The sequence below is a fragment of the Akebia trifoliata genome, chromosome 11, assembly GCF_017979445.1.
Source record: "Akebia trifoliata isolate Shusen 1 chromosome 11, ASM1797944v1, whole genome shotgun sequence".
Lineage (NCBI taxonomy): Eukaryota > Viridiplantae > Streptophyta > Magnoliopsida > Ranunculales > Lardizabalaceae > Akebia > Akebia trifoliata.
In genome coordinates, this window is record NC_141385.1 from 48,633,046 (window position 1) to 48,705,134 (window position 72,089).

Below are 72,089 nucleotides of genomic sequence, written 5' to 3' on the forward strand. Positions count from 1 at the left end.
GTTTGGATGAGGGGTCGGCTATAGAGGCCGAACCACCTAGTGGGCTTGACCCGATCCATTTTCGGATTGATTTGGGTTGAATCGGGTCATAATACCTCAATTTAGTAACTTTACTAATCCCGAAGAAATTGAATTTTTTTTATATTCCTACATTCTCTAAAGTTCAACTATAAACATTTCTCATCACAATAATTTCTCATGTACTGACCAATCGTAAGACACAACGTGTATTGAGGGCTTCCTTGATGTGAGTACTTTTGAACAATGGAAATCCTTCCATACACGTGGCATCCTGTGATTAATCAATATGGATTTTGTTGACCTTGATTTGGAACTCCCACATGTAACATGTTCAATGAGAAGACTAGGACACTAGCTATATCTGAGCAGTTACCTTGTTGGCATGTAAAATATTAAGTTCATACAGCTAACCCATCGGGAACTAGTTGAGATGGTAAGGAGGGACTGAGTGTGCTCCCCAAGTTCTGACTTCGAATCTCTACATGCCCTTCCACAAGGCTATATTTTAATGCCTGCACAGTACATGGTGGTGGTACCTGTGGCTCGCCAAAGCCCCCAAAAAAAAAAAAGTTCGTACAGCTGAAAAACATGAAAATCAGCCCAAAGACTGCTAGCGTCAATTCCCATGAACGCTGTAGATAATAGAATACCACCTTAACGTGTGCCCTTAGGGCACATTTTAGCCAAACCCAATTGTCAATTCTGTGAATTACGAATTTTCTGAATAATATAATACTTTATTAAAATCTCTGTCATTTAACTTCTTGAAAAAAAAAATTAACGACTTTCTGTACTTTTTCTAAATATTCACTATTTATTCAATTTTCAAATTAAACAAATAAATTTTTTTTGTATAAAGCCTCGGATTAAAACATATGAACTCTTTGTTTCGTAATAGTGCCCTTAATTAGTTCATAGAATTTTTTTTTTTTTTTTGTTCTTAATTTTATTTGGCCGAACTTAGTATGAAACAATAGGAAAACATTAAATGTTTTTAACATGTTTTTGATATTTCGATTGAGACTTGGAGTTAGACCCATAGCTCAGTTGGTTTGACACATTGCAAAACAACTTTGAGGTCGTGGGTTAAGTTCAAGTCCATCTTACCCATAAAAAAGAAAAAAATATTTCAGTTGAGAAAGTTTTGTTTGAGCTCCACACCAAAGAAATAATGTAGATCACATGATCTTTCATGTGTGAATGTAATCACGACACCTTATGCGTATAATGGTTGATGAACATGCGATAATTGAAGTGAGCACATGTGAACTTGAGCTAAAAAGACTAAGCTGAGTAACCCGTGCTTTAGGAGTGTGTTTAAGACTTTAGATAGCCTTATGAAGTTTGCGGGCATGGTACCATAAGCTTAACTATTGGACAGAATATATCAATCTCATGATATGATTTTATAGTGGACATGCTCTTGCTATCTTTGTTGGGTACTACATGTGGGCAGCTTCATTTTCCAAATGGAGCATGTAATTAGTTGAAAATATAGGGGTGTCTGAAAATTCTGTGGGGGCAAAATTGGAGGGAGGTGAGGGTGTAAGGGCAAATGGGGAGAGAGGTGAGGGAATGGGGACAAATGGGGCATGTAATTAGTTGAAAATATAGGGGTGTCTCAAAGTTCTGTGGGGGCAACAATTGGACAAAGGTGAGGGTGTGGGGGCAAATGGGGAGAGAGGTGAGGGAGTGGGGACAAATGGGGCATGTAATTAATTGAAAATATACTCAAAGTTCTGTGGGGACAATTGCCCCCACCAACTCCTTACTAGCTCCGCCCCTGCATTGATGGCTCTTGCATCTCCTTCAAAGTAGCACAAATTAGTATTTTCTACTTTGCAGCAGAAGCCATATGCAAATCCAGGATATCTATACCAGAACGAGTCCCATTGCCCTTCTATGAAAAATATGAAATGTGCCACCCAGCCATCAAAGAAATGAATTGTTGAAGGAAATGAGACACATTGTTTGTTCAAGTTGTTGAGTCATTGACTGAGAGGAAGATGGTTTGTTTCAGAGCCAATGCAACCAACAAGAAAACGATGAATGGGGACAATTTGGCCATAAGACAGTGCGAGAGATTAACCGTTCTTACAAATATGTTTATGGGTTGGGTTAGTATATATGGATCATAGCTTTAGGCCTGGTAGGCAAGGTGATTCAGGTAAGACAGCAAGTGCACCGAATGAAAATTCAAAATATATGTTTCTAAGGGATATGTACAAATTATATAGCATTTCAGTCTCTTTCATTAACCTTGAAAACACAGTCAATGTTGTTTATGCTCTTGGTAGTAGCAACTCTCAAATAAAATATATTACATTCAAATATATAACTTTCAGTCTCTTTCATTACCATTGAAAACACAGTCCACTAAGAGATGTCCTGCAATATTTCCAAATTAAAGCAGCACCATCGTCATCTACATCTAATATCAATTACTGGGGCCAGAAAAATGAAAGTGAATCATCTTGAAAAAGAAAAAAATTGCCGTGCAGCTTAAATGAGGAATGTGATTCTAGCTCATCTTCAAATATGTACTCTTAGGCATTAAGTATTGATATTTAAGAGAACGAGAGAGATTACGGTTTCAGCCCTTTCTTAAGAGGAAGTTTATGGGTTAGTTTGTATCCACTAGGCCGAACGTGAATCAGTACAAAGCAGTTTGTGGTACAGTTTGCATTGGTTTTATGGACTTCAGTGAACTTGTACTAACCAATTTACAAAACCAAGCATTAAGGTTACTGAATATTTTTCATTAGGTTCAGCAAATCAAATAGTGAAGATACAATGTATTATTTTCGAAAAAGTCAATTATGCCTCTAAATATAAGAGAAGCTAATCTAGAAGTTTTTTTCTAAAAATCTTAGAAATTTGTTAACAGTACTTGTAACTTGCACGACCCTTTTAACTTATAGTTTTTAGTATGTCATCACAACCCATCCATAAACTTATTTACACTCAGCAACACAAGGAACATAACCCTTAAACACCATCTCATCAAATAGTCCGCTTCCTTAAACTCAATTTTCTTCCAAAGCTCATCCAAAAGCGTGTTTGATAAGCCACAACATCAGGAGCCCATTCATTCCTTGGCATACCTCCAAATAAATTAATTGCCTCTCTCAATTTCCACTCCTTAGAAAACTCAGCTGTACTGACTGTATAACTAAAAGTCTAAAACATTAGGCTTCACCATCAAAGATCTTCACCATCTGCTCTTTGAACCTAAAAGCTTCATCTAACTTTGAATTCGCCGAAAGAGCAGAAATCAAAGTTACAAAAATTGTGGCATTATTGTTATAATTCCCTTCTCCATATTTCATCAAATAGATTCCAAGTGACACTAGTCATTGTAGATGCGTGGGGCTTCGAAACCTTTGGAGAGGTTTGAGCTCATCTACTTGGGGTTTGGAGTCGCTACCATTTAATTAAAGTGTTAATGAGCACCATAGAATTATTTTGAAAATTATTTTCTTTGACTTGTAGTGACTCTCATATTTAAATGGATAGGTAAAGGCATTCCAATAGATTTTAAGTAAGGGAGTTCGATTAAGGGACAAAGAAGGTGTTAGGCACCTTGTCTCTCCCATCCAAAGATGGTTACCAATATAATCATAGATGAAGTTTAAAAATATATATATATATATATATATATATATATATATATATATATATATATATATATATATTAGATTTTTGAAGATAGAGGGAATTAGAAAGAGTTAAAGAAAATTGACTATAGTTTATTTCTATAAAATAGACAAATTAAGATGATGAGCAAGCCCCTACTAGAAGTAGGTGTTTGCTAGATTTTTTTGTGAGCCAAAGACTTTGGTGGGAATCCACTTGGATTTTATAATTTTGAGTCTTTAGGCTTTAAAGGAAGATTACGTACTCACTTGGGAGTAATTGTTTATTGGTTTAGTCTTTAAGAGGTGTCCATGGTTTGGACATCACCATTGAAAAGATTAGGGACCTTCATACATGATTTGTATCCCTTTTGAGACTATTTTTAGTTGGTTTAGAGAGTTTGGTGAGGATCTAAAGAGAGCATCATCTTTGAATCTTAACCCTTTTGTAAAGTAAAATGTGGTGTGTGAGGGGATGTGCATGCATGGGATGGACTTAACAAGAGAAGAAGATTACCTCTTAAAAGGGTTTACTATCTAGTTCTATTGCCATCAAATAAAGCAACAAAAAAAAAAACCCATTATTCTAGGAAACTCAAAATGCAAGAAAAATAAAGAAAATAAAGTATCTATATTATGAATTTAAATTGCATAAGTAAAGAAATTAAAAACAACTTATTCTAATGCTATTAAAGAGTTTATTGAGGACTTATTGGGGGGAAGATCACCTCTAAGAGAGATTACTTCCTACCCTCAAGTTTCTAGACTAAAGATTAGAGATTTACATTATTAAATAAACATAAATTAAATTTTGAAATTAAACTAAAGTAAAGAATGAGGAGATGATGATGGGAGAATTAGAGATGAGGGTTGTGGAAGAACTTCTCCTACCTTGTTGTTGTTTTTCTTCTTTCTCCTCGGATTTTTCTTGAAGAATAAGTCATTAAAAAAGGGGTTCAAATAATTATTTTTTTTTATAGAGAATCTCATGGACACATGGGTTCTCTAACTGCCTAACTGAATTGGATGTATCCTAGGTACAACTAGAAAATTTTTTGCCTGATTATACTTGAGGTAAGGTCAGTGCAATTTTAAGTTTGCACATCACAAAAGTAGGGTTAGTACAAAAAATGGCTTGACCATAAAATTTGTAAGGCCAGGCAAAGTTATGTTTGGCTGTACAGGCCATATGACCAAGCAAAATTTAATTTTTAATGATCAAAATTGATTATCTTTGATTGGTCCAAGTAGGTCCTATTTTTTTATCGAAATTATCTTGATTTGATCCTCGATGCATGGATTTGAACGAGCTCTCAAGCTTGTATGATCAAATTGAGGTGTCTATAGTCACCTTAGTAGACATATTAAACAATGTACATTAAAAAAAAAAGATGTTGAAGCAAAGTCAAATAAGCAAATCCTCTAGAGGAAATCTGTGTACTTTTAGTTTTTAATCCAAGCAACAGGTTAGTGAGAAAATATAAAATAGATAATTAAAACCGAACAACCATTTGCTTTTGTTGAGAGTGCTGATTTCGATGGGGCAATCAATTTGTTATACAATCGAGATATCATTCTTGATCTTTTAGTGTGGACCGTTGATCAATCAATTTGTTATACATTTAAGATATTTGAAAACAAGAACAGTTCATTGAAGTAAAAGAGATTGAATCCATGATACACTGCATTGTACATATTTTTGCCTTGTCAATGAGAAAAAAAAATGCTTCAATGCGGAATAGCTACAACCAAAAAAGCCACAACTTAGCTTGATGTTGGGAGGGCAGATGTCTCTAGTAAAGGAGGAACAGAAGAAATAGAGCTTGTTGGAGGGGGGATAACATGGGAAAAATTATAACTAATATCGGGTTCCAATTCCATTGTCCCCTCCAAAACCTTAACCACTGTTGACATGGGGGGCCTTCTTGCTTGATCACTATTTAAACACCCCATTCCAAGCCTTATTATCTTAATAACTTCTTCATGAAATTGCATATCTTCACTTTGATAGTTGGCAATGTCCATCAACCTGTCCTCCTCTGCCTTCCTTTGCAAAAGATTTAATAAGTGCATGTCAGATTCAGGTCTGGAGTAAGCTAAGATCTTCCTCCCACTGACCACTTCTATCAAAACAACCCCAAAGCTGTAAATATCCACTTTGACAGTAATGCGTGAGTACTGCCACTCTGGAGCTAGGTATCCTAGAGTTCCTCTCAGGCTGGTTATCACTTGGCTCTCATCTCTGCCAATCAACTTTGACAACCCAAAATCAGAAAGTTTGGCATTGAAGTTGTCATCAATAACTTATGTGGCTTCACATCCAAATGAGCAATTCTTTGTCTACAATCTTCATGAAGATATGTTAATGCTTTCGCTACATCTAACATTATCTTTCGTCTTACATCCCAATCAAGAGCGAGATTTGAACTCCTGCAGAAAATCCATTTTTCAAGTGACCCGTTACTTATATACTCATAAACTAAAAGCCTATATGATTTCTCAGCGCAAAAGCCAATAAGTTTTACCAAATTGATGTGGTGAATATTTCCTATTGTTTCTACCTTTGCCAAGAACTCCTTTGTTCCTTGCCCAACATTATCCAGCCTTTTCACCGCAATCACTGTCCCATCTTGGAGTACTCCTTTAAATACAGCTCCAAAACCTCCACCTCCCAAATTTCCTTGTTGCGATGTTTAACTCATGGTAAGAGAACCTCAAGGGCGTTCAGACACTTGCTTGAATAAACAAGTCCTCTTCTTCTTCTTCTTCTTCCTCCAGACCACAAAACATGTACTGATTATAAGTAAAGCAATCACAACCATAATTACAATCATATTGCTAACCCAACTTAACAGTTTTCTTGATATGGAGATGCCTGTGGAGAGAATGGAACGTTCACTTTGATATAGGCTGATGAATTGAACACATGATTGGGCCTTCGATGCGCTATGATTGATAGAAGATCAAAAGGCATAAAACAATGGCCTTCTGACTGTGTGCCAATATAATGGCAAAAGAAAGCAGCTTTGCAAGATGAATTTTGCAAACAAGCCTGCTTGCAACTGTCTTCATCATTTAAGTCAGGCACCGCTGCTTTTGGATCGAAATAACTGAAGTATGATAGATCTCCGAAATCTATTAGTTGGTACTGATTAGACGAATTCTGCAAGGATGAAGGAGAATTTAGCTGACATCCATGATTCGGCAACTGGACATCAGCCGCTCTGAAGTAGTCAATCCCATCAACTCCTTTAGGACAAGTACACTGCCCATCTTTGCAAAGTCCATATCTCCCACATTTGAGAGGGAACTGACACTCATCCCATTCATCCAAAAGAACAAAGATCATTCTCCACCCAGTTTTCATGTCCCAGCCGTAAATCCTGAGACCCCCATCAACATCCAACCTCAAAAATTGAATGCTTGACAATTTGGGAATCTTGTAAGGAATTAGCTTATTAATGCCTTTCTTTCTTTGATAAAAGAACGTGACATTGGCCTCATTGAATCTTACAGAACCCAAATAATCATATACAAGCTACACATCTTTGGGTGTGAAACTCATATACTGAACTGGCCTTTCTCCTTTTACATATGCAGAAATTGAGATGTAATCTATGGTGATGTAAAACAAACCACGAGTCAAGTTTTTAGAAGAGATGGTCGACACTATCTGTTGTTCCCTTCTCAACGTTTGCCCAACAAGAATGGTGTTTGTGGGATGATCAAAAGACTGCCAAACAGTTCTGCCAGTTGGGTTAAAGAGCACCAAGTTTCCATCATCATAGAGACCCATGCCAGCAATTGACTTACCAGATGTATTAGTAGACCAAACTACCGTTCCATCTGCATCTGCTAAGATCATGCCTCCATCATTGGAAAATTCATGTGTTGCATTTTCTTTAACAGGATAGTCTCCATTTGCTGACCAGACTATCTGTGGAGGACTAGTTAAGATAGTTCCATTGGAAATCTCTATTATAGCAATAGCCAAGTAGCACGGATGGATGGCTAATTTGCAAAAGAAGCCAAATCCAAAGCCAGGATATTTATTCCATAGGTAGAGCCATTGTCTTTGCTTCACAAGTATGAAACTTGCAATTCAACGATCAAAGAAAGATATTGATGAAGGAAATGAATCAATATTGTTTGTCCAAGTTGTTGAATCATTGACTGAGAGGAAGATAGTGGAGTTCAGATCAGCCAATGCAAACAATGGAAGATAACAAATAAGGACAACAATGAATGGCAAAAAAGTCACTTTGTCCATTAAAAGATTAAGAGCGGTTACAGTTTCAACCTGTTACTGCAAGGATGTTTGTGGGTTATAGCGCGGATGATTCTTGCTTTAGGATTGGTAAGAAATATGATTCAAAGTATGTGTTTCCAAGGACTATATACAAATTACATGGCATTTCAGTCTCTTTCATTAACCTTGATAACACAGTCAATGTTTGATTATTCTCTTTGGTAGTACCAACTCTCACATAAAATATACTACATAGTACATACAAATATATAATTTTTTCAGTCTTTTTCATTAACCTTGTAAACATAGTCCATGTTGTTAAGCCTTTATGTAGGACTATGGACTAGCTCTCATAATAGATGTCTAGCAATATTTCCAAATTAAAGCAGCGGCATTATCTACTTCTAATATCAATTTTAAATTACCTAAATAGATAAAGGCGGTGTTTGTTTGCGTTATTTTTCAGCGCTTATTGCTGAAAGAAAAAAAAAATTTCAGCACTTTTTGTCAAAATAGCGCTTTTGTTTACTCCATATTTTCAGTGCTTATTACTAAAAATAAGTGAAAAAAATTCAGCACTATTTTGATGCTAAAAAAAAGTACTGAAACGGTAAGCACTTCACTTTTTTCGACACGGACAAATATGCCCTTCATTTTTTTGGGCATGGACAAATATGCCCTTAAACTTAAAAGGATATTACCACTTATATCTCATGAATAAGTAAGCACCCCCACAAATTAATAAACCCACATTGTGGCCAAATTGTTTTGTCTTATATGAGTTAAAAGTTTTGGAATGGGTTGATTTTTGGTGAGGATGATCTCCTCATGGATGATCTCTATAATGAGGAGATCATCCTCATCAAAAATCAGCCCATCCCGAAACTTCTAATCCCATCAAAACAAGTTTAAGAACCATAAATCGTCCATTTTTTTGGAAACTAGTTTTGGCCTGGTTAGAAGTTTCGGAATGGAATGATTTTTGGTGAGTATGATCTCTAGACTATATAGATCATCCTCACCAAAAATTGGTTCATTCCAAAAACTTCAACCCATATAAGACAAAACAAAATGGCTATGGTGAGGGTTGCCCTTATTAATTCGTGGGGTGCTTTTATAATTACACATCCTTCATTTCCATCGAAAAGTATTCATCTCGAATTAAATTCTTTCAATTTTGATTTTAAATTTTGGTGACTTGTATGACATTATTGTTTTTAACTTGAAATTTGTGAGTTTTTATAAATAAAAATTATTATTTATAAATTGAAAATTTGAGTATTACTTATTATTTAAAAATGAATTGTATTTTAATTTTATAAGAAATAATATATTTTATTATATTTAATAAGAAATAGACATTTGAAAGATGTAAACAATGTATAATATGATTGTTGATCGTTGTAAAAACTTGCTGTGTAAAATAGAGATTAAAATATGGACTTTGGGTAAATCGAATTTGTTCCACAGGGACAGTTGGGATTCAAGTGTTCATTCGGATTAAAAACTAAAACAGAGTTTGAAAACATATTGGTTTTAAAAACAAAACAAAACAGATTTGTTAAACACAGATGATGAAAATCAATAATAGCAAAGAGAGATTAAAACTAGTAGAAAGAAGCTTAGAGAATTCAAGTCTACCATCACAAGTCATCAAAAATGCTGAATCGTTCTAAATATGACTCAATCCACGTAGCAAGTCATTACTCGTGGATCGAAAAATGATTCGATGTAACTATTGATTGTAATCCAAGAGTATCCATGAAGATCTCTGATTTAGACAAGATTATCTGACTTATGCTTCCATTCATCACAGAGCATGAATGTTCTTAAACTTATCTAAGTAACACTCATCAAAGCTTGAATTGGAAGTATGAGTTGGATGATCTTATCCTAAAGAGATTCATAAAATTAACATGTAAAACAAAAATAACGAATTAAAACAGCATTAATAGAGTGAACTTACTCCGGTATTCTTGACTTCTCTAATGAGAGTTTAGCCGATCATCGCAAGGATTATAATTGTAGAAAATAATGAAAGAAAGGAAAAGATGGGTGAAGAAAATGATGTAAAACAATACTGCACTTTCGATTCCTTTTTTGACGGTCTCTCAAGAGAATTACAATAAGAACTAATAGGGGAAAAACTAACACAATCAACTCTTGATTCTCTCATTACTACAAAACACTCTCTCTAAAAGAGAAACTAGGAAAAATACAGAGAAATTAGGGAGAAGAAGAGGGTCAATAGGGACCCAAGAGGGGATCCCTTCTTTGAAATCAACCGTCTAATTTATAATATTCGTAATCGGATTATTGGGTTGACTTTTCGGATGATTTGATTCGAAAGAACCATTCAGTTACAACGACCGAAGTATCTGGAACATCTTGTGCAAATCTCGAGGTAATATGGCTCTAGATCGCCGCGGAGCACTAGGGGGCCACTGCGGAACGGTGACGTGGCAACGGAACACGATCAAATTTTGTCGGTTGTTCTCTTTTTGCTTGCACATTGTAATGAAGCTTGTTACACGATTTGTTGACTTCCAAATGTGCCTTATTTACCTGCAATTAGTAAGAATTCTCATTAGCTTCATTAATTTGAAAAATTAGTATAATTTACTATTATTTATAGGGACTAACATTTAAATGTTGATAATCTTCGTGGAATTACGGTCCTAAAATCAAATAATTGGGACATTATCAATTGTAAGGGTAAAAAAAATAATTTACCAATTTCAGCAATGTGTAACAAACATGATTCTACAACTAAACAAATAATTTTTTCAGCACTTAAATTCAACGCTTATAAGTTTCAGCACTTAATGCTATTTAACACTTATTTTTTTCAGTTTAACAAACAACACTTAAATCTAAGCTAAAATCAACATAACTAGTGGTTGTATCAAAACCTTTGGTGCGATAGAATCATAAACTACAACATAACCTTTGGTAATTCAGCACATGACCATTTCATAATTCATACTTCAAACCACCATTAAAACCTTCACAAGAGCTCTAATCAACAATATGTCCCGAAGGTCGAGTACATTAGAACATTAAAGGCAAAAAAAAAAGAAAAACTTAATAATGTACCTAAAATATCAGTAGCAGTGAGTACAATAATATGAGGGTGGTGATATTACCCCGAAATTATGATATAAACCCAAACCACAAGTGATTCTATCATGGGAAAAATTACTTAAAGGACCTGATAGAAGGATTTCTTTCTAAATAGTCCTTAAGATTTAGGTGGTAGATTAATAGTCCATTTAGTAAAAAAATATTTCTTAATGATCCCTCAATATTGGTGAGCTCACCACTTTTTATTTATTGTCAAACTCACAACTTTTATTGTTAAAGCTCACCACTTTTTATATATTGTCGACCTAAGCAATTTTTATTGTCGAGTTTGGCATTTTTTATTGTTGAATTCGACAACTTTTTAAAGATGTTGAACTCCGCAATAAAAAACTGGTGAACTTGACACTGGTAAAATCCACCCATTTTTGTTTTTCCAACTAAAATACATTGTAGATCAACTAAAAACTTGAGATATGACTTGCCTAGATGATTTCAAACCAAAATAAGCATTTTAAATTATTTTTCATCCAAAAATTAAAGTAAAAAAGTGAAAAAAAAAAAAAAAAAATTTCATAGTTTTTTTTTATATGTGTCTTCAAAATGTTTGAAAAATCCTTGAACATGGCTTATTCTTCCTTCTTAAATCCTTTTCGATGGAGTGAAGTCTCCAAAGCTCGATTGGGATGCCAAAAATCCAATTATTTTGGATGAAACTATGAGCACGAATGGTTAGGGCAGTCAATCATGAGAAATGTGGGAAATGGGGTATAGGGACTGATTAGAAAGAAAATTTTTACTAAATGGACTATTAAGAGAGGCCTTAAAACTTAGGGACTAATCAGAAAAAAATTTCCTTCGCTAGAGTCTTTTAAGTAATTTTCCCTTTTATTATAAAATCACCTAGTTTGAACTTAGATTTTGTCATGATCTATTCACTCCTGGTGTTAATTCATGATATAACGATGTGGTAATTAATATCACATAATAGTATATTAGTTGAAAATATTATTATAATTGTACAAGTTAAAAACAAAACAAAAATGTAATGATATGCATAAAAAAAACACAAACAATTTATGTGATTTGACATTGTGCCTACTTCACGAATGAGATCTAGATCAAATCACTATATTCTTAAGAAGGTTACAATGCTAAAGATCTCTAGCCACCACTCCATAGAGGCTAAAAGTATTTCTTCTTTAAAAGTCCTAGGAGTATTTACGAAAACATGATCAACTTTTGACGAATTTATGATTTCATCAGCTCACTGTTCATGATCAAAGATCATAAAGAATGATCAAAGATTGTTGTAAATGATTGCAATCGTCATTGGAAACCCTAACTATGTGAATAAGATGAGAAAATGGTAGTTTGGATATTTCAAAGACATTATAAACGTGAGATGAGGTCCAAGGACTATTAAGCAAAGAAAATTTACTAAATGGACTATTAAAAGACTGCCCAACACTTCAGGATTATTTAGAAAAAAAGTCCTTCCGCCAGGGTCCTTTATGTAATTTTCCCTTCAATATTTTACGATTATATTTCATACTAATTTTGGCCTAAATCAGAATATCTTGCGTGTTGCATATTTTAAAATAAACTTAAAACTAAGAACAACATAAATTTTTTCTAGGAACTAACTAAGAGCAGTATTAACAAAGCTACATAAATGTAAAACACAAGCTCTCTTGAGAAATTTACTTTAATTTTTTCTGGCCCAGTAATTGGGATTTGATGTAGATGATGATTGATGCTTCTGCTTTAATTTGGAAATGTTTGCTAGACAACTATTATGAGAGGTAGTCTATAGTCCTACATAGAGGCTTAACAACATGGACTATGTTTTCAAGGTTAATGATAAAGACCGAAAAAATTATATATTTGTATGTAGTATATTTTATTTGAGAGTTGGTAATATCAAAGAGAATAATCAAACATTGACTGTGTTTTCAAGGTTAATGAAAGAGATTGAAATGCCATGTAATATGTACATAGTCCTTGGAAACACATATTTTGAATCATATTTCTTACCAATCCTAAAGCAAGGATCATCAACGCTATAACCCACAAACATCCTTGCAATAATGGGTTGAAACTGTAACCGCTCGTGTTCTTTTAATGGACAAAGTGAATTTCTTACCATTCATTGTTGTCCTCATTTGTTATCTTCCATTGTTTGCAATGGCTGATCTGAACTCCACCATCTTCCTCTCAGTCAATCATTCAACAACTTGGACAAACAAAGTTGAGTCATTGTTTTCAGCAAACATTTATTTTGATGGCTTGGTGGCAAGTTTCATAATTGTGAAGGAAATACATGACCACTTCAACTGGAATAAATCTCCTGGCTTTGGATTTGGCTTCTTTTGCAAATTTACCGTTGCCCCCCATTCGTGTTACTTGGCTATTGCTATAATAGAGATTTCCCATGGAACTATCTTAAATAGTCCTCCACAGATAGTCTGGTCAGCAAATGGAGACTATCCTGTCAGAGAAAATGCAACACTTGAATTGTCCAATGATGGAGGCATGATCTTAGCCGACATAGATGGAACAATAGTTTGGTCTACTTATACATCTGGTGATTCTACTTCTGGCATGAGTCTCTGTAATGATGGAAACTTGGTGCTCTTTAACGAAACTGGCGGAACTGTTTGGGAGTCTTTTGATCATCCGACAAACACCATTCTCGTCGGGCAAAAGATGAGAAGGGAACAACGGTTAGTATCAACCATCTCTTCTAAAAGCTTGAGTCATGGTTTGTTTTACATCACCATGGATTACATCTCAATTTCTGCATATGTAAAAGGAGAAAGGCCAATCCGGTATATGAGTTTCACACCAGAAGGGGTACATATTTCTCATGATTCTTTGGAATATGTAAGAATCAACGAGGACAATATCACATTCATTTATCAAAGCGAGAAAGAAATTACTGCAATTCCGTACATGATTCCCAAATTGTCAAGCATTCAATTTTTGAGGTTGGATGTTGATGGGGGTCTGAGGATTTATGGCTGGGAGATGAAAATTGGGTGGAGAGAGATCTTTGTTCTTTTGGATGAATGGGATGAGTGTCAGTTCCCTCTCAAATGTGGGAGATGTGGGCTTTGTACAGATGGGCAGTGTACTTGTCCTAAAGGAGTTGATGGGATTGACTACTTTGGAGCGGTAGATAGCAAATTGCCGAATCGTGGATGTCAGATAAATTCTCCTTCATCCTTGCAGAATTCATATAATCAGTTCCAAATGGTAGATTTTGGACATCTATCATACTTCAGTTATTTCGATAAAAATGCAGCGGTGCCTGGCTTAAATGATGAAGACAGTTGCAAGCAGGCTTGTTTGCAAAATTCATCTTGCCAAGCTGCTTTCTTTTGCTATTATTATGGAAATCAGTCAATAGGCCATTGTTTTATGCCTTCTGATCTTCTATCAATCATAGCGCATCAAAGGCCCAATCATGTGTTCAGTTCATCAGCCTATATCAAAGTGAATGTTCTATCCCCTTCACAAGCCTCTCCATCAAGGAAACTGGTAATATTGATTGTGATTGCTATACTAATAATCATTACTTGTTTCGTGGTCTGGAGGAAGAAGAAGGATATTGTGTCGAAGAAGACTTCTATATTCAAGCGAGTGTCTGAAATGCCCTTGAAGTTCGCTTACCATGAGTTGTACACCGCAACAAGGAAATTTTCTGAAAATTTGGGAGGTGGAGGTTTTGGGGCTGTATTTAAAGGAGTACTTCAAGATGGGACAGTGGTTGCGGTCAAGCGGTTGGATAATGTTGGCCAAGGTACAAAGGAGTTCTTGGCAGAGGTAGAAACAATAGGAAATATTCACCACATCAATTTGGTAAGACTTATTGGCTTTTGTGCTGAGAAATCACATAGGCTTTTAGTTTACGAGTATATGAGTAACGGGTCACTGGAAAAATGGATTTTCTGCAGGAGTACAAATCTCGCTCTTGATTGGGATGTAAGACGTAAGATAATGTTAGACGTAGCGAAAGCATTAGCATATCTTCATGAAGATTGTAGACAAAGAATTGCTCATTTGGATGTGAAGCCACATAACATTCTTATTGATGACAACTTCAATGCCAAACTTTCTGATTTCGGGTTGTCAAAGTTGATTGACAGAGATGAGAGCCAAGTGATAACCAGCCTGAGAGGAACTCTAGGCTACCTAGCTCCAGAGTGGCAGCACTCACGCATTACTGTCAAAGCGGATATTTACAGCTTCGGGGTTGTTTTGATAGAAGTTGTCAGTGGGAGCAAGATCTTAGATTACTCCAGACCTGAATCTGATGTGCACTTATTAAATCTTTTGCAAAGGAAGGCAGAGGAGAACAGATTGATGGACATTGTCGACTATCAAAGTGAAGATATGCAATTTCATGAAGAAGTTATTAAGATAATAAGGCTTGGAATGTGGTGTTTAAATAGTGATCAATCAAGAAGGCCCCCCATGTCAACAGTGGTCAAGGTTTTGGAGGGGACAATGAAATTGGAACCTGATATTAGTTATAATTTTTCCCATGTTATTCCACCTCCAACAAGTTTAATTGCTTCTGTTTCTTCTTCATTAGAGCCATCTGCACTCCCTACATCAAGATAAGTAGTGGATTTTTAGTTTGTAGCTATTTGGCATCGAATCAATTTTTTTTTTTTTTTTTCACTCATCAATAAATCAAAATTATGTACACTGCAGTGTATTATGGATTTAATCTCCTTTTACTTCAATTGTTCTTGTTTTAAATGTATAATAAATTGATTGATCCATCTTCCATGGTAGAAGAAAAATAAGTATATGTTTGTTTTTTTTGATAATGCAGGATCCCTCTCACATCCATTTTGGGATGAGACTGGTCCTTATGGTCGCACTCCTTTGTTGAGTGAATATCTTGCTCAATCTTTTATTATTTATTTACTTATTATTATTGATCAATAAGCTTTTGGGGTTGGAGGTGTAGGGAATTCAACCCGAATTCCCAACTTGTGAGAAACAAAAAATAGAGAAAAAAAAAAAAAACACACACACACACGTCGAAAAAGAAAATAATCACACGCACAGAGATTTCACTATTATCAAAAAGAAAATACGAAGTGCGGTTACAGTCTCAAAAACGACAATCAAGACTTAAAAAAAAAATCCTAATCACCAAAACGGTTTTTATATATTACACACAGGGTTTATAATGGGCTACAAAACGGGCTAAAATTTTTTTCCCGGGGGCGTTGCCTTTTGGACCCCTAAGAGGCTTGTCCATGAGCTCTCCAGTTTGGGCTTATCGGCCCAAGCCTCCACTCCATGGACTAAGGTTCAGAAAATCTCCCATCAAAAAACCACACAACATTATTCAGGTTGGATCGGGTCGTTAATCGGATCAAACATAACTAGATTCCACAAAATCCAACAAGAGGGACCTCATCATTACATTAATAAAACGAATGGGAAAATTAAATGCAGATCAAGGTGCAAGGTTTTCCCTTTTTTTTTTTTTTTTTTAACGACGAAAAAATAAAATTGTGGCAATGAGAAGGTTGAGTATATTTCCACAAAAAATATTTTCTTTGAAATCTCTTCGCAATGCAATAAAGAAGTTTAACATTTTCTCCTCTCGTGCCGAGAATTTGCAGATAAAACTGATAATCCCAAGATTCAAAACTGGGAACTTGTAGAATATCTTCACCCTCTTGCCAAAGCCCTATATTTTTTCTTCCCAAAAACCCATTGTCTCCAATCCATCCAAAAACCCTTGTAATTTGAAGATGGGAGCATTTCAGTCATTTTATGCTAATCTCTAACTCTTAAGGGGATATTTCATCAGTTAGTTAGGGGTATCTATAATTTCTATCAAAGCTCAGTGGGGTGCTTCAAATTACCCAGTTTTAAAACATTGCTTTCAAGTGGGTCTGTCATCACCACAGAATTTTTTAAACTAAACTAAATCATGCCTTAAACGAGTTCTTCAATGATTGCTGAGCACCAAACACATTTATTTTATCATTCTTCTCTATAAATTCACCTCTAGTTCTTCCAAATTTCTCAATCTAATCTCACTCATCAAACGCAATTCCTTTTCTCTTTCAGGTTTCTCATCATAAATGTCCATTTTCTAAAGATTCTTCATCACTACCTACTAAAACCTCTATTTCAAGGATCCAATTAGTGAAAAAATCAGTTTCGGATGGACTTCTCATAAAATTCTCGGATCTTTCTGAATCCGATTTTGAATATAAGCAAAGTGGGTTGTGGTCTCCCCCATTGCAACGTGGCGCGTTCCTCAGCTCGGGTCGTATATATAGCCATGAAGATATGATTGCCAAGCTCAAATCAATGACTGAAGTTCCCTCAGCTAGGACAAACAAGGTTGGTTGGTTCTTCGTTAATGTTTTTTATTCAAACGCTAGAGATCATCATCATCATCATCATCATCAAAGTCTTACTTCAAAGATTCAGAGTGAGCCGATTGAATCTTGTTCTTCCATTCAATTATGTCCAAAGTGGCATCGTTTTTCTTTTTTGAAAGTGTGTTCATATCTGCTTTCATTATCTCAATCGACATTTGTTAGTATGTATTTATAATTAAATAAATATAAAAGTTTTCTATATTACAACGTGGGATAGTAGATGCTTAGACCAAAAAAAAAAAAAAAAAACTTATTTTGTATAAATAAAAGAAATATATTTAAATTATTAGAAGATTAGTTTTTTCATATTGGACGAGTCAACTTTGGTGTCGAATGAGTTAATGTGATGAATGATTCGCATTAATTGTCTCACCTAGTTGCTTCTAACTTTGGGATGACTCGCCCAATTTATCTCGGTCTAGGACAAGTATTGAACCATGGATATTAATGATCAAAGAATTTTGTTGTTTACGTGTAAATTGGCACTCTGCAGGCGTTCTCGCATACATGAATGGATGCTTCTAGATCATCTAGACATTGAAGACTGCATCTACTCAAGGAAAGCTGACTTTCTCTAAGCTTAATGTATTCGAAAAAATGATTGAAATGCTCTGAAAATTTTAATAGAATAATGTATTTTTCATTAATTTCGGTTTTAGACTGGAAGGGATACCATATTCTCGGTCATTAATGTTGGATTCACGGTTCCAAAATTCGACGAATCAGCTTGAAAAGTGGTCGCATTGAATCAACTCGAAGGAATGCGAGTTGATTCAGTTTATAAGCTTCAAGGAGATGGATTCAACAAGTTGACTCATAAACGTGATGGATAGCCCGAAGAGTGTTTCTTCCAGGGCTCCCAAAGGCACTAATATATTATTAAATAAAAAAAAATGGAAATTGGTCCATAGGAAGCTTTGTGTTTTTTTTTACCATCTCAGTCTAAAAATATTCTAAGATATGCCCACCAACACTCTTTTTAGGTAGGAGTGGTAAGTTGTCTCGTTGTTATAGATAGGAATAGTGTTTACGTGGCACATTATAATTGGATATTAAAATACATCAGGCAGCACGCATGTAGAGAATGGCCTGGTGAGGAGCTCATGTGTTCAAATATCCAATTAGAACGTGCCACATAGACACTGTTCCTATAGAATAGGAAGTGTATACTTTATCTGATCCTCATTCTTTTGGGTAAACCATTGGCTCTTACTAAAAATAAATAAATAAACAAATTGGAGGAGCCTGTTCAAATAAATTTACAAAATTTAAATTCACCACGAGTTTTGGGGTGGTTAACAGCCCGATAGTAAAATATTTCTTTCTTAATGCCTCCTTATGTCATAAAATGCTAAGCTCAAATCATTAAGATCGACTATTCAAATCGTCGATGTTGATAATTTAAATTGTTGATTTTAATCATTCACATTTAAACAGCAAGAGATGATTTATAGCAATTGATCTTGATGGTCATAAAAGTTCAATGTCAATGGTTGGATCGACGGTTAATCTCAATAAATTGAATTGTCAAATGTCAATTGTGACAATTTGAATGATCAATCTCACCAATTGAAATAGGGGTGGGGGGCATTATGAAAGAAACACACCTTTTGAACAAGCTTCCAGCAGCTAAGTTGACATGAACGGTGCACGAACGATGCTCTGAGTTAGCCTAAGCCTTGGGTTACCCCTTTTGAACGGATTCTGGTCGGTCTGCTAATGTAGCTTGTTGCTTCTTTGAAGCGTATGGGGCAGCTTGTACCCTTGTTCTGGTTGCAGCTTGACGTGTAAATCTACTTTCAATTATTCTCATTGAATCAATGGATTCAGAATCTGTCAAATAGATGGGAAGTGATTAAGTATGGTTCAATTCAGGATCAAGGGGAGATTTTGTTTGATGCTCCAAAATCGGTACCCTCTTCCCCATTACTACTAGCTCCTACTCCTGTTCGAGGTGAGGTTTCTGATGAGCTTGTGTGGGCTATAGAATCGTCCTTTAGGCAAAATACCCCTTCTAATTTAGGGATAGAGCCTGCGGAACCAGGTCCATTAGGATCTTTTTCTTCTTCAGGTGACGATAACCTCTCTTCTATAGAAGAAGCAACCAAAGATTCAGAAGAGCGGAGGGGAGGGGTTGTCGTTGAAATTGTGGAAAGTTATTATGACAAAATTGGGGGAAAATTAAAAAGATATCCCTCCATGAGGGTTCATTAAGTAATTTTCCCTTTAGTTTTACATATTATTGAACACCCACCACAGATCGTCATCAAGCTATGGCAATTGTATTTTAACCTTCACTGATTTTGAAAATCAATGTAATTTGTCCATATGGATCAATCACAATCACCAATCAGACTGAAAATTAGGTGTGTAGGTTCACAAATGGATGAACAAAAAGATTCGTAATGTACTATGATGCCACGTGGCAATTAATTAGGTGATTGTGTTACTGAGGGACTGCATTGTCCTCTCCTCCTCCTGAATTGAGTAGAGGTAGACTTTGTCTCTATTTAAAGTACCAATAAAAGGGATCTTCAGACATGCAACATGGTAAACCAACCATGAAAAGGAAGGTACACCAAAGGGAGATAGGAAAATAGGTACATTGATGACGTTATGTGATCCTTATTTCTTCTGTATTTTTAATGCAAGTTAACTTACACACGTTACGACAACTTTTTCTTTCTTGGCATAGCTGTAGGATTTAAAAGATGCTAAACAAGATAAAGACAATTTTTTTTTTCTTTACTGCCAAACGAAGCAAAAAAATGTATTTGGATGATCTCCAAAGCCCTGTTTTCTTAGAAAAACTATTTCCTTAGTAACTTTGTAAGATTTTAAGTCTTACTAAGGGTCCTTTATTTAAAATGGATTACCGTGGCAACCCAACACAACAACCTCCAGAATTTGTGGAAAATCTCATATAAAATGGATGGGTACAAAACTTTCAGGAAACTCTCAAATTTAAAATTAAAATTCAACAGTTAAAAATATTTTTTTTTAAATTATTTTCAAAAGTGATAAATTTTATCTTTTACAATCATGTGTCGATGGATCATATTTTTGGATGTCACAAGGTGAGATCAATGGCTCTTAGTAAAAGTTGAAATTTTACTAAGTTAGTAAGATTAGTGAATTCTTTTTCTTATTATCTTATTAGAAAGAAAACATTTTTCTTAGTAAGATCTCAAATCCTACTAAGGATAGTATTACGTTGGCAATAAGGTTGCAATTTGGCTAGGTTGGGGATCAACTTGTGCCCAATCCAAACTTGACAAACACCAACCTGAGCCCTTGTCCAACCCGAACCCTACCCAAGTTGGATTGTTCGGGTTGATCAAATTAATACATTTCTCATTAATATTATGTAATTTAGTACTTCTAAGGGTATATATAAAGATAAGTGGCGTGTAAAAAATTCAAAATTTTAAATTATTTATCTTAAAACTATGTTTCAAAAATTTATATACATAAAATTATAAGCAAATTTAAAGAAAGAAGAAAATAATAAAATTAATTAAAATAATCATTTTTTTTAATATTCAAGAAAAGAAAAAATATATAAAGTTGTAATATAATCATTATATAATAAAATAAAATTACACTTAAAACAAAGTATTAATAACAAAAATTAACTATTTATTTAATGAAAATAATCACACATTAGTTTTGATACATAGATAAAAAAAAGCATACATATTGAAATATGAATTGTGAGTGTGAAAGAAACCAAAATAAGAAATACTTTTAAATTATAATCATATTAAGTTCAGATTCGAGCAAATCAAGTTAGTTGATATTTATGATGATGCAACGACGATTTGCGCAACCAATCCGATTTGAGTCGAGCATTTTTTTTTTTTTTTTTGTTGCTCAAACCCGAGGCCAAACCGAAGTTAGCTATGCCTAGAAATGACCCAAGGTTAGAGTCAACCCAACGAGTTCGGATTTTGCCCGACCAAGTTGCAGCCGTCCAATACCACAACCTTTTAAAAAATATATATTAAATATAAAAAAACTCAAGTTAAAAAAAAAAAAAAAAAAAAAAATTCTAAAAAACAAATGGCTATCAAATTCTCAAATTTAAAATAAAAATTCAATGATGAAAAGTAACTTAAAAAAAAAAAAAAACTAAAATAAAATAAAGTTCTAAAAATTTTGTCCTCTAAATATTAGAAGACTGTCCTTCAGGAAATCGAGTTAGTTGAGCTGATTCTAAGTAAAATTTGAAATCTTACCACTTGGCTAGCCTGACTTTATTCAAAATCTTAACTATCATGAACAAAGGATTATTATTATTTATTTAAATAACAAAAGGGTATATTTTAATGAGAAAAAAATTATATTATTTAAATGTATTTCGCAGGGGTGATTGGGATTAATGGTACAAGTGATTGAATATTCATCTCTCATTTATAGAAAATCTTACATGATACTTTAAGTTCATACCTCTCCCAGAGAATCATAAATAGTAGAGATACGAGAGGGATTAGGACCATTTATCCTGACTTCACATGTTGCATACCCTGATCTACTATTGTACAAATATTATTTTCCGTTGATAATTATTTCAATATAAATATTGTCTACTTTTGATACCCCATGAATCCACATAAGTACGAGTGAAGTAATGTAAAGAATAATGCTAAAGTGACTTCTTACAACACTGTGTTGGACACTAAATTGACATCGAGGTGTGCAGAGAACCATGGATGCCTTTCCCCTAGACATGAGTGAAAAGCATCTAAGATTCTGTGCATACGACAACTTTAACCCAATGTCAAATGCAAAGACATGACCCAAAGGGAGACACAAGATTAACAAAAACTCGTACATAACCGTAGATGCTTTTCCACGAGATACGAGTAAAAAGCATCTACCGTTATGTGCATGTCACCACATCATTTTTGTTACTTTTGTGTCTCCGTTTATATCATTCCAGCATTTTCCTTCATTATAATATTTGCATTTTTAGTGTTTCAGGAAGATCTATCTAGTGTCACAGTCCAAAAAACGTTAGAAGCATCAATCTTGACGGTTGAATTTTTTTCGATTTTTTGAACTTGACATTGGATAACTCTTCCAATCCTATGGCTGAAACTCAATCAATAGTTAATGGCCCACAAATTAAACAACCCACATGGATGACAATGAATGCCGAGAAGAAATTGTGGTCCATTGAAGACAATGTACCTCTTATCTATAGAATAAAATCAGTTTTTGGCTAAGAATGGCAACGTTCCTTTTACTTGGCTTCAGACACTCAAACGCCAAAATATTTAAATACCTTTAATCATGCTAGCCACGTTCACTCTCTATCATTTCATTCAACCATACATGTCCTTATCAAAACTTCCCTAATCTTCAATTTGAAAATCCTTCCATTTTCTCTCTCTTTTTCTATATCTTCACCATCTTAAACTTCCCAAAAAAAAAAATAATAGAAATCTGAACTAAGTTCATCTCCATCAATGTCCATCTCTTGTGATTCATCTGTATCAACATCAACTGCACCTTCATCTCCAAAGATCCAGTTAGTCTCGAAATCGGTATCGGATCGACTTCTAGGAAAATTCTCTGATTTATCAGAATTCGATTTCGATTACGAGAAGAGTGGATTGTGGTCACCTCCATTGCAACGAAATGTGTTCTTGAGCTCACCTGGGAATATTTGCACAGATCAAGAAATGTTTGCGAAACTCAAATTGAAAGCGCGACGACGACAAACACGAATAAAGAGATATAAGGTTTGTTTCAATGTATGAGGGGTTTACAATCACTCGTCGATTTCGTTTTCAATGTCTGAGGTAGATTATGAATTTGGATTTAAGTTTATTTTGATTGATTTTTTTTTTTTTTTATTATATTTTTTTGTGCAGGTTTTTTTGTGCTCTTGAAGGCATGTTGTTAAAAAAAATTTTGCAGGATAGGAATTGGAAAGAAATGCCCATGGCTTTGTACCATTATTACCAAAACGCTACATCTCTCAAAAATATATAGAAAGAAACACATGTATTCTATTTTTTTATTTTATTTTTTATGGTGAAATACATATATGTTTTTGAATCAATGTATCCAGTTTATTAGAGAATCCGACTAATCCTCGGAACATGTATAGCATCCTCAACGCACCAATTAAAATTATAGGATAAATCACCAAAGGTGGCCCCCAATGGGGGATTCAAACTTGAGACCTTACAGCCATCTCAACACAACACTTGAGGGTTGTGGGGGTGCAATGTTACTGTATTGTGATATTTAATGTTTGGAGCCTTGATTTAGTTATTATGGATCAATGTTATTAAATCATTAAAGCTGGAGTGATTTACTGTAATTTTTACATTTTTGACATGGGGATGCACAAATAACCCCTATTACAACTCTTATTAAATTGTGAATTATTTATTTATTTTTATTTTATTTTGTAGAAATCAAGATTTATTTCTTTTAAAGTAAAACTTGGACAGGACATACAAGGTAATGCTGCCGATGATTAGATTGCCTATAGATGGAATTTCTTTGTACATTTGTGTACCCTAAATCCTCATATAAGGGGGATTCAAGATTTAATCTCACCATAAATCTCGAGAAAAATTTTTAATTTCATTCTTTATCTCTGTTTCCTCTTTTTAAGAATCTCTTTATCTTTATTGCATTACTAAAAATCTCATTATTATCTTTCCTCTTTTTCCTCTTTTTTCAATAATATCTCTCTAATTTTATTATTTTTCCTCTTCTACCTCTTACCTTCAAAATGATGGTAGTGTGGTCAAATTCTAATTAATTCAATAACCTTAGACAACATAACTCATTGTGCACTTGTGCTTATTGAAATTTAACCCCATGATAGGTAGTGTGGTTCTTACAATAATTGTCCTCCTTTATTCCAATTTTTAAGCATAATGCATTTTTTTTTTCGAGTTGTGATGATCCATCTCCTCCACGTGACATACTCAAAATATTCTCTTGACGTGGTATGTATCACAATCACAGATTTTTTGCTTCGGGATACACATATACACATCCCCATAAATAGGTGTAGTCGTGTATCCCGAGGAATAAAGATCTATGATTCCAGCACATGTCACATTAAAAGAGTATTTTGAGTATGCCACGTGGGATAATCAGAAAATCATTACTCTTTCTTTTTTTTTAATGGGTACTTTAGATTTGAATCCACGACCTCAGAGTTGCTTTGCAATTTGTCAAATCAACTGAGTTATGAGTCTAAATCGCAGCATAATGTTACGTAATAGAAATCCATCGGATTACAGTCAACGAGGAAAGTCAGTCTGGTTAGTGATCATTAGTGTTTACTTGGAGCTTTTTTTTTAATATCATGGCCTTACAACCCGCTTGAATAAAATGGCAAGATATATAACTAATGAAGCAAAATTTTGGATGAGAAGGGTACTCTGTCACATGGAAGCTAATGGGGTATGAGATTTTTCAAATTCAACAAGGGTTTTTAGTATATAAACTCTAGCCTCAAAGGTAACACTCCAGATGAGTACAGATCCCAATAAAATTTGCATTGATTTCTACTCTAGTACCTCACACCTGATGCAAGTTCTCTTGCACACATTTTCTAAGATTCTTAAAAGATGTTTAAAAAACGTTGGGCCCCACTCAATAAAACGGTACAGAAACTGGTGTGATTGCATACAACAAAAGCAAGACCAGTTGGACTTTTGTGGCAAAAGACAAGACTTTGTTGGTCTCTGACTGTACCATACTTTCAAGATCCAACGGTACAGTTTTGTTTCTCTTTCATAATAAACTTTCGACTTCTAGGTTAAACAAGATTCCCGCCCTACCTTCCAGTAAATTCAACAGGATATTAGATACAAGATGCTCCTGCTGGCAAGGATATTTGCTGTCAAATGCAATAGGTTTATCATTCATAAATATCCACAAATCTAACAGCCCAAGATTGTAAATCAAGTTTGATTTTTGTAGTATATATAAGTTCATCTGCCCAAATTAAGTGTCCCATCAGATATTTTCTAGGCTAAAAGAATGGTTTTTGTGTCATCAAGATTCACATTTGAGAAAAAAAATGTAGAGAGAAAACGTTTGGATTCTCTGGTGTCTAGGGAGATATGTGGAAGAGGAAAATTCCCAATCAAATGCCTACGTAGGGCGGTTAAGGAATTCTAAAAGACAAGTTTTTCAAAATTTAACAAAACTTTCAACTCCTAAATTCTTATCTTTGCCTAAAAGAAAATAGAATCGTCACACTCAATCAACTCTCCTGAAGAGACAAGTTCGGGAATCATATATCTGTATGCCTCGAGATACATGATGCTATCAGGATACATATTTTTATGGGAAAGTGCAGTTTTGTATCTCAAGCCGTACAGATCTACAATTCTCAAACATGCCATGTCAAGAGAGTCGATTGAGTGTGTCACGTGGGGTAGTTAACTTATCACGATTCAAAAAAATATTGAGTCATAATAATCTAACGCTCTATTTTAAGACGCCCCCATCATAGAACCATAGAACCTTTGCTTTAGGATAGAAAAAAAAAAAAAAAAGATTTATGGTTATGTATCTATTAGGTCAGGGAGTGTAAGGGGGGAGTTTGAAAAAAGAGCATCAAATATTATTATTAAAAGAATTTATCTTATTAGGTGACTTTTACTTAATTTTTAATTAATTGTTGAGCGGGTCAAGTAAAATCTAATTTGATTTAAATAATGTGAAAACTTTTTGAATCAACATCTTCTACTCCATCTTTTTTTCTAAGATACCCAAGGAGTATCCCCACCTTTGGTGAGACTAATCTCCTTGGGGCCACACATACCTTCCCACCCACTCACGTGCTACAACAATAGAGACTTGTCATGACCTGGGGAACAGACCCAATCGCTTCTTACCATCTCAACTAACCCTTGATGAGTACTATTTTTTCATCTTATGTGCATTTCTAAAATATAGAACATTATTACACCTATTATTCCAATATAAACTAGGTAATATTTCTTTAACTAATATTAGAAGGTGGCATGTGCAAACATACATGTATCAAACATGTTTATTTGTAATTTAAAATATTGATTAAAGGATCTTTAAAAATACATAGTAAAACTGTCAATTTTGTAATTTTGAAAACTAAGCAACATGATTGCATATGTGGGTTGCAATTTTCTTGATTTTTATCAAAATGACCTTTGATTATATTAAGTTTAAATGTTAACGTGAGAGTATTTTTGGAATCCAGATTTTTGTGTCAAACTACTTCTACTCATGGTTTTTAATTCGTCTGAGACCAAGACAACTTGTTTGATTCGTTTTGATATTGTCCACTAAAGAGATGGGTTGACAAGTCATTTTAAACTTGATGTGTTTCTCAAAAGTCACTCTATTGTTGAACGAGACGACTCGAATAAATCGGGCAACTCGTCTGAGATGACTCGATCTCGTTCATGGATAAGATTGTCGTAGGATTCATAATTCATATTATTTATTGGATTTTGTTGGGGGTAAGATTTGAACTTAAAACCTTTTTTTTTTTAAGTGTGGTTGGTGTATGATTTTTTCATTTTTTATGAAATCTTAAAAAGAATATTTTTTTTTATTTATGATAGTTGAAAAGTTGAACATTTTTTAATTTATTTTATCTTGAGAGTTATAGAGATAACTCTCTAATTCTTTAGTCCCATATCGGATAAATATAAGATTTATGCTCAATTTATAAATATTCCCACTTTCCTACTTGCTTGAGTATGAGTGAGAAAAAAAGTAAATCTCACACCCACATGGGGGCTTAAGACATTATGAGACTATATCTCGAACCATTTTTATTATCTGATTTAACACATTAGGGAAGAAGAGAGGCAAGATGTCAAAAGAAGTTTTAAAACCATGCCTCTACTCATTATAGAATCTTTTTCTTGTGTATCCAAAGCAACGGCTCTGTGATTGGTGGGTGGGTGGGTTATCCAGTCCAATTGGGTTCGGGTTGGCGCCAAAATCACTAACCCTGCAACCCAATCCTGAGTTTCAGTTTCTCTTTCTCGTCGTGAAGTGATGGAAAATCTAAAGAAGGTATCTCCTTTCAGGCTCTCCTCTCTTCTTCGTCTCCAAAAGGACCCTAAACTCGCTCTGCAACTCTTCCGAAACCCTAACCCCAACCCCACTCAGAAACCCTTCCGTTACAGTCTTCTATCTTACGATCTCATCATCTCGAAGCTCGGTCGCGCAAAGATGTTCAACGAGATGGAACAAATCCTCGATCAAATGAAGCAGGAGACTCGATTTACTCCTAAAGAGATCATATTCTGCAACATTATCACATTTTACGGCCGTTCTCGCTTGTTCAAACAAGCTCTCCTTATGTTCGATCGGATTACTTCGTTTGGTTGCCAAAGAACTGTAAGATCTTTGAACACTCTCCTAAACGCGCTCTTGAATTGCAGAGAATTTGAAAAAATTCGAGAAATTTGCTTAAACATCGATGGATACGCTCCTGATGTTTGTACTTATAATATCTTGATAAACGCTTCTTGTTTATGTAATTCCTTCGATGATGCTTGGAATCTGTTTGATGAAATGCGGAGAAAGGGTATTCGACCAGATTCTGTTACTTTTGGAACTTTGATCTCTGCTTTTTGTGCAAATTCGAACTTAGATGAAGCTTTTAGGTTGAAAGAAGATATGGTGAAAATCTTTCATTTGAAACCCACTGTTTTTATTTACACTTCGTTGATTAAGGGCCTTTGTAAGGTTAATAAGTTGGATTTAGCTTTCAAGCTTAAGGAAGACTTGTCTCTGGACAAGAATCTAGGATTAGATTCGGCCGTTTATACTACTTTGATAAGGCAACTTTTTAGAGCGGGTCGGAAAGGAGAGGTTTTTCGGGTCTTGGAGGAAATGGGGGAAACTGGATGCAAACCCGATACGGTGACCTACAATGCGATGATCTCTGGGTTTTGTAATGAGAAGGATTTTGAATCAGCGTTTGGTGTTCTAAATGAGATGAGGGAGAACGGGTGTGAACCAGATGTCATTAGTTATAATATAATTATTGCTGAGTTTTGTAAAGAGGGAAAATTGAGAGAAGCAATTGATTTATTTGAAGATATGCCGAGACGTGACTGTGCTCCTGATGTTGTGACTTATCGAACACTTTTTGATGGGCTCTGTAATGGAATGGAGTTTATGGAAGCAGAGTTTATTTTGGATGAGATGGTGTTTAAGGGTTATGTTCCCCGCGTTGTCAGTGTAAATAAGTTTGTAAATGGGCTATGGAGGAAGGGGAATATAGAGCTGTTAGGATCAGTTTTGAGTAGTTTGGCTAAAGGAAATATTATTGATGTGGATACGTGGAGGATGTTGATTACCCTAGTGTGCAAGAAGGAGGGACCATTGAACATGTATGAATTAGTTGGTACTTCGATAATTTCATAATGGAGGCTCTACTGATCACCTTGAATTTGATTTTTTGTATCTATGGGAACAATAATGAATGGGTGATATAATTTAGTACTTACGCGTTACCGTCAAAGCGGATATTTTCAGTTTTGGGGTGGTTTTACTAGAAGTTTTCAGTGGGAGGAATAATTTAGATTACTCTAGACCTGAATCAGATGTGCATTATTGATGGACATTGTCGAAATTGAATATCGAAGTGAAGATATGCAGTCCCATGAAGAAGTTGTTAAGATGGTAAGGATTGGAATGTGGTGTTTAACTGGTGATCCATCAAGATATTAATTTTGGGTTTTCCCATGTTTTCCCCCCTCCAACCAGTTCTACTTCTTCTGTTTCTTATTTATTATAGGCCTTTGTACTCTCAACATCAAGATAAATTGTGGCTTTGTGATTTATAGTTGTTCTGCATTAAATTTTTTTTTTTTTTTTCTGACAGGCAAGACAAATACATTTATACACTGCAGTGTATGCTGAATTCAATCTCCTTCACTTCAAGGGGGAAAAAAAATTATTTCACTTCAATGAAATGTTCTTGTATTTTAGTTTTTCGAATTTATTAAATTTATGACACTTGATTGACCCGTCTTCTACACATAAACATTGGCCAAAACAAGGGGCAATGAGTTCCCATCACAGTTCTACCAAATGATTTTTTTTTCTAGGATAAAAATCTTAGGTAAGATCACTAATGAAGTTCAATTTGGATAAGAATTTTTGTTTTCCATTTTTCCTCTTGACGGGATAAAGCCTCAGGTTTCTTCTTTTGATTTTATTTTATTTTTACAATATAGATTAAAGGCTTAACCATCAATAAACAGAATGAAGAAATTACACGAGAAGGAAGAAAATCAATGCAATTGGATTAGTTCTTTATATACAAATTTAAGACAAATGATCCATACCCATGTATATATCAATGGACCAGGTTGATCTGGGACAATTTTGATTGACCGGACCAGATTTGTTCCGGCTTGATAGGAACCGTATTGGACATTTGTTGGATCAGGTTTTTTAATTAGATCTCAATATTTGGGTCCAAATTTGATCCATAACAATTGAGTCCAGATCGGAACAAATCTGATTTGACGTACAAAATATAAATAAACTTCATATATTTAAATAACATATATAATATAATTTACCAAAGGCCTGTAAGATTGGAATCCCTTGTTTTATTGCCAATGAACTGTGATCTTTGAACACTCTTAAATGCGTCCTTGAATTGCAGGGAATTTGAAAATTTTACTTAGATATCGATGGGTACAAGTCTCCTGTTGTGTCTACTTACATATCTTGATGTTTTTGTAATGAGGAGGATTTTGAAGCAGCCTCCGATGTCCTAAATGAGATGAGGGAGAAGGGGCATAGACCAGATGTTATTTGTTATAGTGTAATTACTTCCTTTAATTTGTTAATGTTGCAAGTTGTCTTTTAGTTTGAAATGTAGATCTACTGAGGGGCTAAACAATACGGACTGTTTTCAAGGTTAATGAAAGAGACTGAAAAGCAATATTTTTGTTATGTGGTACATTTTATTTTAGAGTTGGTTCTACCAAGAGAATTAACAACATTGACTGTGTTTTCAAGGTTAATAAAAGAGACTGAATTGTAATCTATTTGAACATTGTCCCTTAAAACACAGCTACCAGGCCTAAGCAAGGATAACAAAAGCTGAGCCGTAAACTTCCTTGCAAGAACATATTGGGATTGTTATCTCACATTTTTTTTTGATAAGTATAATATATTGCAAAGAGGAAAACCGTAAATAAATAGGCCCCGAGAAAGTCTCACAAAGAACAACAAGGAAAAGAAACAAACAACACTAATTACATAGCGAGTCCCATCTAAAAATAAAATCATCAAAAGAAATCCCCACGAACTCTATGTTTAGCTTAGACTATAGATATAATAAGCCCAAAATCTCTAAAAAATCAGAATGAGAACTTCTGATCTTGTCATTGAACACCTTGTTATTTCTCTAGTTCCAAATCTCCCAAGCAATAGCCGATGGAAGCATATCTCACAGGTAACGTTTTTTGGAGTGAAAAGCATTACTGATCCACTCCTCCAACAATGAAGAAAACTTACGAAGAAGTACCCAATTAATATGGAATAAACTAAAGAAATTTGACTAAATATTATAGGAGAATGAGTAATGAACAAAAATGTGATCAACCGATTCCCCTTCCATCAAGCAAAGGGGGCAGCAGTTGGGAGTGATCCAACCCGAGCAATCAAGTTATCTATCGTAAGAATCCTACCAAGGGAAGTCAACCAAACAAAGAAGGAGATTTTTTATGGCATTGACCTTAACCAAAAGATGGAATCTGGGATGACTCGCTCTGTCAGAGGAGTGAGTCATTTATAGAATGACCTTACAGAGAATATCGAGTCCTTCACTCTAATCCATTCCCACCTATCTTGTTCGTTTTCGTTAAGGTGAAACGTATGCAGGAGATCATGGAAAGATGTAACCTCAGTTAGCTCCCAATCATTAAAATTTCTCCTGAATCCCAAATCCTAAGTATGACTAGATTCGTTGCGAACCAAACACTGTTGAATTGAACAGTTCTTCTTAATAGAACAGTTGTATAAGAACGGAAATTGAGTTGCCAGAGACGAATTGTCGCACCACCTATCCTCTCAAAATCTAATTTTGTCTCACAAACTTGCTTTAAATCTAATCACTTGCTCAAAATCCTTACTAACTTTCAGAATCCCTTTCCATACACTGCACCCATACGAGACTTTAGACTCACCACTGTACCAGCCTAGACTCTTATCCCCGTATTTAGCCTTAATGACCTTCCTCCATAAACTACCCCTTTCCTCACTAAACCTCCAATGCCACTTATCTAACAACGCTCTATTGGCTAGTCTAAGGCCTCTTATGCCAAGACCCCAGTTCTTCTTGGGCATGCAAATCGTCTTCCATCTAATCAAATGATACTTCTTCCTACCGCTTTTATCATTCCACAAAAAGTTCTTCATGAGCCTTTCCATTCTAATTTCGACGGACCTCGGAAGCGTGAACAGAGAAAGAAAGTAAACTAGGATACTCGATAAGGTGCTTTTAATCAACGTCACTTTTCCTCCTTTATATAAATAATTAGCCTTCCATGTGCTTAACCTTTTTTCCAACCTCTCAATCACTCCATCCCATATTTTGGTACTATTGTAGGGTGCTCCCAACGGTAGGCCTAAATAGGAAGTGGGCAAGGTATCATACCCACAGCCTAGAGTTGTGGCCATCAAATGAATATCCTTTACCTCACCTACTCCGAATAGTTTGCTTTTCTGCAGGTTAGTATGTAACTCTGACATAGCCTCGAAACAACACAATAACACACGAAGCACCCTCACTTGGTCCCTCAAGTTCTCTAAAAAGATTAGGGTATCATCTACAAATTGAAGGTGAGAAATCAAAGATCCTTCATCCACCCTAAACCCCGAAAGCTTACTTTTATCAACTGCTCTTCTAAACAATCTCCCCAAAGCTTCAGTAATAATAAGAAACAAAAAGGAAGATAGAGGATCTCCTTGCTTCAAACCTCTCGACCCTCTTAAAAACCAGCCGGGCTCCTGTTGACAAGAATTGAGTAAGAAACCGTCGTAACACATTTCATTATCCAATTTATCCACTTCGATCCAAAACCCATACTCCCCATCATATATTCTAAGAACGCCCAACTCATGTGGTCATAAGTCTTTTGTAAATCGATTTTCCCTATCAACCCCTCTTTCTTATTTTTTATTCTAGAATCTAGACACTCATTAGTCATCAAAACACCATCTAAAATTTGTCTACCCTTGATAAACGTCCCTTGCTCATCCCCTATAAGACTTGGGAGGATTGTTTTCAACCGCAACGCTAGCACTTTGGATATGATCTTATACATCGATCCCACCAAACTAATGGGTTTGAATTCTCCTAGCTTATCCGCCTCGACTCTTTTAGGGATCAAAACCACAAAAGTGTTATTAAGACTATAATTCAAGTATTTCCTTTCTTGCAATTCCTTAATGACCTCCATAAAGTCTCTCGAAACGAAAACCCAACAATGTTTGAAAAACTCCATATCCCCTCTCATCGACAAAAGAATTGATTTAACCTCCTCCTCCCTTATTTGTCTTTCCAACCACTCTCTATCCTCCTGATTCAACGAATTAAAGTCTAGATTATCCGGCATCGGTCTCAATGGTTCTTTTTTCCTTGTACAGATCTTTGTAGAAATTCACCACCCCTTCCTTAATCTTCTCTTCTCCTACCACCATCAAATCATTGATGTAGAGCTTATCAATCTGATTACTTCTTCTATGGGAGTTGGCAACTTTGTGAAATTTTTTTATTTTGTTATCCCCTTCTTTCAACCATTTAACCATCTACTTTTGTTTCCAACTTATCTCATCCATAAGTGCCACTCTTTGGAATTCCACTTTCAACTCTGTTCTTTTACTCCTTTCATCCAAGTTAAGATTCCTTTCTTCCTCCTTTTTGTCCCACATTTCAATGTTTGTCAAAATCTCTTTTTTTCTCCCTTCAATTCTCCCAAGAACTTCTTTGTTCCACACTTTCAACTTGTCCTTCAAGAATTTGAGCTTCTTCTTGAACACACAACCTGGATTTCCTATGGCCGGATACTCATTCCACCACTTCCTAACTAGATCTAAAAAATTTGGTTGAACCAGTCACGTATTTTCAAATCTAAAGGGAAGAGAGTGTTGTCTAGGGTGACTTGCCTCCAAAAAAATTGGGGTGTGATCAGAGACAGGACTAGGACTAGCCGAATGAATCACATTTTGAAACTTTTCCTCCCAAGCATTATTAACCAGAAACCTGTCTAATCTGGACATCGTAGAGTTACCTTGGTTGTTGGACCATGTGAAACGTCTATCAAGGAGGGGGAAATCTATTAAGCGGTGTCTACCTATAAAATCATTAAAATTTCTCATCCCCTTAGATATATTTGAACCCCTATTCTTCTCTTGAGTAAATCTGGTAACATTAAAGTCCCCACCCAAGATCCATTGTTTGTCCCAATAACCCGCGATGTCTTCAAGTTCCTCCCAAAATTGAGTTCTCTCCTTACTAATAGTTGGGCCATAAATTCCAGTGAATACCCATTGGAATTCTTCATCCCTTTTCTTGCACATAATAGAAATCGAAAAGGCTCATAGTAGGTTGTCTGTCACTTGGATCCAATCTTTATTCCACATCATAATAATCCCACCGGCTAAACCAAACTCATTTTTCTCTTGTTCATGATTTTCTTTATTTGTTATCTCCTGGTGGTTGCTCGGGCTCTGAACTCCACCGTCGTCTTCTCTGTCAATGACTCGACAACTTGGACAAACAATGAAGACTCATTTCCTACAACAATCCATTTCCTTGATGGCTGGATGGCACGTTTCATTCTTTTGAATGAGATGGGAATGTCAAAGTGGTCCTGGCTAACATATACTTGCTTTGGATATGGTTTCTTATGCAAAGCATCAGTTGCTCATTCATGCTACATGGCTATGGTCTTAGTAGAGGGGTTCAACAGATCCATCTCAGAAATTCCTCCACAAGTGATCTGGTCAGCAAATGGAGACAACCCTGTTGGAGAAAATGCAACTATTAAATTCTCCAATATTGGAGATATGATCCTAGAAGATGCCGATGAAACTGTTGTTTGGTCTGCTAATATGTCTGGTGAGTCCATTATTGGCATGAGTATCTATGATAATGGAAACCTGGTTCTTTTTAATCAAACCAACAGAACTGTTTGGCAGTCTTTTGACCATCCCACAAACACACTTGTTGGACAAATGCTGAGAAAAGAACAACAGCTTCTGTTGACCATATCTTCTACAAATTTGAGTCAGGGATTGTTTTACATTGCTATAGATTACCTGTCTATGTCTGCGTTTTTAGAAGGGGAAAAGCCCACTCAGTATCTGCGTTTCAGACCATAAGATGTAGCACTTGGTTCTTGTACTTTGCAATATATAAGATTCAATAAGGCGAAATTTATGTTCTATTTTCAAGGAGAGAAAGGTACTTCGCAAGTTCCATTAACCATTCCCAAATTGGTAAGCCTTCAATTTTTGAGGTTGGATGTTGATGGGGATTGAGGATTTATGGCTGGGACTTGAAAAGTGGGTGGAGAGTGATTTATGTTCTCTTAAATGGACTAGATGAGTGTCAGTTCCCTCTAAAATGTGGGAGGTATGGGGTTTGCAATGATGGGCAGTGTAGTTGTCCCAGAGGAGTTGATGGGATTGATCACTTTACACTAATAGATAGCCGATTGCCAACAAATTGCTCCTTCATTGTCGCAGGTTACATCTAATCAGTCCCAACTTGTAAATTTTGGAAATCTATCATGTTGCAGTTGGAAGATGGGAAGAAGAGTTGTTCATGATATTGGTAAGGATTGGCATCAAACAAGATCCATTTACAGATTGTATCTTTAAAGGATCGAGAATCCATGTAGTAGAGAGGTTTGCAGTTGAAGTGGGATAATCAATATAAATGGCATGAATTAGGAAAGGAAAAGATGAAACAAGGAGAAGGTGAAGTAACCACTTCAAGGATGTAGAACTCTCTTCTACAATTGAAGCCATTAATTATGAGTTCTCGAAAGATCTTCCTATTATTACAAATTCCCTATTAGCAGTTGTTTATTTTTAATGCATAAATTACCCCATTGTGACTGATACATTGTCCACGGTTGGGCATAAAATATCGAATACCATTAAAATGTTATTTATATTTTAAAATATAAAAATGTCCTACTAGGATGGCAGTGGGTCAGGTCGGCTTGAATTGTTCATGTTGTGTTGAGGTAAGGGTATTCTGTAAATTCACCCAACCACTTAATGATGTCAAAAGCTTAAATCAGAACTCTTCACATTTATTAAAGAGATAAACTGACCCGAACTGTGTAATCTGTTCAATAAAGTTCTAATCCTAAGTAACAAAAATAAGTTTCATTTCCAGAACTTCTAATCCATGTAGGACAAAACACGTAGGGCAAATGGTAGGGTGCCCAACATTTCATAAATATATATTAGGGGCCTTCAAGGGCCACATTTGAAAATGCATTTAAAGAAATATTTTTCAATATATGGGTTAGAAGTTTCAGAATGAGATTGTGAACCATTGATCTTTTTACCGAAAATTTGTGAATCACTTTTGATGGATTTAGAAATTTCAGATTGGCCTGATTTTTGGTGATGATGATTTCCTCATCGTAAAGCTCATCATCACAAAAAAATCAGTCCAATCAGAAACTTTTAGGTTATATAAGACAAATTTTGTCAGTCAAATTTGTTATTTTAAGATTGTCAATCTTAGGATGACAAAACGGTGACAAATTTTTTTTCTTATGTGGGTTAGAAGTTTCGGATTGGTCTTATTTTTGGTGAGGATGATCTCCTCATCGTAGAGCTCATCCTCACAAAAAATCAGCCCAATCAGAAACTTTTAAACTATATAAGACAAATTTTGTTAGTCAAAGTTGTCATTTTAAGATTGTTAGTCAAACGCCCCCCATATAGGGGAGTGTTCGGTTGGCAATCTTAGGATGACGAAATGGTGACAAATTTTTTTTTCCTATGTGAGTTAGAAATTTCGGATTGAATTGATTTTTTGTGAGGATGATCTTTATGGTGAGGAGATCATCCTCACCAAAAATCAGCCCAATCCCATTCTGAAACTTCGAACCCCAATTCACAAGTTGAAGAATCGCGGACCATCTAATTTTTGTAAACCACTTTTGATAAGGTTAGAAGTTTTGGAATATGCTGATTTTTGGTGAGGGTAATCTCCTTACCATAGAGATCATCTTCTAAAAAAATCAATGAATTTAGAAAGGAAATCATCATCACCAAAAATCAGTCCATTCCAAAACTTTTAACCCATAAATTGAAAAATGCTTGTCTTTACACGTGTTTGCCAAATAGCGTTCTCTCAACCGTTTAACGAAACTATAGGAAACTAAAAGAATAAAGAGCTATGGAGGATCCACTCCCCCTCACATAACAGTATGCATGCTCATGTGGCTTTTTGTTTGTAGAGAAAATTTTATTTCTCCATTTTTATTTCTATTTTTAATAAGAAAGTGGGTTAGTTGCTAGTTATCATTTAAGAAAAATATTGGCTCTTGAGTTTAAGATACTTTCTCTTAGAATTTGCATAGGTTGTGGGTATGTGTCATGGCCTCCCTGGTGTACCATTGGTTGGACATGGAAAGGGCTACAGAGACCATGGGATTGAAGTGGAGCCATCACATGACAAGGTGGAATGGTAGGGAGGAATGTGATTCATCCCATGTCAAATAAAAGAATGGTCAGATCCTGACTTATAAAGACAAATTAGACATTACATAGTATAATGCATTTTAAAGTCGTACGGACTTCAACCCAAAACTGAGAATATTGTACTCTTATGAGCCGGGGGTATTACATTATGTACATATATAAAGGATCCATAAAAAAAAGAGAAAATCACTATGAAGATCATGAAAATTAGTTTCTTGGAACCTTCTTCCGACCTAAGTCAACGTCTTAGGTTTCTGAATTTCTTTCATAAATCTATCTATCATGGACCGAGGTCACCTATTATAATGTATCAAGCCTCACCTAATCAATGGATATTTAAAAATGTTCTAGACAAATAACTGACTTATGAGTTTAAGCATACTAATTGTGCTGTATAATGTGCAGCCTACATGAATCGCAAAAGAAAGAAAGAACAGAGCTACTAAGGCTTTCGAAAACAAATGAATGATGGAGTATCCCAGTGAACATCACAAGAAGACCATTAAACATAACCACATAAGCCTCAATATGGTAGGTTTACAATACAGAAAAATACAACAAACTAAATGGCTAATAATAATCATAAGAAGTACTAATCTCCAAACACAAGGAAAAAAGAACAACAAGAACAACAACAAAAAAGAATACCATGGGACATATACTTCTGAGTCATTCCCTTCATCTTGGACCGGATAGGATTGATGCAGATTGTGAAGTTGAAGCAACTGGATTGACTTCTCTTGCAGCCACAACAGGTGGCAAAGTTAAGAAGGTAAAGTCGGAGATAGGTTCTATATCGATTTCACCTTCTAAAACCTTCACCACCATTGACATGGACGGCCTTCTATTGTAATCATCTTGTAAACACCAAATGCCAATCCTTATCATCTTCACAGCATCTTCTATATGTCGTTGCATTTCCTCAGTGTGTTTGTCGACTATATCAGACAATTGGTCTTCTTCTGCCTTCTTCTTCACTACAAGAAGTAGAAATTCATTTTCTTCAGGTTGTGAGTAATCTAAATTCTTCCGTCCACAAATAATTTCCAAGACGACAACACCAAAGCTATATACGTCAACTTTCTCTGTAATCCTTCTGTTCAACCACCACTCAGGGGCCAAATAGCCTCGTGTTCCCCTCATTGTAGTCATCACATGGCTTTGATCCCTGTCGATCAACCTAGCTAACCCAAAATCAGAAATCTTAGCACTGAAGTTGTCATCAAGGAGGATATTTTGAGGTTTAATATCCAAATGAGCTATTCTCATTCGACAGCCCTCGTGGAGATATGCTATTCCTTTGGCTATATCAATGATGATCTTTCTCCTGGTTTGCCAACCAAGAATAGGATCTTGGTCTTTGCAAAAGATCCATTTATCCAAGGACCCATTGCACATGTACTCATAAGCCAAAAGTCTATGAGATTTCTCAGCACAGAATCCAACGAATCTTACCAATTTGAAATGGTGAATGCTGCCTATTGTCCTGACCTCTGCTAGAAATTCCTTTCTTCCTTGGCCTACATAATCCAAGCGCTTTACTGCAATTTTGGTTCCGCAGTTGAGAATTCCTTCGAAAACAGAACCAAATCCTCCTCCTCCAATCCTTTTATGGAAATTCCCAGTGGCGGATTTCAAATCTTCATAAGAGAATCTCCTGGGCATTCCAAATGCTTGAGCTAACAAATCCTCCTCTTCCCACTCTGCATCATTTACCTTAGCTTCTTCCTCTACACCCTTTCTCTTATGAAAAACTACAAACCATAAGCTAAAAATGAGGAAAGAAGCAAGAAATATTCCAAGAACAGAAACCAAAATAATTTTTGTCCGAACATATTTCTTTCTTGAAGCTTCTGATGGACTATTCCATGGTGTTTGAGGATTGGGACTTGGTGCGACTAAGGACCTCTGCACCTTGACAAATGTGGTGGAATTATAGCCAACAATGTCATCTCTACTTGTCATTAGAGAAAAGAGCTGGGATGGTAAGGAACAATTACCATTTGATACATTCCCACGGTGCTGGAACAGAGCTGCTTTGCAAGAACAGTTGTTCAAACAGGCGTTTTTGCAGCTCTGAATATCTGTATTTGTAAGAAGTGCATCGAAATTGAAATAAGAAACATTGACAAGCTCTAGAAGGAGATGAAGCTGAGGGGATTTACATGACAACTGGGTCATTTCTACACATCCAAGACTGGGTTCCCTAAAATTTAATTGCCTAAAATAGCTTGGATCTCCATCTATTCCAATGGGACAACTGCAATCTCCATTTGAACAAATCCCATAACTTCCACAGACTTTGGGATAGGCACAGTCACCCAAAGTGCTTGTCAAGATGTCGTCAACCACATTCACCAAACCACTTTCCCATCGATACACTCTTAGATGCCCATCTGTATCCAACTTCATATAAGGAAACTTACCATATCCATCAGTGAAATAACTCACTGATGTTAGATTGCTAGATTCTCCCTCGATAAAACGCAGCTCTACAGTTTTGAAGACTTGACCAGGACGAAAGACTCTACCATACATTTGAGGGGGACTAGACTCTATAAAAGCATACAACCCATCATCGAAAACAGAAAGATAATACAAACCCGAAGTTAAATTCGATATGGAAACACTGGAAATTAGCGTTTGTCCGACCTTCAACTTCTGCCCAGGAAGCCAAGTGTCGGTTGGGTAATCTAAAGATTGCCAAACAATCGTGTTTTTTGTATCGAAAAGCACAAGATTACCAGTTTCAGTGATGTTCAAACCTGCAACAAACTTATTGGATGTGTTGGTGGACCAAACTAAAGAATTATCTGCGTCTCTCAAGACCAAATCTCCATCTGAGGTGAGTTGAAGTGTGGAGTTCGGTTTCACAGGTTTGTCGCTATTTGCAGACCAGAGCACTGGAGGGTCACTGCCGCAGATGGATTTTGTTTGCAAGATTGAAACAGAGCTTGGTTCGCAGACAAAGATTACAAGATAAAAGGATGAATCAAGGTTTCCATTGATAGAGAAACCAAATCCGATTATTGGAAGATTGGATGAAGAGTGGTTCATGATATTGGTAAGTATTGGCATCAAACGAGACCCGTCGAGAATCCATGTAGTAGAGAGGTTTGCAGTTGAAGTGGGATAATCAACATAAATGGTATGAATTAAGAAAGGTACAGATGAAACAAGGAGAAGGTGAAGTACCCATTTCAAGGATTTAGAACTCTCTGCTACAATTGAAGCCATTAATTATGAGTTCTCCAAAGAGAAAAGACCTTCCCATTATTACAAATAACCCATTAGCAGTTATTGTTTATTATTAATGCATAAATTACGCCATTTTGACTGATATATAATCCGAGTTTGGACATAAAATATCGAATACTATTAAAATATTATTTATATTTTTAAAATATAAAAATGTTCTATTGGGACGGCAATGGGTTGGATTGAATCCTTCGTCTCCTATTGAACTAAGGGTGTTCTATAAATTTACCCAACCCAAACCCGACCCACTTGACAATGTCAAAAGTTTAAATTTGAACTTTTCACAATTATCAAATACATAAACTGACCTGGCCAGTGTAGTCTGTATTATAAAATTCTAATCTTAAGTAGAAAAAATAAGTTTTATTTCTACCAAAATTCTAATGTTCTTAAAATTTATCCTCTACATCCTTGTGCCATCGGTTCATGTTTTTGAGTACTACAAATAGTAATGAAAGTGTTTTTCTTTTTTTAAAAGTTTAACCATTAATTATTTAAAACATATCTTAAAATACATTCTATATTTTCTAAATTAAAAAAAAAAATTATATTATAAATTTTTTATTTTATGAAATTTTACAAATGAAAAAAAAGAGTAATTTTAAAAATCCTTAATAATTGGGGATATTTAGATATCTCATATGTTTCATGATTTAAAATGACACAATAATCAAATATGTTAAAACGGGTTATATGGATTGATGTCATTTACCTAGACACGACCCGTTAAATAATGTGTTAGATAGGTCGACACTATTATGATCTAAACCTAATTAGGTTTGTCTCAAACCCACTAATTTCGTGTCATTTCCGAGTATTCAAACTTAAAATTAAAATTCAATGGAAAAAAAATAAAGGTTAAAAAAAAAAAATTTGTACAATTTCGTCCTCTACAATCCCGTTGCATCGGATCATGTTTTTAAATGCGACAAGGTGATTCGATTAGAAAATTCCTATTTTTGACCGTGGCAAGAGAGAAATTTCTTCTTGTCATTGATGTCATTTGTGTCACATGTTAAATGGTTGTTGAACTATGAGCAAAAGAGCACTAGTAAAGAGGCCATGTTGAAAACTAAAATCTAACAAACTAGTCGTGTCATAATCATGATTTAGATTAGGTTTAAAAAAAGATAAATAAATAAAAACTCCATTTTCAATCTGTTCTATGGCCTTGAAATTGAAAGGTCATTGAACTCTGATGTTTCAATGGAGGGATTTTGTTGTGTTTACCAAGTGACGCTCTCTAATCTGTTTAATGACACTATAAAAAACTACAAGAATAAAGAACTAAGGATGATCCGCTTCGGCGCTCCCTCACGTAACATTATGCATGCCCTTGTTGTTTTTTGATTTATGGAGAAAAAAATTTATTCTCCATTTTTATTTTATTTCTTAATAAGAAAGTGGGTTAATAGCTAGTTATCATTTAAGAAAAACACTTGCTCTTGAGTTTAAGATATTCTCTCTTAGAATCTCCATAAGTTGTGGTTGACTTTGGGGATCCAACTCAAAGCCCTCGCACGCACGTGAAAATATGAGTTGGCTCATTTTGATACCATGATAAATTTGGGTCCAACTCAAAATCAATTGGCAATGAGTGGAGATATCCAAGAACTTATAAGAAGAGAGATAAGATAATTTATGTCCGGTGTGGGACTAACTCAACAGTACATATATCCAATCCATAAAGAAAAGAAAATCATTATAAAGATAATGAAAATAAGCAGTTTCTTGGAACCTTCTTCCAGCCATGTTAACATTTTAGATTTCTAGATTTCTTTCGTAAGTTATCTATCATGAACCGAAGTTACGTATAGTAATGTCCCACGATAAAAATCTATATTGTGCTATTACAAAAATCGATTGCATATTTTATACTACAATTGTATGTATCATACAATTGTCATTATTATAAACATTGAACTGTACCTAATACAAATAAATATCAAGCCTCAGCTAATTCATGGATATTTAAAAATGTTTCAGCCAAATGACTGACTTATGAGCTTAAACATATTATGGGGATGTAGAATGCCCAGCCTACATGAATTCGAAAAAAAGAACAGAGCTACTCTGGCCTTTGAAAACAATTGAATGATGGTGTATCCCATTGAAAATCACAAGAAGACCATCAAACATAACCCCATAAGTCTAATAGTAACCATAAGAAGTACTAATCTCCAAACAAAAGGAAACAAAGAACAACAACGATGATGACGACAACAATAACAAAAAAGAAAAAGAGAAGAAAAGAAGCTAGCTACCATGGGGGACACATATTAGATAGTCCCTTTTTTTCATCTTGGACCGGATAGGAACGATGCAGACTGTGAAGTTGAAGCACTTGAATCGGCTTCTCTTGCAGTTGCCACTGGTGGCAAAGTCAAAAAGGTAAAGTCAGAGATAGGTTCCATAATGATTTCACCTTCTAAAACCTTCACCACCATTGACATGGATAGTCTTCTATAGCAATCATCTTGTAAACACCAAATGGCAATCCTTATCATCTAGACAGCTTCTTCTACATGTCGTTGCGTTTCTTCACTGTGTTTGTTGACTATATCAGATAAGGGTCCCTATCCGTGGCCAACAGTTTGGCAAACATTTTGGCAAACACTTTTTCAAAACATGGGTTAGAGGTCTTGGAATGGGCTGATTTTTGGTGAGGATGATCTCTACGGTGAGGAGATCATCCTCACCAAAAATCAGCTCATTCTAAAACTTCTAGCCCCATTTTACAAGTTGAAAAATCGTGAACCGTCCATTTTTTGTAAACCATTTTTGATGAGGTTAGAAGTTTTGGAATGGGCTGATTTTTGGTGATGATGATCTCCTCACCATAGAGATCATCCTCACCAAAAATCAGCCCATTCCAAGACCTCTAACCCATGTTTTGAAAAATGTGTTTGCCAAAATGTTTGCCAAACTGTTGGCCATTGAACGCTACTCATCAGATAATTGATCTTCTTCTACCTTTTTCTTTACTATATGAAGTAGCAATTCATTTTCTTCAGGTCGTGAGTAATCCAAATTCTTCCGCCGACAAATAATTTCCAGGACAACACCATCAAAGCTATATACGTCAACTTTCTCTGTAATCCTTCTACTCAACCACCACTCAGGGGCCAAATAGCCTTGTGTTCCCTGTTAAAATTCAACACCAGCCTAATTGAAAAAGCCCAAACTTTTTACTCAAGCCCAATTTCTAGAATTTTCCTAAAGAAAATTCTAGATGTTCTTTTTAGATAAGAGAAAAGTAGAAAAATTCTAGAATAGTATATATTTTGGTGGAAAACTCTATACTAATAGATGTTTTTTTAGAAAGTTCTAGATGACAAAATTATAACCATTAGATTAAAAATGTGTTGGAGTAATCCTAGCCATTAGTTAAGGAGATGCCACTAGTATAAATAGGGGTGAGTTCTCTCATTTTATATCAAATAGTGAGAAAACACGTTGTGAGAAAAATCAAGTAGTAGTAAAACAATAAGTAAGAGGTCTTGAGAGGTTGTAAAAAGTGTAAGTGTTTGTAAAAATTGTATTTTTCATAATAAAGTTATTTTCTTCTTCAACTTGTGAGTGGTATTTTTATTAAGGGTATAGTACAAGTAATTTGTTTATTTATTTATATCTAATATTTGTGCATTTAGAGTTGAGTACTCTAAATTTTTTCTCAACAATTGGTATTAGAACCAGGTCGCCAATGATCAATTTTGGTGGAGCTATCTTGAGTCGTGAGAAATTTACTACTCTGTAAGATCGCTAGTCAAGCTTGTTCCGTATAGTCGAAGTTCTGTCGGTACGATGGGTGACCTTCAAGTAATTAGAGGAATCAAGAAACTCAATAACCAAAACTACAATACGTGGGCAACGTGTATGGAATCTTACCTACAAGGTCAAGACCTTTGGAAAATTGTCGATGGCAGTGAAGTTACACAACCGACAGTAGAAGATGCCAATGACATCTTGCGAAAATAGAATATTAAAGTAGGCAAGGCAATGTTTGCTTTAAAAATCACAATTGAAAAAGAAATGTTAGGGCACATTCAAGATGCCAAAACACCGAAAGAAGCATGGGATACTTTCGCTACACTCTTTTCAAAGAAGAACGATATAAAACTATAACTTCTTGAGAATGAGTTGCTATCAATGACATAACATGACATGACGATCGCCCAATACTTACACAAGGTGAAGTCGATATGCCGTGAAATTTCAGAGTTAGATCCGAATGCTGCTATTGAAGAAATCAAAATAAAAAAAATAATTATCCATGATTTGCAACCCGAATACCGAAGTTTTGTTGCTGCAGTACAAAGATGGCCAACACAACCATCACTTGTTGAGTTTAAAAATTTGCTTGTTGCTCAAGAAGCTTTGGCTAAGAAAATGAGATGAGTCTCGTTGAAGGGCGAGGAGGAAGCACTCTACACAAGTAAAAGCAAGGGCAACTTCAAGCAGTATGTCAGAGGCGGATCTAAAATGAATGATGACAAGAAAAAAAGTCATCAAAGAGAGGGAGACTCTCGTCCTAGGGGAGCTTCAAAGAATCACGATAATAATAGAAGATTTGAAGGCGATTGCTATATTTGCAAGAAGAAGGGCCACATGGCGAAAAGATTGCTGGTCTAAGAAAAAACATGTTGAGAATAATGTTGTTACTTCCAGTTCTAAGGGAAAAATCGAAGATGAATGGGATGTTGAAGCATGGTTTGTAAAGGAAGAAGAAGTAGCTCTTACAACTACATCTGAACAAATTGACTACAAGAATGACTGGATCGTAGACTCAGGGTGTTCAAATCACATTACAAGTGATAAATAGAAGTTGCAAAACTTGTCTAAGTACAAGGGAAGTCGGGTGGTGGTGATGGCTGACAACTCAAGGTTACCAATAGCTCACATCGGTAAGACAATAGTCACACCTCGTTATAATTCTAACCAGGTGCCACTTCAAGATGTCTACCATGTTCTAAGAATGAAGAAAAATTTACTATCCGTGGCTCAACTAACATCAGCAGGCTACTATGTCTTGTTCGGTCCCCAAGATGTGAAGGTGTTTCGTGACCTCAAAATCTCAAAAAAAACCAACGATGGAGGGACGACGATTGGAGTCAGTTTACGTAATGTCAGCAGAGTCTGCATATGTAGACAAAATAAGAAGGAACGAGACAGCAGATTTGTGGCACATGCGATTGAGTCATGTTAGTTATTCCAAGTTAAGTGTGATAGTAAAGAAGTCGATGCTTAAGGGACTTCCTCAACTTGACGTGAGAACAGACAAGGTCTGTGCGAAATGCCAGTATGGTAAAGCACATCAATTGCCATCCAAGAAATCAAAGTTTAAAGTAAAGGAACCATTAGAGTTAGTTCACTCTGATGTGTTTGGGTCAGTCAAGCAACCATCAGTTGGCGGAATGCGATACATAGTGACCTTCATTGATGAATTCTCAAGGTGTGTGTGGATTTTCTTTATGAAAGAAAAATCTGAAACATTTTCAAAGTTTAAAGAGTTCAAAGAAATAGTTGAAGGAGAAGTGGGAAAGAAGATCCGCTGCTTACGCACAAACAACGAGGGAGAATATAGCTCAGGCAAGTTCTTTTATACCTACAAGAATGCAAAATACGCCATCAGTTTACTTGTGCCAATACACCATAGCAGAATAGTGTAGTAGAAAGAAAGAATCGACATCTTGCAGAAATTTGTTAAAGTATGTTACATGTGAAGAATGTACCTGGAAGATTTTGGGGCGAAGCTATGAGAACAGTAGCCCATGTGATCAACAAACTTCCTTAACCAATGTTAGAGTTTGTTTCACCCTTTGAGAAATTGTGAGACATAAAACCTACAGTTAGCTACTTTCAAGTATTCGGATGTGTATACTATGTATTTATTCCTAATCATTTACGTAGTAAGTTTGATAAGAAAGTAGTTAGATGTTTCTTTGTTGGATATGATAGTCAGAGAAAGGGGTGGAGATGTTGTGATCCTACAACTGGAAGATGTTATACATTGCGAGATGTGGTATTCTACGAAGCATCTTCTTGGTGGTCCCTAGAAAAAGAGGTGTTGTCAGACTTAAAAGAATTCGAAGACAAGCTACAGCAAAAGATGGAGAAGCACACTGTCAAAATTCAACCAAGTTCAAATGAAGTTGGAGATTTGCATGACAGTGATGGCGATCAAGAGTTTGCCCAAAATCCTTGGGAAACTAATGTGTATCAACAATTAGATCATCCTGAATAAACGGAAGTATCAACTCCACAATCACAATTGAGAAGGTCAAACAGAATTCGCAAACCAAATCCTAAATATGCCAATGCAGCCATAGCTGAAGAAGCAACTGCTAAAGAACCCGAGACATCTGAGTGGATCAAATCTATGGAAGAAGAAGTCAGAGCGTTAAAGCAAAATCAGACCTGGGATCTGGTACCAAAACCAAAAGATGTGAGACCCATATCCTTCAAATGGGTTTACAAGATAAAACGTCGTCCAAATGGATCGATCGAGATGTATAAGGCTAGACTGGTGGCTCGAGGGTTTTCTCAACAATATGGGCTAGACTATGATGAAACGTTTAGTCTGATGGCGAAACTTATAACTGTATGAGTCCTACTAACACTTGCAGCTACCAAAGACTGGAACCAGTGGCAGATGGATGTGAAGAATGCCTTTCTACATAGGGAGTTAGATCGAGAGATCTATATGATTCAGCTAGCGGGTTTTCAGAACCAAGGTCATCCTGAGTATGTGTGTAAGCTGTGAAAGGCACTCTATGGATTAAAACAAACACCAAGGGCGTGGTACGATAAGATTTTTGAATTTCTTACCTAAGGTGGCTATTCAGTAACACCTGCAAATTTCAGCTTGTTTGTTAAAGCTAATGGAGGAAAGTTAGCTATCCTGCTTGTGTACGTGAATGATTTAATTATAACGGGTGATGGTAAGGCAGAGAGATTCTTTGAACAACAGAGAATCTATCTGTTCGTTTCTAGATGAAAGAACTTGGACAATTCAAGCACTTCCTTGGTCTAGAAGTTGAGCGTACACAAGAAGAAATATTTTTCTGCCAGCAAAAATATTCTAGAGATTTATTGAAGAAGTTCGGAATGCTCAAAAGCAAACCAATCTCAATACCGATGGAACCAAATGCTAAAATGTGTGCACATGAAGGAAAAGACTTGGAAGATGCAACGATGTCTCGACAATTGGTAGGTAGTCTTATCTAGTTGACTTTGACTTGACCTGACATTTCTTATGCAGTTGGTGTGATGAGTCGATACATGAAAAATCCAAAGAAGCCACATTTTGAAGCAGTCCGACGAATACTGAGATACGTGAATGGTACAATTGACTATGGTCTTTTGTACAAGAAAAGTGAAGATTACAAGCTACTTGGTTACTGTGATGCTGACTATGTAGGAGATTACGACACTCGCTGATCAACTACTGGGTATATGTTTACTCTTGGATCGGGAGTGATTTCTTGGTGTAGCAAGAGACAACCGACTGTATCTTTGTCAACAACAGAAACAAAATACAGAGTAGCAGTAACAGCAGCTCAAGAGAGTATGTGGCTGATACAATGAACGATCTACATCAATCAATAAATTATATGGTTTATTATACTGTGATAACCAGTCAGCAATTCGTTTGACAGAGAATCCAGTTTTTCTTGCGAGAACTAAACATGTGGAAGTGCATTATCACTTCGTTAGAGAGAATGATTTTCAACAAGATATAGAAATGAGTCAAATCAAAATAGATGATCAAGTTGCATACTTGCTCACAAAATGATTGAGTACTGGCAAATTTAAAAACTTTCGTCGTCAACTCGGCATGGTGCAAAGAGTAAGAGCTGGTGTTGAGGGGGAGTGTTAAAATCCAACACCAGCCAATTGAAAAAGCCCAAACTTTTTACTCAAACCCAATTTCTAGAATATTCCTAAAGAAAACTCTAGATGTTCTATTTAGATAAGAGAAAAGTAGAAAATTCTATAATAGTAGATATTTTGGTGGAAAACTCTAAACTAATAGATATTTTTTTAGAAAGTTCTAGATGACAAAATTATAACCATTAGATTAAAAATGTGTTGGCACAATCCTAACTATTAGTTAAGGAGGTGCCACTAGTATAAATAGAGGCGAGTTATCTCATTTTGTATCAAGTTGTGAGAAACAAGTTGTCAAAAAAATCAAGTAATAATAAAACAATAAGTAAGAGGTCTTGAGAACTTGTAGAAAGTGTAAGTGTTTGTAAAAATTGTATTTTTTTTGTAATAAAGTGTTATTTTCTTCTTCAATTTGTGAGTGATATTTTTATTAAGGGTATAGTACAAGTAATTTGTGCACTTGTTTATATTCAATATTTGTGCATTTAGAGTTGAGTACTCTAAATTTTTTCTCAACATTCCCCTTATTGTAGTCATCACATGGCTTTGATCCCTATCAATCAACCTAGCTAGCCCAAAATCAGAAATCTTAGCATTGAAGTTTTCACTGAGTAGGATATTTTGAGGTTTAATATCCAAATGAGCTATTCTCATTCGACAACCTTCATGGAGATACGCTATTCCTTTGGCCATATCAAGGATGATCTTTCGCTTGGTTTGCCAATCAAGAATGGGATCTTGGTCTATGCTAAAGATCCATTTATCCAAGGAGTCATCGCACATGTACTCATAAGGTAAAAGTCTATGAGATTTCTCGGCATAGAATCCAACAAATTTTACCAATTTGACATAGTGAATGCTTCTTATTGTCCTGACCTCTGCTAGAAATTCCTTTCTTCCTTGGCCAATACGATCCAAGCGCTTTACTGCAATTTTGGTTCCACTGTCGGGAATTCCTTCGAAAACAGACCCAAATCCTACTCCTCCAAGCCGCTTAAGGAAATTCCCTGTGGCAGACTTCAAATCTTCATAAGAGAATTTCCTGGGCATTCCAGATACTTGAACTAACAAATCATCCTCCTCTTCCCCATCTGCATCATTTTCTTTAGCTTCTTCCTCCACACTTTCTCTTTTATGAAAAAGTACAAACCACATGCTGAAAACAAGGAAAGAAGCAAATAATGTTCCAAGAACAGAACCCAAAATAATTTTCATCCAACCATCTTTCTTTCTTGACGGTACTGATGGACTATTATTCTGTGGTGTTGAAGGATTGGGACTTGGAGCAACAGAGGACCTCTGCACCTTTACAAATGTGGTGGAAGTATAGCCGACGATGTCCTCTCTATTGGTCATTTGAGAAAAGAGCTGTGATGGTATGGAACAATTACCATTTGAGACATTCCCACGATGATGGAACAGAGCTACTTTGCAAGAACAATTGTTCAAACAGGAATTTTTGCAGCTTTGAACATCTATGTTTTTAAGAATTGTATCAAAATTGAAATAAGAAACATCGTCAAGCTCTAGAAAATGATGATGCTGAGGAGATTCACAAGACAACTGAATCATTTCCACATATCCAAGACTTGGTGTCCTAAAATTTAATTGCCTAAAATAGCTTTGATCCCCATCTATTCTAATAGGACAACTACATTGTCCATTTGAGCAAATCCCATAATTTCCACAGACTGTGGGATAAGCACAGTCACCCAAATCGCTTGTCAAGATGTCATCAATCACATTCATCAGACCATAATTATATTGATAAACTCTTAGATGCCCATCTGTATCCAACATCACATACTGAAACTTACCTTGTTCATAACTGGAATTGTCAAGAACACAAAATCTTGACCAGGACGAAAGACTCTACCATACATTTTAGGGGGACTAGACTCTATAAAAGCATACAACCCATCATCTAAAACAGAAAGATAATACAAACCCAAAGTTAAATTCGATATGGAAACACTGGAGATTAGACTTTGCCCGACCTTCAACTTCTGTCCAGGAAACCAAGTGTTGGTCGGGTAATCTAAAGATTGCCAAACAATCATGTTTTTTGTATCTAAAAGCACAAGATTACCAGTTGCAGTGATGTTCAAACCTGCAACAAACTTATTGGATGTGTTGGTGGACCAAACTAAAGAATTATCTGCATCGCTCAAGACCAAATCTCCATCTAAGATGAGTTGAAGTGTGGGGTTCTGTTTCACATGTTTGTCTCTAATTGAACACCAGAGCACTAGAGGGTCACTTTCGCAGATGTATTTGGAAACAAGGGGTTCTTTTTGCCAGATTGAAACAGTGGTTGATCCGCAGGCAAAGATTACAAGATAAAAGGAGGAATCAATGTTTCCATTGATAAAGAAACCAAATCCGATTCTTGGAAGATTGGATGAAGAGTTCATGATATTGGTAAGTATAGGGATCAAACGAGACCCCTTGACAGATTGTATCTTCGAGAATCCATGTAGTAGAGAGGTTTGCAGTTGAAGTGGGATAATCAACATAAATGGCATGAATTAAGAAAGGAAAAGATGAAACAAGGAGAAGGTGAAGTACCCATTTCAAGGATTTAAAACTCTCTGCTATAAGCCTATAATTGAAGCCATTAATTATGAGTTCTCCAAAGAGTAAAGCCCTTCCTATTATTACAAATTCCCCATTAGCAGTTATTGTTTATTTTTAATGCATAAATTACCCCATTTTGACTGATACATAGTCCAAGGTTGGACATATAATATCGAATACCATTAAAATATTATTTATATTTTAAAATATAAAAATGTCCTATTAGGACGGCAATTGGTTGGGTTGAATTGTTGTCGGGTTGAGATAAGGGTATTCTATAAATTTACCCAACCCACACCCGCCCCACTTAATAATGTCAAAATCTTAAATTTGAACTCATACATTTATTAAATAGATAAATTGACCTCACCTGTGTAGTCTATATTAAGAAATTCTATTCTTATGTAGAAAAAAAAAGTTTCATTTTCACAAAATTTCCAATGCTCTTAAAGTTTGTCCTCTACATCCTTGTACCATTGGATCATGTTTTTGAATACCACAAGTAGTAATAAAAGTGTTTTTCTTTTTATAAAAGTTTAATCTTTAATTATTTAAAGCATATCTTGAAATACCTTCTATATTTTATAAATTTTGAAAAGAAAAATTGTATTAGAAATTTTTTAATTAATAACATTTTACAAAAGAAAAAAATAAAGGATAATTTTAAAAATCCTTAATAATTGGTGATATTGAGATATCTCATATGTTTCATGATTTAAAATGACACAATAATCAAACATGTTAAAATGGGTTACGTGGATTGATGTCCTTAACCTAAACACAACCCGTTTAATAATCGTGTTAGATAGGTCAATAGTATTATGATACAAACCCAATTAGGTTTGTCTCAAACCCACTAATTTCATGTCATTTCCAAGTATACAAACTTAAAATTAAAATTCAATGTTGAAAAAAAATCGTACTAATTCATCCTCTGCAACCCTGTTGCATCGGTTCATGTTTTTGAATACGACAAGATGATCCCATTAGAAAATCTCATTTTTTCACTCTGGGCAAGAGAGAAATTTCCTATTGTCATTGATGTCATTTGTGCCACATGTCAAATGATTGTTGAACTATGAGCAAAAGAGCACTGGTAGAGAGGCCATGTTGAAAACTAAAATCTAACCAACTAACCGTGTCGTAATCATGATTTAGATTAGGTTTGACAAAAGATAAATAAAAAAACTCATTTTTAAGTCTGTTCTGTGGCCTTGAAATTGAAAGGTCATTGAACTGTGATGTTTCAATGGAGGGATTTTGTTGTGTTTACTAAGTGACATTCTCTGATCAGTTTAATGACACCATATGGATTCTGTTCCCCCTGAAGCATAAAAATTCTGCCATCCTTCGAATATTTCACTTTGATAATTTTCAATGAAGTTCGCGCTACATCCAGTTGCTGAGATACCCATATTGCTTCCTCCTCCAAAAGCTGAATAGTAGATACCAGTCTTCTTCCCATTTCCTTAATTTCTAAACCTCTTCTTCGTTGAATCCACGCTTCCTTCAGCACGAAAACCTTCCGTTCTACCTTAATCTCCATCGTTTGTACTGTAACTAACTGTTTTGTACTGTAACAGTCCGTCAAAAGGCTATTGTTTTATGCCTTCTGATGTTCTATCAATCATAGGATATCAAAGGCCTAATAATATGTACAATTCATCATCCCATATCAAGGTGCATACTCTGTCCTCTCCTACAGCTCCTCGGACCCCTTATTACCAATCAAGGTCTGGGGCACTAGGAACTAGAGCTGGCAATGTGATTGTCATTGTGATCGTTATTGTTTTACTTATAATCGTTACTTGTTTTGTGATCTGGTGGGAGAACAAACAAATTGTGTTAAAGGGGAACACTTCATTCGAGCGAGGATCTGAGACGCCATTGAAGTTCTCATACCATGAGCTGTACATTGCAACAAAGAAATTTTCGAAAAAGTTGGGAGGTGGAGGTTTTGGAACTGTGTTTAAAGGAGTACTCCAAGATAAGACAGTGATTGCAGTGAAGCGGCTGGATAATATTGGGCAAGGAACAAAGGAGTTCTTAGCAGAGGTAGAAACAATAGGAAACATTCATCACATCAATCTGGTAAGGCTTATTGGCTTTCGTGCTGAGAAATCACATAAGCTTTTAGTTTACGAGTATATGAGTAATGGATTGCTGGACAACTGGATTTACTGCAGGAGTACAAATCTCGCTCTTGCTTGGGATGTAAGACGTAAGATAATGTTAGACGTAGTGAAAGGATTAGCTTATTTTCATGAAGATTGTAGAAAACGAATTGCTCATTTGGATGTGAAACCACGTAACATTCTTATTGAAGAGAACTTCAATGCCGAACTTTCTGATTTTGGGTTGTCAAAGTTGATTGGCAGAGATGAAAGCCAAGTGATAACCAGCCTGAGAGGAACTCTAGGGTACCTAGCTCTCGAGTGGTAGCACTCACGCATTACTGTCAAAGCAGATATTCACAGCTTCGGGGTTGTTCTTATAGAAGTTGTCAGTGAAGGAAGAACTTAAATTACTCCAAGCTTGAATCAGATGTGCACTTATTAAGACTTTTGCAAAGGAAGGCAGAGGAGAACAGATTGACGGACATTGTTGAATATCAAAGTGAAGATATGCAGTCCCATGAAGAAGAAGTTTTTAAGATGATAAGGCTTGGAATGTGGTGTTTGAATGGTGATCAATCAAGAAGACCGCCGATATCTACAGTGGTCAAGATTCTGGAGGGGATCATGGAATTGGAACCCGATATTAGTTATAGATTTTCCCATGTCATTCCCCCTCCAACCAGTTCTACCTTATGTTCCTCATTTATTATAGGCTTTTGTACTCTCAACATCAAGATAAATTGTAGCTTTATGGTTCATGGGTGTTCTGCATTTAAGGCATTTTTGTTTTGACAGGCAAGGCAAACACAAATATACACTGCAGTGTTGGTTTTTTTAATTTTTTTTATTCGGTATTATTAAATTTATCTGCGATTGTAGAAATTTCAGTGACTTCTCAAATGTTTAGATTTAGTCATAAGTAGAAGTATATGAATCTGCAGAAATAACTGATGAAATATGCAAAGCCAGCTGAATGTTTGGCCAACTTTGAGAATGACTTGTAACTATAGATCTACTTTGTATGCTACATTCTATAGTCTTTCTAGGTTAACTTACCCATGAATGTTTTGCCAACTTTCTCTGCACTTCACACCAGCAACCAACCTGAAACACACCAGAACATCACAGGAAGACCATCAAACCTAAGCCTCAAGAGCTTTAGATCACAAGAAAATGCAACAAAGTAAATGAAATATATATTTGATATTGAAGGGTTTCCCCACACGCTTTTGAAGTAAATGAATAATGTTAGTCGTAAAAAATAATATGCCTCTCAAAAAATAAGAAACCTAAGAACAAAATTAAAAAAGAAGCATACCATGGGCACATATATCTGTGAGTCCTTTCTTTCATCTTGGACCGGATAGGATCGATGCAGATTGTGAAATTGAAGCAACTGGATTGGCTTCTCTTGCAACCGCTACTGGTGGCAAAGTTAAGAAGGTAAAGTCGGAGATAGGTTCCATATCCATTTCACCTTCTAAAACCTTCACCACCATTGACATGGATGACCTTCTATTGCAATCATCCTGTAAACACCAAATGCCAATCCTTATCTTCACAGCTTCCTCTATATGTCATGCATTTCCTCACTGTGTTTGTTGACTATATTGCAATCATCCTGCAGTGATGTTCATACCTGCAACAAACTTATTAGATGTGTTGGTGGACCAAACTAAAGAATTATCTACATCTCTCAAGACCAAATCTCCATTTAAGGTGAGTTGAAGTGTGGAGTTCTGTTTCACAGGTTTGTCTGTATTTGCACACCAGAGCACTGGAGGGTCTTCAGAAACAATGGTCTTTTTACCAGATTGAAACAGTGGTTAGTCCGCAGGCAAAGATTACAAGATAAAAGGAGGAATCAAGGTTCCCATTGATAAAGAAACCAAAACTGATTGTTGGAAGATGGGAAGAAGAGTTGTTCATGATATTGGTAAGGATTGGCATCAAACGAGACCCATTTACGGATTGTATCTTTAAAGGATCGAGAATCCATGTAGTAGATAGGTTTGCAGTTGAAGTGGGATAATCAACATAAATGGCATGAATTAAGAAAGGAAGAGATGGAAACAAGGAGAAGGTGAAGTACCCATTTCAAGGATGTAGAACTCTCTTCTACAATTGAAGCCATTAATTATGAGTTCTCCAAAGATCTTCCTATTATTAACAAAGGTGACAAAATCATGTGGTGTCGTGCACATTACCGTAGATGCTTTTCCGTGAGATACAAGTAAAAAAGCATCTACGGTTATAGACAAGCCACGGCATCATTTTTGTCACCTTTGTGTCATTCCAGCATTTTCCTATTACAAATTCCCTATTAGCAGTTGTTTATTTTTAATGCATAAATTACCCCATTTTGACTGAGACATTGTCCGAGGTTGGGCATAAAATATCGAATATATATTTTAAAATATAAAAAATGTCCTACTAGGACGGCAATAGGTTGGGTCAGCTTGAATTGTTTGTGTTGTGTTGGGGTAAGGTATTCTGTAAATCTACCCAACCCACTTCAAGATGTCAAAAGCTTAAATCTGAACTCTTCACATTTATTAAAGAGATAAACTGATTCGAACTATGTAATCTGTTCAATAAAGTTCAAATCGTAAGTAACAAAAATAAGTTTCATTTCCAAAACTTCTAATTCATGTAGGACAAAAGGGCAAATGGTAGGGTGCCAACCATTTCATAAATATATCTATATAGGGGGCCTTCAAGAGTTACATTTGAAAATGCATTTAAAGACAAACATTTTTCAATATATGGGTTAGAAGTTTCAGAATGGGATTGTGAATCAATGATTTTTTACCAAAAATTTGTAAATCACTTTTGATGGACTTAGAAGTTTCAGATTTGGATGATTTTTGGTGAGGATGATCTCCTCATTGCAGAACTCATCCTCACAAAAAATCAACCAAATTAGAAACTTTTAAGCTATATAAGACAAATTTTGTTATCCAAAGTTGTCATCTTAAGATTGTCAGCCGAACACCCCCCATATAGAGGAATGTTCGGTTGACAATCTTAGAATGACAAAACGGTGACAAAATTTTGTCCTATGTGGGTAAGAAATTTCGGATTGAGCTGATTTTTTGTGAGGATGATCTCTACAAAAAATCAGCCCAATCTCATTACAAAACTTCTAACCCCAATTCACAAGTTGAAGATTTACGGACCATCCAATTTTTGTAAACCACTTTTGATGGGGTTGGGAGTTTTGGAATGAGCTGATTTTTGGTGAAGATGATCTCCTTACCATAGAGATCATCCTCACAAAAAATCAGTGAATTTAGAAAGGAGATCATCCTCACCAAAAATCAGCCCATTCCAAAACTTTTAACCCATATATTGAAAAATGCTTGTCTTTACACGTGTTTGCCAAATAGCATTTCTCCCAACCATTTAACAGAACTACAAGAAACTAAAAGAACAAAGAACTACGGAGGATCCACTCCCCCTCACATAGCAGTATGCATGCTCATGTGGCTTATTATTTATTTTTAATAAGAAAGTGGGTTACTTGCTAGTTATTATTTAAGAAAAACACCGGCTCTTGAGTTTAAGATACTATTTCTTAGAATTTCCATAGGTTGTGGGTATGTGTCATGGCCTCCCTGGTGCGCCAGTAGAGGGACATGGAAAGGGTTACGGAGACCATGGGATCGAAATGGAGTCATCCCGTGGCAAGGTGGAATGGTAGGGAGGAATGCAATTCCTTCCACGTCGAACAAGATAACGCTCAAATCTTGACCTATAAAAACAAACCAGACCCTACATAGTATAATGCGTTTTAAAGTCATGCGGACTTTAACCCAAAATCAAGATTATTGTACTATTGTGGGCATGGGGCATTACATTATGTACATATATATAGGATCCATATAAAAGAGAAAATCACTATGAAGATCATGAAAATTAGTTTCTTGGAACCTTCTTCCGGCCTTAGTCAACGTCTTAGGTTTCTGGATTTCTTTCATAAATCTATCTATCATGGATCAAAGTCACCTATAATAATGTAAAAAGCCTGACCTAATTAATGGATATTAAAAAATGTTCCAAACAAATAACTGACTTATGAGTTTAAGCATACTAATTGTGCTGTATAATGCGCAGCCTACATGAATCGCAAAAGAAAGAAGCACAGAGCCACTCAGGTTTTCAAAAACAAATGAATGATGGACTATCCCAGTGAACATCACAAGAAGACCATCAAACATAACCACATAAGCCTCAATATAGTAGGTTTACATTACAGAAAAATACAACAAACTAAAAGGCTAATAATAATCATTAGAAGTACTACTAATCTCCAAACACAAGGAAAAAAGAACAACAATAACAAAAACAAAAAAGAATACCATGGGACATATACTTCTGAGTCATTCCCTTCATCTTGGACCGGATAGGATTGTTGCAAATTGTGAAGTTGAAGCAACTGGATTGACTTCTCTTGCAGCCACAACGGGTGGCAAAGTTAAGAAGGTAAAGTCGGAGATAGGTTCTATATCGATTTCACCTTCTAAAACCTTCACCACCATTGACATGGATGGCCTTCTATTGTAATCATCCTGTAAACACCAAATGCCAATCCTTATCATCTTCACAGCGTCTTCTACATGTCGTTGCATTTCTTCAGTGTGTTTGTCGACTATATCAGACAATTGGTCTTCTTCTGCTTTCTTCTTCACTATATGAAGTAGAAATTCATTTTCTTCAGGTTGTGAGTAATCTAAATTCTTCCGTCCACAAATAATTTCCAAGACGACAACACCAAAGCTATATACGTCAACTTTCTCTGTAATCCTTCTGTTCAACCACCACTCAGGGGCCAAATAGCCTCGTGTTCCCCTCATTGTAGTCATCACATGGCTTTGATCCCTGTCGATCAACCTAGCTAGCCCAAAATCAGAAATCTTAGCACTGAAGTTGTCATCGAGGAGGATATTTTGTGGTTTAATATCCAAATGAGCTATTCTCATTCGACAGCCCTCGTGGAGATATGTTATTCCTTTGCCTATATCAATGATGATCTTTCGCCTGGCTTGCCAACCAAGAATGGGATCTTGGTCTTTGCGAAAGATCCATTTATCCAAGGACCCATTGCACATGTACTCATAAGCTAAAAGTCTATGAGATTTCTCGGCACAGAATCCAACGAATCTTACCAATTTGAAATGGTGAATGCTGCCTATTGTCCTGACCTCTGCTAGAAATTCCTTTCTTCCTTGGCCTATATAATCCAAGCGCTTTACTGCAATTTTGGTTCCACAGTTGAGAATTCCTTCGAAAACAGAACCAAATCCTCCTCCTCCAAGCCTTTTGTGGAAATTCCCCGTGGCGGACTTCAAATCTTCATAAGAGAATCTCCTGGGCATTCCAAATGCTTGAGCTAACAAATCCTCCTCTTCCCACTCTGCATCATTTACCTTTGCTTCTTCCTCTACACCCTTTCTCTTATGAAAAACTACAAACCATAAGCTAAAAATGAGGAAAGAAGCAAGTAATATACCAAGAAAAGAACCCAAAATAATTTTTGTCCGAACATATTTCTTTCTTGAAGCTTCTGATGGACTATTCCATGGTGTTTGAGGATTGGGACTTGGTGCGACTAAGGACCTCTGCACCTTGACAAATGTGGTGGAATTATAGCCAACAATGTCATCTCTACTGGTCATTAGAGAAAAGAGCTGGGAAGGTAAGGAACAATTACCATTTGAGACATTCCCATGGTGCCAGAATAGAGCCGCTTTGCAAGAACAGATGTTCAAACAGGCGTTTTTGCAGCTCTGAATATCTGTATTTGTAAGAAGTGCATCGAAATTGAAATAAGAAACATTGACAAGCTCTAGAAGGAGATGAAGCTGAGGGGATTTACATGACAACTGGGTCATTTCTACACATCCAAGACTGGGTTCCCTAAAATTTAATTGCTGAAAATAGCTTGGATCTCCATCTATTCCAATGGGACAACTGCAATCTCCATTTGAACAAATCCCATAACTTCCACAGACTTTGGGATAGGCACAGTCACCCAATGTGCTTGTCAAGATGTCCTCAACCACATTCACCAAACCACTTTCAAATCGATAAACTCTTAGATGCCCATCTGTATCCAACTTCATATACTGAAACTTTTCATGTCTTCTAGTGGAATAACTCACTGATGTTAGATTGCTCGATTCTCCCTTGATAAGATCCAGTATCACTTCTTTGAAAATCATAAAAAATTTACCAGGATGCAAGACTCTACGATACATTTGAGGGGGACTAGACTCTATAAAAGCATACAACCCGTCATGTAAAACAGAAAGATAATACAAAGTTAAATTCGATATGGAAACACTGGAAATTAGACTTTGCCCGACCTTCAACTTCTGTCCAGGAAGCCAAGTGTCAGTCGGGTAATCAAAAGATTGCCAAACAATCATGTTTTTTGTATCGAAAAGCACAAGATTACCAGTTGCAGTGATGTTCATACCTGCAACAAACTTATTAGATGTGTTGGTGGACCAAACTAAAGAATTATCTACATCTCTCAAGACCAAATCTCCATCTAAGGTGAGTTGAAGTGTGGAGTTCTGTTTCACAGGTTTGTCTCTATTTGCACGCCAGAGCACTGGAGGGTCACTTCCGCAGATGTATTCAGAAACAAGGGATTCTGTTTGCTTGATTGAAACAGTGGTTGGTTTGCAAGCAAAGATTACAAGATAAAAGGATGAATCAAGGTTTTCATTGCTCAAGAAACCAAATGCGATTGTTGGAAGATCGGATGAAGAGTGGTGCATGGTATTGGTAAGTATTGGCATCAAACGAGACCCATTGACAGATTTTATCTTTAAAGGGTCGAGAATCCATGTAGTAGAGAGGTTTGCAGTTGAAGTGGGATAATCAACATAAATAGCATGAATTAAGAAAGGAAAAGATGAAACAAGGAGAAGGTGAAGTACCCATTTCAAGGATTTAGAACTCTCTGCTACAATTGAAGCCATTAATTATGAGTTCTCCAAGTAAAGACCTTCCTATTATTACAAATTCCCGATTAGCAGTCATTGTTTATTTTTAATGCATAAATTACCCCATTTTGAGTCCGAGGTCGGACATAAAATATCGAATAATATTAAAATATTATTTATATTTTAAAATATAAAAATGTCCAATTAGGACGGCAATGGGTTGGTTGGGTTGAATTGTTTAAGATAAGGGTATTCTATAAATTTACCCAACCCAAATCCGATTCAGTTAACAATGTCAAAAACATAAATTTGATCTCGTCACATTTATTAAATAGATGAATTGATCTGACCCGTTTAGTTTGTATTATAAAATTCTAATCTTAAGTAAAAAAAATTAAGTTTTATTTTCACCAAAATTCTAATATTCTTAAAATTTGTCCTCTACATCTTTGTGCCATTGGATCATGTTTTCAGATATCACAAATAGTAATGAAAGTGTTTTTTTTTTCCTAAAAGTTTAACCTTTAATTATTTAAAATATATCTTAAAATGCCCTCTATATTTTATAAATTTTGAAAAAAAAATTATTATGAATTTTTTAATTAATGAAATTTTACAAGAGAAATTTTTTTTTGATAATTTTCAAATCTTTAATAATTAGTGATATTGAGATATCTCATATGTTTCATGATTTAAAATGACACAATAATCAAACATGTCAAAACGGGTTACGCAAATTGATGTCCTTTACCTAGACACAACCCATTTTATGTATGCTCTTATTATTTTTTGATTTATGGAGTAAAAATTTATTTCTTAATAAGAAAGTGGGTTAGTAGCTAGTTATCATTTAAGTATAACACTTGCTCTTGAGTTTAAGATATTCTCTGTTAGAATCTTCATAAGTTGTGGGTATGTACATGTTAAATTTGGGGATCCAACTCAAAGCCCTCGCACGCACGTGAAGATATGAACTGACTCATTTTGATACCATGATAAATTTGGGAGTCCAACCCAAAATCAATTGGCAATGAGTGGAGAGATCCAAGAATTTATAAGGAGAGAGTTCAAACAATTTGTGTCCGATGTAGGAGCAAACTCAACAGTACATATATCCAATCCATAAAGAAAAGGAAATCACTATAAAGATCATGAAAATAAGTAGTTTCTTGAAAAGTTCTTCTCGCCTTAGTCAACATTTTAGATTTCTGGATTTCTTTCATAAATTATCTATCATAGACCGAAGTTACGTATAGTAATGTCCCAAGACAAAAAATCCATATTGTGCTATTGCAAAAATCGATTGCGTATTTTACGTAATAGAAATCCATTGGATTACAGTCAACAAGGAAAGTCAGTCTGGTTAGTGATCATTGGTGTGTAATTGGAACAGACTTTCTTTTTTTTAATATGTATCATGCCCTTACAACTCGCTTGAATGAAATGGCAAGATATATAACTAATGAAGCAAAATTTTAGATGGAAGCTTATGGGGCATGGGATTTTTCAAATTCAACAAAGGTTTTTATTATATAAACTCTAGCCTCAAAGGTAACAATCCAGATGAGTACAGATCCCAATAAAATTTGCATTGATTTCTACTCTAGTACCTCATATCTGATGCAAGTTCTCTTGCACACATTTTCTAACATTCTTAAAAGATGTTTTAAAAAAGCTGGGCCCTACTCAATAAAACAGTACATAAACTGGTGTGATTGTAAGGGTGTCAATGGATAGTCGAAATCTGAATTCAAATTCGAAAATTCGGATATTATTCGAAATTTTTGGATATCGGATTCGATAATATCCGCTCCGATATAATATATATATATATATATATATATATATATATATATATATATATATTTATGTTTTACAAATTTTTTTTTACATATGTATATATGGTGATGTGTATTCGTGTTATACAACAAAATATTATCTTTTAAATTTTATTTTCTCTAAACGGCTAAAACGAGACAAACCAGTGACGATGGATTTCGATCGAACTCCGTAACAGTGTCTTCTCCGACCGGTGAGCATCAGGTACCTCTCTCTCTCTCTGATCTGATTCGAACCAGTCAAAGTGATTTTTTAGGAGGAAATCTACGGGTTTCGAGTTTTGACTGTGCGAACTTCGACACGTCTTCTCCGGCCGACGAGAATACAGGGACATATTCATTCACTCACTCACTCTCTCTCTCTCTCCGAATCAATCGGAGTGATTTTTCGGGGGTTTCGACTGTGCAAACTCCGACAGATTGAGGACGATGGTATTTTTTTCGGATCGGATATTATCGGATATCCGACATATTTTTCAGATTCGAATTCAAATGTTTATTAGGGATATCCGATCAGATTCGAATTCAAATTCGGATAATATTTTTTTTTTTTTTGGATTCGAATTCGGATATAGTAGTATCCGATCGGATACATATCCGTTGACAGGCCTATGTGATTGCATACAACAAAAGCAAGAGTAGTTGGACTTCTGTGGCTAAAGCCAAAACTATGTTGGTCTCTGACTGTACCATACTTTCAAGATCCAACGTTACAGTTTTATTTCTTTCATAAAAAACTTTCGACTTGTAGGTTAAATTAGATTCCCGCCTTACCTTCCAGTAAATTCAACTGGATATTAGATACAAGATGCTCCTGCTGGCAAGGATATTTGCTGTCAAATACAATGGGTTTATCATTCATAAATATTCACAAATCTAAATCAAGTTTTGATTTTTGTAGTATATATAAGTTCATGATCAGATATTTTCTAGGCCAAAAGAATGGTTTTTGTGTCATCGAGATTCATATTCGAGAAAAAAATGTAGAGAGAAAACGTTTGGTTTCTCTGGAGTCTAGGGAGATATGTGGAAGAGGGAAAATTCCCAATAGAATGCTTATGTATGACAGTTAAGGAATTTTAAAAGACAAGTTTTTCAAAATTTAACAGAACTCTCAACTCCTAAGCTCTATCTTTGCCTAAATGAAAATAGAATCGTGGTAATCTGACGTGACACACTCAATCAACTCTCTTAACATGACATGTTCGAGAACTATAGATATGTATGTCTTGGGATACACGGTTCCATCAGGATACATATATTTTATGGGAAAATGCAGTTTTGTATCTCAAGGTGTACAGATCTACAGTTCCCAAACTTTTCATGTCAGGAGAGTGGATTGAGTGTGCCACGCAGGGTAGTCAAATTATTATGATTCAAAAAAAAAAATTATTGAGTTGTGATAATCTAACACTCTATTTTCAGACACCCCCATCATAGAACCGTAGATCCTTTGCTTTGGGATATCCAAGAAAAAGATTTATGGTTATGTAACTATCAGGTTAGGGAGCCACTACAGGATATTACTTCTATAACAACGACTTGCAGCGACGATCACATTTAAACCCTCGTTATATCCATCTGTAACAACAGAAAAATGCGACCGTCGATATATGGAAGTAAGGAAGAAAGGCTCTTCCTCTCACTCTCGGCTCTTGGTCTTTGATCGTGGTTTCTTACTCTATTAAATCATCTCCTCTATTTTTTACGCAAGTTTCAGAATCAAAAGGTCTCGTGGTCGAACGAAGATAGAACAATGAAAAAAGACCTTTGATTTCTCTAAAAAAATTTATTGTAAATCGATCTCTCCCCTTCGATTTGTTTAAATCTTCAATTGGAAATCAATCTATCGTCTTCTATTTCTCTTAATCTTCGATTGTAAATTGATCTCTCATCTCCGATTTCCCTAAATATTTGACTATAAATCAATCTCTGACCATCGATTTCTCCAAATCTTCAATTTTAAAACAACATCCCCATCCTCGATTATTCACCATAGTCGATTTCAAAGTTGTGCTTCTCCTATTCTCACAAAACCCTACTCGTCTCTCATATTCAATTTTAAAGCTGGAAAAAGGAACGTAAGGGGGAAGTCTGAAAAAAGAACGTCAAATTATCATTATTAAAAGAATTTATCTTATTAGGTGACTTTTACTTAATTTTTAATTAATTGTTGAAGCGAGTCAAGTAAAATCCAATTTGATTTAAATGATGTGAAAACTTTTTGAATCAACATCTTCAGTTCTTAATCTTTTTTTCTAAGAAACTCAGGGAGTATCCCCACCTTTGGTAAGACTAATCTCCCTGGGGCCACCTTCCCACCCACTCATGTGTTACAACAAGTAGCCACATTTCTTTGGAGGGGCATATAAAGACTTGTCACGACTTAGGGATCAAATCCAGTCGCTTCTTACCATCTCAGCTAACCCTTGATGAGTACTATTTTTTCATCTTATGTGCATCTCTAAGATATAGAACATTGTTACACCTACTATTCCAATATAAACTAGGTACTATTTCTTTAACTAATATTAGAAGGTAGCATGTACAAACAAACATATATCAAAAGGGTTTATTTGTAATTTAAAATATTGATTAAAAGATTTTTAAGAATACATAGTAAAAAAGTCAATTTTGTAATTTTGAAAACTAAACAACATGATTGCATATATTGTTGCAATTTTATTAATTTTTATCAAAATGACCTTGATTATATTAAGTTTAAATATTAAGGTGAGAGCATTTTTGAAATCCAAATTTTGGTGTCAAACTACTTTTACTCATGGTTTTAAATTCGTTGAGACTAAGACAACTCGTTTGATTCATCTTGATATTATCCACCAAAGAGACGGGTTGACAAGTTATCTTAAACCTGAAGTGTTTTTCAAAAATCACTCCATTGTCTCATTGTTGATCATGATGACTCGATTTTATTTATGGATAAGACTGTTGTAAGATTCATAGTTCATATTGTTTATTGGGTTTTGTTAGGGACAAAATTTGAATTCAAGACCTTCTTTTCTTTTTGAGTGTGGTTGGTGTAGGATTTTTTTTTTAATTTTTGATAAAAATATTTAAAAAAAAAAAAACATTTTCCTTATTTATGATAGTTGAAAGATCAAACATTCTTTGATTTACTTTTTCTTGAGAGGTGTAGAGACAACTCTCTAATTCTTTAATCTCACATTGGGTAAATATAAGACTTCTACACTATGAGTCTACATCTCAAAAAAATTTAGTACGTATGTACGCATGCGATTCGATAAGTTTATACAAACTATTCTTACTGTCTAATTTAACACATTAGGTCCAACATAGATAAGATGTCAAAAGGAGTTATAAAACCATGCTTCTCCAACGCCTTCTTTTATCATAGAATCTTTTTCTTCTGTATCCCAAGGTAAATGATGTATGGTTCTGTGATTGGGGCGTATATAAGGGGTGTCAGGAAATCATTATTCTTCATTATAATGCTAAGATGCTCTCGAACCGAATTTAACCCGAATTATTAGTTTGGTGAGAAATCAGAATTCAGTCGAGCTGAACTTGTACTTTGGACCAAGTAATATACAGGACGGATTGGCCCAAAATCAGACCCAATCCAGTCCAATTGGGTTCGGGTTGGCGCCATAATCACTAATCCTGCAACCCAATCCTGAGTTTCAGTTTCTCGTCGTGGATCGATGGAAAATCTAAAGAAGGTATCTCCTTTCAGGCTCTCCTCTCTTCTTCGTCTCCAAAAGAACCCTAACCTCGCTCTGCAACTCTTCCGAAACCCTAACCCCTAACCCTGAATCCACTCAGAAACCCTTCTGTTACAGTCTTCTATCTTACGATCTCATCATCTCGAAGCTCGGTCGGGCAAAGATGTTCAATGAGATGGAACAAGTCCTCGATCAAATGAAGCAGGAGACTCGATTCACTCCTAAAGAGATCATATTCTGCAACATTATCACATTTTACGGCCATTCTCGCTTGTCCAAACAAGCTCTCCTCATGTTCGATCGGATTACTTCGTTTGGTTGCCAAAGAACTGTAAGATCTTTGAACACTCTCCTAAACGCGCTCTTGAACTGCAGAAAATTTGAAAAAATTCGAGAAATTTACTTAAACATCGATGGATACGCTCCTGATGTTTGTACTTATAATATCTTGATAAACGCTTCTTGTTTATGTAATTCCTTCGATGATGCTTAGAATCTGTTTGATGAAATGCGGAGAAAGGGTATTCGACCAGATTTTGTTACTTTTGGAACTTTGATCTCTGCTTTTTGTGCAAATTCGAACTTAGATGAAGCTTTTAGGTTGAAAGAAGATATGGTGAAAATCTTTCATTTGAAACCCACTGTTTTTATTTACACTTCGTTGATTAAGGGCCTTTGTAAGGTTAATAAGTTGGATTTAGCTTTCAAGCTTAAGGAAGACTTGTCTCTGGACAAGAATCTAGGATTAGATTCGGCTGTTTATACTACTTTGATAAGGCAACTTTTTAGAGCGGGTCGGAAAGGAGAGGTTTTTCGGGTCTTGGAGGAAATGGGGCAAACTGGATGCAAACCCGATACAGTGACCTACAATGCGATGATCTCTGGGTTTTGTAATGAGAAGGATTTTGAATCAGCGTTTGGTGTCCTAAATGAGATGAGGGAGAACGGGTGTAAACCAGATGTCATTAGTTATAATATAATTATTGCTGAGTTTTGTAAAGAGGGAAAATTGAGAGAAGCAATTGATTTATTTGAAGATATGCCGAGACGTGACTGTGCTCCTGATGTTGTGATTTATCAAACACTTTTTGATGGGCTCTGTAATGGAGTTTATGGAAGCAGAGTTGATTTTGGATGAGATGGTGTTTAAGGGTTATGTTCCCCGCGTTGTCAGTGTAAATAAGTTTGTAGATGGGCTGTGGAGGAAGGGGAATATAGAACTGTTAGGATCAGTTTTGAGGTGTTTGGCTAAAGGAAATATTATTGATGTGGATACATGGAGGATGTTGATTACCGTAGTGTGCAAGAAGGATGAACCATTGAATGCGTATGAATTAGTTAATACTTTGATAATTTCATAATGGAGGGTCTACTGATCACCTTGAATTTGATTTTTTGTATCTATGGGAACAATAATGAATGAGTGATATAATTTAATACTCACTCGTTACCATCAAAGCGGATATTTACAGCTTTGGGGTGGTTTTGCTAGAAGTTGTCAGTGGGAGGAATAATTTAGATTACGCCAGATCTGAATCAGATGTGCATTTACTAAGTGTCCTATAAAAGAAGGCAGAGGAGAGCAGATTGATGGATGTTGTTGAATATCGAAGTGAAGATATGCAGTCCCATGAAGAAGTTGTTAAGATGGTAAGGCTTGGAATGTGGTGTTTAAATGGTGATCCATCAAGATAATTTTGGGTTTTCCCATGTTATTCCCCCTCCAACCAGTTCTACTTATTCTGTTTCTTATTTATTATAGGCCTTTGTACTCTCAAAAAAAAAAAAAAAAAAAATTGTGGCTTTGTGGTTTATAGTTGTTCTGCATTATATATATATATATCCCGTTCAGCAACAAACATTTTGGCAAAACATTTTTCAAAACATGAGTTAGAGGTCTTGGAATGGGCTGATTTTTGGTGAGAATGATCTCCTCACCGAGGAGATCATTCTCACCAAAAATCAGCCCATTCCAAAACTTCTAGCCCCAGTTTATAAGTTGAAAAATCGTGGACCGTCCATTTTTTGTAAACCATTTTTGATGAGGTTAGAAGTTTTGGAATGGGCTGATTTTTGGTGATGATGATCTCCTCACCGTAGAGATCATCCTCACCAAAAATCAGCCCATTCCAAAACCTCTAACCCATGTTTTGAAAAATGTTTTGCCAAAATGTTTGTTGCTGAACATTTCCCATATATATATATATATATATATATATATATATATATATATATATATATATATATATATATATATATATTTTCTGACAGGCAAGACAAATACATTTATACACTGCAGTGCATGATGAATTCAATCTCCTTCACTTCAGGGGAAAAATAATAAAAACAAATTGTTTCTCTTCAATGAAATGTTCTTGTATTTTATTTTTTCGAATTTATTAAATTTATGACACTTGATTGACCTGTCTTCTACACATAAACATTGGCCAAAACAAGAGGCAATGAGTTCCCATCACAGTTCTACCAAATGATTTTCTTTTTGGGATAAAAATCTTAGGTAAGATCACTAATGAAGTTCAATTTGGATAAGAATTTTTGTTTTCCATTTTTCCTCTTGATGGGATAAATTCTCAGAATTCTTCTTTTGATTTTACTTTATTTTTTACAATATAGATTAAAGGCTTAACCATCAATAAACAGAATGACGTAATTACATGAGAAGGAATAAAATCAATGCTATTGGATTAGTTCTTTATATATAAATTTAGAGTAGCGTTCAATGGCCAACAGTTTGGCAAACATTTTGGCAAACACATTTTTCAAAACATGGGTTAGAGGTCTTGGAATGGGCTGATTTTTGGTGAGGATGATCTCTATGGTGAGGAGATCATCATCACCAAAAATCAGCCCATTCCAAAACTTCTAACCTCATCAAAAATGGTTTACAAAAAATGGACGGTTCACGATTTTTCAACTTGTAAAATGGGGCTAGAAGTTTTGGAATGAGCTGATTTTTGGTGAGGATGATCTCCTCACCGTAGAGATCATCCTCACCAAAAATCAGCCCATTCCAAGACCTCTAACCCATGTTTTGAAAAAGTGTTTGCCAAACTGTTAGCCACGGATAGGGACCCATAAATTTAAGATAAATGATCCATACCCATGTATCAATGGACCGGGTTGATCTGGGACAATTTTGATTGACCGGACCAGATTTGGACCAGCTTGATAGGAACCGTATTGGACATTTGTTGGATCAGGTTTTTTTTTATTAGATCTCAATATTTGTGTCCAAATTTGATCCATAACAATTGAGTCCAGATCGGAACAAATTTGATTTGACGTACAAAATATAAATAAACTTCATATATTTAAATAACATATATAATATAATTTACCAAAGGCCTGTAAGATTGGAATCCCTTGTTTTGTTGCCAAAGGACTGTGGTCTTTGAACACTCTTAAATGCGTTCTTGAATTGCAGAGAATTTTAAAAATTTACTTAGATATCGATGGATACAAGTTTCCTGTTGTGTCTACGTACAAATCATGATGTTTTTGTAATGAGAAGGATTTTGAAGCAGCCTCTGATGTCCTAAATGAGATGAGGGAGAAGGGGCATAGACCAGATATTATTTGTTATAGTGTAATTACTTCCTTTAATTTGTTAATGATGCTAGTTGTCTTGTAGTTTGAGATGTAGATTTACCGAGGGGCTAAACAACACGGACTGTGTTTTCAAGGTAAATGAAAGAGACTGAAAAGCAATATCTTTGTTATGTGGTACATTTTATTTTAGAGTTGCTTCTACCAAGAGAATAAACAACATTGACTGTGTTTTCAAGGTTAATAAAAGAGACTGAATTGTAATCTATTTGAACATTGTCCCTTAAAACATAGCTACCAGGCCTAAGCAAGGATAACAAAAACTGAACCGTAAACTTCCTCGCAAGAACATATTGAGATTGTTATCTCTCACATTCTCTGATGGCCAAACTCATTTTTCTCTTGTTCATGATTTTCTTTATTTGTTATCTCCTGGTGGTTGCACGGGCTCTGAACTCCACCGTCTTCTTCTCTGTCAATGACTCGACAACTTGGACAAACAATGAAGACTCATTTCCTACGACAATCCATTTCCTTGACGGCTGGATGGCACGTTTCATTCTTTTGAATGAGATGGGAATGTTGATGTGGTCCTGGTTAACATATACTTGCTTTGGATATGGTTTCTTATGCAAAGTATCAGCTACTCATTCATGCTACATGGCTATGGTCTTAGTAGAGGGGTTCAACAGATCCATCTCAGAAATTTTTTTTTTTTTATAAATATAAATTTTATAAATTTAAAGAGAAAAGGAGGCTGAGATAGCTCCCAAACACCAAGAAAAGCAAAACTACAAGAGAAGGAGAAAGAAATAATACAAACAAGCCCGCTAGAGACTACCCATCACAAATGTTATCCCAATTAAAAACAAAGTCTTGGAAACACGCTCCCTCAAAGTTTTTACTCAGCTTTGACCAAAGGAAAAACAAACCCAAGATCTCTAATATCACCGTGTGAGACGAGCTCTCCTTGCTATGAAATACCCTGTTGTTGCGTTCTCTCCAAAGACCCCAAGCAATTGCGAATGGTAGGATAGCCCAAAGAAGCCTCTTTCTAGAATCGAATATATTTAAACTCCAACCCTCCAGAAGCGCCCAAAAAGATGAAGGAAAAACCCAATCCACCTGAAAACGGGATAAGAAAAACATCCAAATACCTCGAGTAAAAGGACAATGAATAAGAATGTGATTAATAGACTCCCCATCTCTAGATCCATCTCAGAAATTCCTCCACAAGTGATCTGTTCAGCAAACGGAGACCACCCTGTTGGACAAAATGCAACTCTTAAATTCTCCAATGATGGAGATATGATCCTAGAACATGCCCATGAAACCGTTGTTTGATGTGCTAATACATCTGGTAAGTCCATTATTGGCTTGAGTATCTATGATAATGGAGACCTGGTTCTTTTTAATCAAACGAACAGAACTGTTTGGCAGTCTTTTGACCATCCCACAAACACACTTCTTGTTGGACAAATGCTGAGAAAAGAACAACAGCTCCGTATCTTCTACAAATTTGAGTCAGGGATTGTTTTACATTGCTATAAATTACCTCTCTATGTCTGCATTTGTAAAAGGGGAAAGGCCCACTCAGTATCTGCGTTTCGGACCAGAAGCTGTTGAACTTGGTTCTAGTACTTTGCAATATATAAGATTCAATAAGGCGAACATTATGTTCTATTTTCAAGGAGAGAAAGGTACTTCACAAGTTCCATTAACCATTCCCAAATTGGTAGGCCTTCCATTTTTGAGGTTGGATGCTGATGGGGGGGATTGAGGATTTATGGCTGGGACTTGAAAAGTGGGTGGAGAGTGATTTATGTTCTCTTAAATGGATTAGATGAGTGTCAGTTGCCTCTAAAATGTGGGAGGTATGGGGTTTGCACTGATGGGCAGTGTAGTTGTCCCAGAGGAGTTGATGGGAGGTGTACATTGCAACAAAGAAATTTTTGAAAAAGTTGGGAGGTGGAGGTTTTGGAACCGTGTTTAAAGGAGTACTCCGAGATAAGACTGTGATTGCAGTGAAGCGGCTGGATAATATTGGGCAAGGAACGAAGGAGTTCTTAGAAGAGGTAGAAACAGTAGGAAACATTCAGCACATCAATCTGGTAAGGCTTATTGGCTTTTGTGCTGAGAAATCACATAAGCTTTTAGTTTACGAGTACATGAGTAATGGATCGCTGGACAAATGGATTTACTGCAGGAGTACAAATCTCGCTCTTGCTTGGGATGTAACACGTAAGATAATGTTAGACGTAGCGAAAGGATTAGCTTATCTTCGTGAAGATTGTAGAAAACGAATTACTCATTTGGATGTGAAGCCACATAACATTCTTATTGATGAGAACTTTTTTTTTTTGAAAAGTGTAATATATTGATAAAGGAAAACAAATACAAGAAAACCCAAATACAAGGAGGCCGAGGAGGCCTCACAAAGGACAAGAAGAAGAAAAAGAAGAAAAAATAAAAAAACATCTCTAATTACAAAGGTCATTCCATCTAAAGACAAAATCATCGAAAGAGAATCCTGCAAACTCTTTATACTGTTTTGACCAAAGGTACAAATAGCCCAAAATCTCCAAAAAGCTTACATGCGAGTTTCTAGTTTTGTTATTGAACACCCTGTTGTTTCTCTCGTTCCAAACCCCCCAAGCAATAGCCGAGAGATCATCCTCACTGTAGAGATCATCCTCACCAAAAATCAACCCATTCCAAGACCTCTAACCCATGTTTTGAAAAATGTGTTTGCCAAACTGTTGGCCAAATAACGCTACCCTATATCTATATATATATATATATATATATATATATATATATATATATATATATATATGGGGACGGTTTAACAGCCCTAAAGTTTGCCAAGTTTGGTGTCAAACATTTTTCAAAACATGGGTTAGAAGCTTTAGAATGAGCTGTTTTTTTGTGAGGATGATCTCTATGATGAGAAGATCATTCTCACCAAACATCAGCCTATTTCAAAACTTCTAACCCCATCAAAAGTGAGTTGCAAAAATTGGAC

At 35.6% G+C, this 72,089-nt stretch overlaps 6 protein-coding genes, 1 long non-coding RNA gene and 1 pseudogene across 7 annotated transcripts; 4 read left to right on the plus strand and 4 right to left on the minus strand.

The window, feature by feature from the left end:
• Window positions 1–5,420: 5,420 nt before the first annotated feature.
• On the minus strand, window positions 5,421–8,219 carry LOC147392320 (G-type lectin S-receptor-like serine/threonine-protein kinase SD2-5). The gene is given in 6 exon segments (XM_086459170.1): window positions 5,421–5,962; window positions 5,965–6,336; window positions 6,389–6,449; window positions 6,532–7,165; window positions 7,226–7,734; window positions 8,202–8,219. Coding segments are annotated over 6 exon segments (2,136 nt in total).
• Window positions 8,220–13,173: 4,954 nt separating this feature from the next.
• On the plus strand, window positions 13,174–15,615 carry LOC147392321 (G-type lectin S-receptor-like serine/threonine-protein kinase SD2-5). Its single transcript, XM_086459171.1, has one exon. It carries the CDS (start codon window positions 13,174–13,176, stop codon window positions 15,613–15,615), a length of 2,442 nt encoding a protein of 813 aa, XP_086315297.1.
• A 7,074-nt stretch (window positions 15,616–22,689) lies between these two features.
• Window positions 22,690–23,729, plus strand: LOC147392322 (uncharacterized). The gene is made up of 2 exons (XR_015183181.1): window positions 22,690–23,158; window positions 23,291–23,729. It is a non-coding gene; the product is annotated as an uncharacterized LOC147392322 (long non-coding RNA).
• Window positions 23,730–27,328: 3,599 nt separating this feature from the next.
• Window positions 27,329–29,215, plus strand: LOC147392323 (Pentatricopeptide repeat (PPR) superfamily protein). Its single transcript, XM_086417261.1, has one exon. It carries the CDS (start codon window positions 27,447–27,449, stop codon window positions 28,824–28,826), a length of 1,380 nt encoding a protein of 459 aa, XP_086273387.1. The 5' UTR covers window positions 27,329–27,446; the 3' UTR covers window positions 28,827–29,215.
• Window positions 29,216–34,112: 4,897 nt separating this feature from the next.
• Window positions 34,113–34,808, plus strand: LOC147392324 (EP1-like glycoprotein 4). The gene has a single exon (XM_086459172.1). The coding sequence runs from the start codon at window positions 34,113–34,115 to the stop codon at window positions 34,806–34,808; it is 696 nt and encodes a 231-aa protein (XP_086315298.1).
• Window positions 34,809–37,666: 2,858 nt separating this feature from the next.
• Window positions 37,667–40,478, minus strand: LOC147392325 (G-type lectin S-receptor-like serine/threonine-protein kinase SD2-5). Its single transcript, XM_086460241.1, has one exon. It carries the CDS (start codon window positions 40,392–40,394, stop codon window positions 37,836–37,838), a length of 2,559 nt encoding a protein of 852 aa, XP_086316367.1. The 5' UTR covers window positions 40,395–40,478; the 3' UTR covers window positions 37,667–37,835.
• Window positions 40,479–42,636: 2,158 nt separating this feature from the next.
• LOC147392326 (G-type lectin S-receptor-like serine/threonine-protein kinase SD2-5) lies at window positions 42,637–50,719 on the minus strand (annotated as a pseudogene).
• Window positions 50,720–56,704: 5,985 nt separating this feature from the next.
• LOC147392327 (G-type lectin S-receptor-like serine/threonine-protein kinase SD2-5) lies at window positions 56,705–60,055 on the minus strand. The gene has a single exon (XM_086417350.1). It carries the CDS (start codon window positions 59,989–59,991, stop codon window positions 57,391–57,393), a length of 2,601 nt encoding a protein of 866 aa, XP_086273476.1. The 5' UTR covers window positions 59,992–60,055; the 3' UTR covers window positions 56,705–57,390.
• Between the last annotated feature and the right edge of the window lie 12,034 nt (window positions 60,056–72,089).

Coding starts and splice junctions, on each gene's coding strand:
- LOC147392327 (XM_086417350.1), bottom strand. CDS start 59,991: ATGGCTTCAATTGTAGCAGAGAGTTCTAAATCCTTGAAATGGGTACTT.
- LOC147392323 (XM_086417261.1), top strand. CDS start 27,447: ATGGAAAATCTAAAGAAGGTATCTCCTTTCAGGCTCTCCTCTCTTCTT.
- LOC147392325 (XM_086460241.1), bottom strand. CDS start 40,394: ATGGCTTCAATTGTAGCAGAGAGTTCTAAATCCTTGAAATGGGTACTT.
- LOC147392324 (XM_086459172.1), top strand. CDS start 34,113: ATGATTTTCTTTATTTGTTATCTCCTGGTGGTTGCTCGGGCTCTGAAC.
- LOC147392321 (XM_086459171.1), top strand. CDS start 13,174: ATGGCTGATCTGAACTCCACCATCTTCCTCTCAGTCAATCATTCAACA.